A 64769-nucleotide genomic window follows, 5' to 3' on the forward strand; every position below is an offset into this window, starting at 1 on the left:
TGCAAATGTAGTGAATCCAAAGCCAAAACCTCCATAAGACCTAGAACTACAATTTTGGTGTTTGACCAAAACCCTAAACCTAATGGAACTTGGACAATTTGCTAGGATAAATTAGTATTCCAAATTTTGAAATTGAACTACATAGCCACTTAATCCCAAAATAGTATTTATATCATACCTCCCACTAGAAAACTCCAATTGGGATGAGCCAAACTGTTTTAGAAACTTAAAAAATAGGACTCCAACTTTGGTTTAGGAACTTTACTTAAATTTTGAGTGTAAGGACCCTAAAATGGGAATTGTAAACACTGACTTGAACTTAAAATCCTAAATGTACAGGGTTCATGAGTCCAGGTCAATTAATTGGCTATAACTCACCCTACACAACCTGAAACTTAATGATTCTTGAACCTGAGTGACCCTAAGACACAGGAGAACACCTCATATGAAGGACATTAGGACTAAATATGAGTGTAACATGTCCAAATGGGTGGATAAATTTGGGATTCCAGAACCTGCCTGGTTCTGGAACGGTAAATGGTTAATAGACCAGTCTTGGTAAATTAACCATAACTTGAGTTCTAAAACTGCAAATGACATGATTCAAAAATAAAAATAAAGATAAGACATAGAGGAACAACTTCCATGAAGGAAGTGTGGCTAAACAATGTCTACATCTTAACCAATTTACTAGGTGAAATTAAGACACCATTTCTGGACCTAAAGAAAGGTTCATGAAATCACTTGTTATATGGTATGGAAGTAACCTAAATGATTTGATTTGTTAAACATAAAAGTGATATGAATATATATGTGAGACCTATATTCCCATCACAAATGGAAAGAATGGTACCCATGAATAGTACCAATGATTAGTAACCTTGAATAGTGCATAAAATAACATAATGCTATTAAATTGCTCAATGTATGCCTAAACTTATGTGTATAGGTTGGATCAATTGGTATACCAATTAGGGACCACAGATTGCAGTATTACCCACATGAATGATCATTGATAGACAATATATGTCTGATATGGTTATTCCTCTGGCTTTATTCCTGACATGATATGACTACTGGCTTTTCAGCCTGATATGATTTCTAGCTTTATGCCTACCCGTTGGCCTTGTGCCTGACATGACATGATGTATACTTGGTAGGCACACAAGGTGTCTAACTAATGTACTCCCGTGTATCTAGTCTGAATAGTCTGTCAGAAGTTACTTGGGCACAAATATGAGTAATAAGCTTTAAAATTAAATAATTACATGAAAAGATCCCAATAAACTAATATGCTCCTATGGAGCAACCAAAATTATGAAATAACTCATAAATAATAGAAATACACATTGTAATGATTCTACACATTATAATATGCATTATTATTTATTTAGTATATTTCCATTTATTTTATGCACCACTAAGCAAATTGTTTTGCGTGTTGGTTTTCCAAGCATAGATACTGGAGACCACCAGCAGTAACAGTAGCGCTTTGACAGAGAGTTTGAGTAGATCTGTATTAGAGTTGGAGTCACCTCAGCTGTACACTTGGTAGGGTCCATGGTTACATGTTTTGTACTTTTTGTTCGTTGTACATAAGTAAAAAATGTAATTCATTTTGGGACCATAATATAAATTGTAAATTATTGTATATGAATTTTATAAATGAAATGAAATGTATTTTACATGAATGAATGGTATGACATATGATATTGTCGCAAGGTGTTTTGCGGTCGCTTGGACGAACACTCACCGAAATGGGAAAGAGTGAGGAGTCGCCACTTTAATTTTGAGGGAAATTAAAGAAAACCATTTGCAAAAGTAAATTAAAATGAAACTACTTCAAAAGCAGAGATTCTAGGTTCGGGGTCCGTGAACGGGTGGGGAAGGTGTTAGGCACCCCACCTCGTCCCTCAATGAGGGTAAGCAGATTTAACTTCAAGCTCTTTATAAACTAGAATTGATAGTTAGGAGGTTCGAACGGAGATGTTAATCCTCTTGGCAAAAGGGAATATTTGATTTTTCACCAATTCGGATTACCCAGATACATAACTAAATGAGTCGACCCTTAGTGAGCTACTGTTGTGTATTAGTTTTATTTAAGGGATTTTTTCGCATGTTTGTTAAAATTCGATTTGAGAATCGGATAAGAATTCTCCTCCGATCTCTTTTAGATTAAAATTTCGATTGGAGATCGGATAAGAACTCTCCTCCGATCTCTTTTAGGTTAAAATTAGAATTTTTGGATTGAGAACCGGATAAGAACTCTCCTCCGATCTCTTTTGAATATTTGTTAAAATTTAGGATTGAGAATCGGATAAGAACTCTCCTCCGATCTCTTTTAAATATTTGTTAAAATTTTGGATTGAGAATCGAATAAGAACTCTCCTCCGATCTCTTTTGAATATTTGTTAAAATTTTGGATTGAGAATCGGATAAGAACTCTCCTCCGATCTCTTTTGAATATTTGTTAAAATTTAGGATTGAGAATCGGATAAGAACTCTCCTCCGATCTCTCGAAATTTGGTTACAGCTACACATCACAAAAGCCTAGAACTAAGGGTTCTGGCATTCAAAGATGCCGGGGATCGGAATAAGGCTTCTTTTGATTCATGGGCACCTTGTGGCTAGACAGGGGATACCAAACCGAATTTTTCGACCTCCTATGTGGTCGCCTAGCCAGTAACTTTTGATACCCGATCTGTTCCATTTATTTATCTGAGATTTGGTTTTATTCCGCCTTATGGCGTCTTACCCAATCGTTTTCTGTGTTAGCCTAGTGATTCAACTTTACTATTTTCCTGACTTATTATTCAGACCTTCCATTTTTAAAGAAGCACTTAAGATACAGTTACCTACATTTTATCCAACCACTTATACGCTACTTCGGGACTAGTAGACTTATATTCAGAAATAACAAAGATTAACAAAAAGAACGAACTGATCAACAAGGAAGTAGACTTGAGAATAACTTTCTTCGTGTTCTTTAGTGCAATATAAACTTGGAGAAAATTACAAACATAAAAATAAAGGAAATACGTGAAATAAAGCGAACACTTGATAAAGCAGCGATATAAGCACTCACCTGTAGGGAGCCGAATCTACTAAACTAAGTACAGAATCACAAATCGTAATAGGACTGTGGGTTGATAACCGGAAGACTAAGGTTCGTCTTGAAATGAAGGATGCAGTCAAGTCAAAAGAATAACCAAGTTTGAATGAAGTTCAGCTTGAACAGAAAGTAAGAGTGTCACCGGATAATGAATCGCATTGAAAATGGAGAGTTTCAGTATTCAAAAATCCCTTTGCAAGAAAATACTTCAGAAAACTGGTTTCAAAAGTTTTTCTTATGAAAGCTCAAAAATAGCAGAGTAACGAACTGAATTAAGTTTCAAAGTCCTTCCGCTATATTCACTATTTTTTCGTCCCCTTGAACAGTTTTCATGTAGGTATTTATAGGAACCGAGTGCTCCTCATGAAGGGTCAGGATTTATTTTGAAGGAGATGGAGGGTTAAGATTTTAAAGGACATGATCTGAGGCTCGGGAATTAAAGAGAATCAGAACGGACGGCTGAGATCCCTTCCGAAATATTTGTCCTTTCTCTCTTCTAATCTGACGGCCCAAAATTTTCTTGTCAAGAGCGATCCGACGGCTAGGAGTGAAAGGCGCTGGTCTTGTCGTCTTCTTCTCTGATCTAAGGGCTCCGAGGTCGTCCTTACAAGTAAGATCAATAGTGGAGATTAGGATGTACAGCACTGTCATGACATACTCTGGCGCATGTCAGTAATGCGGGCGATTCTGGGGCGTGTGGTGGAGATTTCGTCTGCAACGCTTTAACTACCTCGGCTCTGACAGTTAGCGAAAGTTGTCTTATTCCCTTTGTTTTCCGACCTCCCCTCCTTTTCGGTCTTTCCAACATGATCCTTTTCCGATCTCTCATGCCGGGCTCCTCTCTTCCGATCTCTCCTGCTCCGGTCTTTTCCTCTTTCTGGTTCGGTTCAGTCAAAGCATTTATTCCTTCGATTTCCGAGGCATCCACTTCGTTTTCTGCTTGCAATAAATGCTTGGATTTTTCCTATATATATACCTTCAACCGGGAAGCCCCCCGCATTTGATTTTTCCTCTTCCTTTTCACAGTTCCTGTTCTAACTGCTCCGGCAGTAGTCCCGGCCATGATAGTGGCTTTTAATCTTTTTTTTATTGTTCTTTTTATTCCCCGACTGAAAATTTACGATCCCGGTGATCGAAGAATTATGATAACCTCATTTGATGATAGTGAGAGAACCGGACTAACTTTTCGCTCTGGATCGAGGACTTTGATCATGTCGATCTCGAATCGTTCGACCGATATAATCAGCGAACTGATTTCGGGCGAGAAGACTGCTAATATTCCCCTTAACATCGGTGATTGCCCCTTGAAGTTCATTTGGCTCCTCACCACATTGGGCGTCCCGATTACAGCTCGGTTCTGGTCGATGACAGTGGATATGACTCTCCATCCTCATGAGAGTCATAATCACCCCATCTAAGCTGTACATCTATCCGATGTCAATAGCCGGTCTCCCGATCAAACACATCTTTTGATTCAGCCATGAGACTAGGCTTTGACATAGGTCTTTATTAGAGATCCCCCCTACGATGTAATCAGTAATCTGATCTCCAGAGATCGGCCAAATGATGTAATTCAACTTTTATGTAATCCGATCTCTAGAGATCGCCCAAATGATGTAATCCAACTTTTATGTAATCCGATCTCTAGAGATCGCCCAAATGATGTAATCCGACCTTTTCGGAAATAAAATTTTATTTTGACCACTATCATTTTTATTATCGCATTGATTATTTTCCGATCTCTGATGTGTTTATCCGATCTGGTTCCTAACTGAACAACCCTTAACTGATCTGCCTTAATTTTTCGATCTGTAATTAGCTGATCCCTTTTATTATGGAATTTCTGGAATATTCGTGAGACGTGTCAGAAAAGCTGGCAAATCCCGCTAACCGATGCACCGCCTGAAACACTGTGAGCATTAAATGCTCAGACGGGTATAAATAGGGGATGGGTCAGCCAGTTGCTCTCTTATGTCATTTTCAGCATCCCGCGAGTGATTTCAAAATTCTCTCGATTTTTTCGAGTTCTTCCGACACCGATCAAGCTCTGGTAAGGGTTTTGATCCTCCTTTTAGTTTAAATTCTCTATTTCCTTTGAAAATGAGTGGCGCCGAGGGTCAGAGAGCGGGAAGCCCCCCTTCCGTTCAGATCTCGTGGTCGTCTGATGAAGTGGAGGTAGTCGGACCAAGCGTGCGACCTGAACCTCCTAGGGTCTCCGTTCCAGCTCGGGGGTAAGCAGCACCATCAAGGCATGTACCTTCTTCAGGGAGAGAAAATCTTCCCATGGACGAGCTGCCATCAATCCTGCAAGAAACCGACCTGCAGTCATTCAGCCAGGAGTACAACATCCGGCCTGATTCATACGAGCTGATTAAGTGTCACGGCGATCTTCGTGCCGATCATTTCTTCGAGGAGAACGATATGATCATGATATATGAAGAACAATTAAAGGCCAGGCTGCGGTTCCCCCTTGATGACTTTTTCAAGGAAGTTTTAAAATTTTATCAAGTGTGTATTGCCCAAGTTCACCCAAACTCGTGGCGGATCCTAGTAGCCTTCAGAGGCCTCTGCCGAGCTAAGGGACTCCGTCCTACAGCTAAGGTATTCGCCGAACTACATAGATTAACTCATCGAAAGGACGTTGAGTATTTGTTCTTTCAGGCGAAGCCACATTGCGGGCTTTTTACCGATCTGCCCTCTTCCCTGAAGAATTGGAAGAATCGCTTCTTCATTCTGAGGAGCAAAATTCCGAACGGCTTTGAGGGCTTCCCTCGCAGCTGGCTGCACCAGGGCCCCTTACTTCCGAAACGCCTCACCCTAAATAGGGAAGAAGGCCTGATGGTGATGGAGCTAAAAGATCAGGCGGCCAAAGAGAAGTTCTCTTGTTTGGATGCAGTGACTGCCGAACTGCATCACTGGACAATGGAGTTGATCACTGGCGAAGATCGCGGGCTTCAGCTCTCTGACCTCGGCATCGGTATTTTCTATATCTCAGATCTTTGGACCTTAGCGATCTCACTGACCTCTTCTTTGTGTAGGTATGGCAAGCGGCGAAGCGATCCGAGCTGCTCCAGACACCCAGGCATGAAGCTGAGGAAATGCAAGGGGGCTCCTCTCAACCTTCGAGGCAGCTGATCCCCGACGTAGAAGTGATCCGATCTCCTCCTCGCCAAGAAGAGCCGCCTCCACCTCCTCCAGTCGCTTCGAGTGCGGAAGGGGGTCCTTCCCAACCTACCTCAAGGACCCTCTCCCGCGGTGCTCAAGTGCTGATCCATTCCCTGGAGAAGAACCAAACTGTTCGGGAGAATCCGGGTTTGGCTAAAGTTCTGGGGGCTTCTATCTGCCTTCAGGAAGATCGGGACAGGCTATCTCCGGACAATCTTGATGACATCTTGACCCGATCTATGAGCCTGAATGTGGAGTGCTTGGTGAACCAGCATATTATCTGGGAGAAGGCTCACCGCTTGGGTAAAGAGGTCGAGAAGATGGGTCATGAAGTGGCTTCCCTCCAATCTCAACTCTCATCCGCTTAGAACTACATATCTGAAATTGAGGGACAGATGAAGTTCTACGAGGATAAGCTAGCCGAGCAAGATCATGTTCTTGAGGAAGTTCAAGCGCTCCGGGCCAGTGAAGTTGCTCACCTCACCGAGGAGCTCAAAGCGAAAGAGGAAGAGGCAGTGACAAGGGAGGCCGGCGCTTATGTAAATGCTCACAGGGATCTCTTGGCCGAGCTCAAGAAGCGTTACCCCAAGGAGGACTTTTCCTGGATGGTCGACTTGGCTCCCCAAGACGAAGAGGAAAGCGAGGAGGAGGCCGAAGGTGAGAGAGGGAGCGAACAAAATGTAGATCAGGCTGGGGGTGATCCTCCAGCCGAATGACTTGTACAAATTTAAATGAAATGAAAATCCCTTTTGTTTAATGAATGATTGTGATCGGAAAATCTCTAAATTGCATAAGCACTTGATTGTCTGAGTATATTAGAACAACATCTAAAAGTGATTATTAATCTAAGTGTAAGAGGTCGGAAAACACAATAAGCATGAGATCGGCAGGGAACCAACGCTAAACGGGACTTGATTAAAATTGAAAATTTGACTTGAACACTTAAGATCGGGATCATCATTAAACCGGATCGAAATCTTAACTTTATTATTCCCAAACTTTTAAATGAGAGATCGGCAATAAGACTGGTGACATAAAGATCTAGTATTGGTTCGATTTCGTTTGACAAGAGAGATTGGGAATGTAATTAACTGATCAGGGGACTTGACCATTGGTTTGAGAGATCGGTGAGGCTTTAAATGATACGGGGACTTAGTATTAATTAGATTCCTTTTGAGGAGAGATCGGAAATGTGGTTAGTTGGTAAAGGGAGACTATGTGTTGGGGATCGGCTTTAAAGTTTATTGATTTCAGGGATCGGCCAAAATATGGTGTCGACAGATATGAGCTGATGATGAAAAGACAAGATATGATGATTTAGATATGATATTGAAATTATAGTATGATATGAGATTTTAACGGTGATTAGTAAAACTCGTCAAATGTTAATAAAATAGGAGAAACTTTGTCTGTTTCCCCAAATTAAAAAAAAAAAAAATTAACACATGGGATAATATGAATAAATGGAATTTAAATTAATACGGTATAAGACAAGATAAAATAGGGTGCTTTGGCACTAAATGTGGCACGCCTTACTTAGCTACACTATAGACCGGATAAGGAATGTCACATCCCTACAGATAACAACCTATGCAACTTACAATTTGTTTAGATCCATCAGGTAAGAATTCATGCATTTGAGTGAGTGATTTGATTGAATGAAAAAATGTGTTATTATAGGTCGTGTGTGGAGGCACCTATATTTATAATCCAAGAGCCTTCCCAGTTATACTCAGTACTAAGGAGGGAATGACAAGAAACTATGCCTGCGTAACTAGAGAAATTAGGACCACTATTATCTTCCATGTGTGCCTTGCCTTTCATATACTTTGCAACTTCTTGTTGAACAGCCACAGAAAAATCTTTTCCCCAATCAGTCTTGAATAGCCACATGTGCCTGTACCTTGTTGAACTTCTTCTGTTTCAATTCTTGAAACCAATCTGGGTACTCATGTAATTTGAAACATGCATCCATCATGTGTCCACTCTTATTGCAATATGTGCAAAATCTATCATCCTTCTTCTCACCTTTCCTTAATTTGCTACTTCCTACATCTTTCTTATTGAAGCCACCTTTAACAGCCATGGCCACATTCTCACTTGTATCATTTTCCGAAACATGAATTTCCCTCTGCTTTTCCACATGTAAAGCCAAGGAATAAGCCTTGTTTGCTTCTGGTAATGGATCCATGAGCAGGATTTGATTTCTCACATGATTGTAATGATCTCCAAGCCCCATAAAGAATTGAATCAGCTTATCATCTTGATCAATTTCAGCTATAGCTTTAGCAGCACCACAAACACATCCTTCACAGGTGCACACAGGCATTGGCTTTAAACAACCCAATTCATCCCACAACTTTTTTAACTTTGTATAGTATGCCATCAAAGACATATTGCCTTGTGTGAGAGAACTAATCTCATGTTTAACATGGTAAAGCAAAGGCCTATTACTCACACCAAATTGTTGTTCAAGTTCATTCCATAAATCCTTTGCAGAAGATGCATATAAAAAAGAATCAACTAAATCTTTAGAAATAGCACCTAAGAACCAGAATATTACCATGCAATCAGCACGCTTCCACTTCTCAAACAGAGGTGAATCTTCTGATGGTTTCTTCACCTTCCCCGTTATGAAACCCATTTTGTCCTTTGCACACAGCGCAATAACCATGGAACGTCTCCAGGCAAGGTAATTCCTCCCATTCAGTGGTACACTGACCAACATCATCCCTAGGTTATTCAAATTCTGCAAATGGAACACATCATCTCTTGATGATTCCATCACATTTCTTACCTCACTAGAACTTCCGGTTGCCATTTAATTTGATATAAAATCAAAGCCTTATCAACAGATATGGAAGAAAACCTCTTCCTCTAATCTTCTTTGATCAGAATTAGCTCTCTCAAGTATGAAGGAGAATGGAAAATTTTATTTACACAGGAGAATTTGCTCTGATACCATGAAAGAATTATAACAAAAAGAAAATAAAGAGAGGCAAAAAAGATATTCTGCATTGAGCTATCATTGTCTTTATATACAGAGTGTACTAGCTTTCATCACCTAGCTGATCATTACATTTCAAAATCATAATTAATCCATCCTTACATCTATGGCACAATAACATTTTCTCCTCCAGCTTTTGCTAAATCGATCCTCCATTTTTTTTTTTCTTCTCTTCCATCATCTTGATTTCTGTGACTGGCACTCTCTAAACTTTTTCTTGATATTCAGATTGCCAATATAGCAATGGTCAGTTAGGGAATACACGAAGTTATGGGGACCCTGCCTGAAAGATCACTAAAGATCACTATATATATATATATATATAGGTCTAACTTGAGATTTTCATGAGATAGCTTCCTTGTTTGTTCATCATCCTAGAAGAATTAGGGTTGTTGACGGGCACTGTTATCTGTTTATGTTAATATTTTATAATCAATTCCCACCTTCTCTCATCTACCAGTCCACCATTCCTTATATTTTATAATCCTACTAAGTCAGATTAACGCTTTTAGTGATCAAGGTAGAAACCTAGAAGAATTTACTAACATGATATGAACTATTAAAGAATTAGATATGAGAAATAGGAAGCAATTTCATTATGATATTTTCAGAATAGACTTGCAATTCCATGCACATGATATTTGCAAAATTCCTTGTTATCTCTTAGTCAACTACAGAAAAGAAAATAGAAGTTAAAGCTAAAAATCAGGCTAAATTTTTCTGATGGGTGTGCAGATTTGCGCACGCGCACACACACATACTTATATTTTTTGTTGAGACGGAAGGAGGAAGAAGGGGGATGAGCAGCACATATTTACAATAACCATCCCTGTTCAAATTACATAACTTTATTGTAATAAGTACCAAGAGGAAAACAAGTGTCTTCGCCTCCTGTCCTGCAAAGGAAATAAGCATACTTTGAAGCATAATAATGGCTGTTGGGTGCAGCTTCCATTGCTTGCTGGTATACCTCTTCTGCATTCCACAAATCCTTCCTTACTAGCCACAAGAAATCTGCATAACAACTAAACGTCTCCGGGTCCGGTGGTCCTGACATTATCGCACGCTTGAAGCACTCCTCGGCCCTGTAAAGTTCATACAGAATTAAAACAAAGAAACAATAATCTTCAAATGGAAGATCATTGCCTAATAGGCTGATTACAGAAGTTCTAGTACTGACAGAAATTCAATGAGATAACATAAGTGGGAATGAAAAATAAGATTAAATCAATTGAATAGAGGATTCACCTGTCGTAGTCATGGCGAACTAGGTAGAGGAACTGAGCATAATTAGAGAGAAGAAGAGGGTTATTTGGATCCTCAGCAACACTCATCTGGTAAACAAGATCTGTTCTATGAAACTCCACATAATCGTCAGGTTCAATCTCTACAGAAATGGGTGACAAAAGGTGCTTCATTGTCTCTTGATCAAGAACTGGATATCTTGATTCTTCTTGCATTATTGCAGCTTCTTCCACCACTAAGTTCCACAACTCAATCTCTTCCTCCTCAATGATTTCTTCATATCCAGGAAATGAAATATCAGGCAATGAAGTCGATAATCTCTCACCACTAATTTGTTCTAGACTCGTTTCCTGTGTGGATATCAACTTGTGGTACAATCTTCTAGATGGGCTAGCTGCCATATTACCAGTCATTGAATGTACTGTGAAATTAGCTAAAAGAAGCATCACATAGACCATGAGATTGGGAGCTCGAGAAAAGACTTGTTGAAATATCCAAACAAAGGAAGCATTCATTTCCTTCTGAAACTTATTCACAACTGCCTGTAAATCTTCGCTGTAAAGCCTTTCCCTTATAGACAAAGCATAATTTTGAAGCTCTCGAATTATAAACACCATTGAAGAAAAAGCTTTCTTCACAGAACAGTATGCAAAATCCCCTGCATCAACAAAACCTTCTTGCCATTTTTGCTTTCTACCTATCATCCTCAGAGATAAAGGGATTTCAGCACTGTTTGCTTTGATAACAATGCTCATCTTTGCAATCTCATCTCTCTCTGGCCACTCTGGTGGCTCTGGTTGGATTCCAAGAAAATTAGGCTCTAGAAATGAAGGCAAAAACGAAATAGAAGGATCAGTTTTTTCTCTGCTCTTCGTGCCATCCTTACATGTTGAATGTTTAGAAATCTCTGAAACTGCAGAAGAAGCAGTATCATTATATTTGTTATCCTTGTCATCTGTAACACCCAACTTTCTTGCGAAATCTTGAACCTTATTGGCAAACTCTTCATTGAAAAACTCGTTAGATTGAGCACTGCAAGATCGTTTTAGACCAGAACTTCTGAGATTATCACAAGAGCCAAAAAGGGTAGAAGGACGACCTAATGAATAGGCGAAAGAGAGATTGCTTAGGTTTCGAAATGAGGATAAAGAGTATGATCTAGGACAGACGGGTTTCCCACAGGAAGATGATGAATGAGGAACTAAAAGATGAAAATTCCGCAGGCTTTGAAGGCCCTCTAATCCCATTTATTATAGAGGCCAATAATGTAGCAAAATAAACACAGTAATGAACAAAGATTGGTTCTCCTTTCAAAGCTACAACAACAACAACAACAACAACAACAACAACAACAGGATTGAGAAATGGAGGTTGAACAAGTCAAAAGTCTCAGGAAGCCTAAGAAAAATCTTGCCTTTTTTAATAAAATCAAAAGAATAGAAAAGAGAGAGAGTCTCTAGAAGTTGCTCTTGCTTTTTAATCCAATCCCACCTGAAATTTTGGATAAAAGCAACCCATTAGAGTCAAAAATCATAATCTCCTTCACATGAAATTTCTGTCAAATAAAGAATGCAATAACAATGATAAAACAAAAAATGAAAGAAAAAGTTTTCCGCTTTACATACCAAACTCTAAGACTTTAATATAATGCAGATTAACGTTTGAAACTCAAGATTAATTGCTCTATATGAAAGAAATTAAGAACTAAATATATTAAGAAAAAAAAAAGTTTATTACCGAAAAGTTCATGATTCTCATGTGAACAGCTGAATGGTTGTTTTTCAGTTCTTCCCTTTGAAGGAAAATGAAGAGAGAGAGAGAAGAGAACCCAATCGAATTTGTTTCATTAATTTTTGGAAAACAACCTTAAAAGAAAAAGTAAAATTTTTTTTATTAATGTCTATTTTTAAATATTTATATAGTAAAATTAATATATATTTAATTTTACTATAAGTGAATCCAAATTCACCGTTATCAACGGTGATTCATTGTTTATTGTGTAATTTTTCCTGGTTTTGACGGTTAAAGAAGGTGAAGATTTTTCGGGGTTTGTCTTTTTGGTTGAAATGAGGAATATGACACGTGGTTATTAAGAATTCTTTTATTTTTATATTTTGTTATATGTGAGGTGATGACGTGGATGCTGAAGAATAGTGAAAAAGACACGTGGAAGTTGTGTACCGAGTCATTTGCCGTTATGGTAACATCAAGAACTCCTTAGACGGTAAGCGCTAAAATGAGTCGTGGAAATTATTACTTTCAGCACTTTTATTTTCACATGAATTTTATAAAATATATAATTAATATAATTAAAATAATAAATTTTATTTAATGTTTTCTTATTAATACTCTGCCTATATTACTTAATTAAAAATTAAATAATTTATATTATTATTAAAACTAATGAATTTTATTTGTTGGATAAATTAAAAAACAATAAATAAAAAATTATTTTAAAGAAAAATGTAATTTATAATTTAAAATAGATGGAAAAAAAAATTATTTTTATATAAAAGAGAAAGTATTATTTTTTTTTAGCATAAATGAGTTAGGAAATTATTAAATGGGTTTGAGGTATTAAATTTTAGTGTATTTTTTTATTTATATAAATTATTTCACAGATTTTTTTTTCAATCTTGGAGTTAATTAAGTCAATTTTTGAAAAATTATTTTCGAGTTATTCAAATTGTTTAGGTAAATATTAATTAAAATAAATAAATATATTAGAAAAATTTTACAATATTCAATACTTTTGGTACAATTAATTAAAAAAATTGTAATTGTATTAGTCTATTTCAAACTAGAATTTCTAACAAGCAAAGGGCATTTTTTTTTTTTCAAAGAAGCAACAGCAACTGAGTCGGTCAAAACAACCGAGTCCACCTCATCCTCCACCTGTGCCCAGAGCTATTTTCTTGGATTCCGTTTCTCCAACCCACTCTGTTCATGACTCCAAAACTCGCCCAAAAACGTCTTGGCTGCATCCAAACTCGGGAAATAAGTCGGCTCCAGGAACAGCTGACTCAGTGAGTCGCAAGTTTCAGGACTCGCCAAAACCCGGTTCCCTTTAGCCTCCAAGCTGCCGATAACCACCACCAGCAGCTGCTTATATCCATAGTAAAACCTCTTCAACGCAGCCTCCGTCGCCTGCAACCCCTGAAGTAAACTGATCTGATCAAATTCCCTCTTCTCGCTGTACAATCTCATCGCCGCCTCCTGTATCCTGGGTCCACCCTTGGGGTCCACCTCTACGCCTAGAATCTCCGGAACCTTGTGCTTCAAGTCCCTGCATGCTTTCGTTATTTCCACCAGCGCTCTGGATCGGAAGCAGAACTCCTCTGTTTCATCCCGAGATCGCATGAGCAACTGGTTTTTGAGCCTTAAGAAATCGTCTGGATCCATTAACAGATGCAAATCTTCTATTTCGGATAGAAGCTTCCAAATTCTCTCGAGCAAATAGCAATCGCTTGATGCCTTGTCGAATTTCTGGCTTTCGATTCTTTCAATTACGCGTTTAATGAGCTCTTTAGCTACTTGAATCCATGACTCTAGAATCTGGTGTGTGGTGTACAGCGTTTGGTTCTCGTGGTTGTCTATATGATCGTATGGATTCTTTTTGAGACTATGAACGTCACTTGGCTTGCAAACGGCGTCGTAATCGAGGTTAGGTTTTCCGGCGAGGTTCGGCTCTCCGAGACCTAGAGTGTATGGACACTGCCTCATCTCGCATTCGATGGAGTAAAGGATTTTCTGTGCGATGTCCTCGGACTTCTGCCACGTGGCGAGTAGAGGGAGAAGGCTGGCCTCGCTGGTCCTGTTGACCACGGTGGTTTCAGATGAGACCTTCCATACCTCAGCGTAACTCCCATCCCGAGCCAAAATGCCGTTAGATGAGCGTAAATCAAGGATCGGTGCCGTCCCACGTGTGTCTCCATCTTCTTCCTCGTCTTCACAAAGGATAGCTATCAGCTCGATCTGAGAAGTAGCAAGTGACTCGAGCCTCCGTTTCCATTCTCTCCGGTTAGCGTAGGGTCTCGGGTCCGATAAAACGGTGGAAACGAGCCGAAACATGATCTCTAGAGCCTGCAAAGCCGGTTTCAAAATCGACTCGTTTTTCCAATCGGGAAACTTTTTAAAAGTCCACAACTTCCTCAACTCAGGTAGGCGAAGATAGTGCTCGTAAGCCGAACAAGAAGAGTCAGAAGCAGATACCGGCGAGACATTGGTGATCCCACGAAACGGCGTCGTGGAAGGGATCATGACATGAAGCTTGTTAGAGAGTTTAGGGGATTTGTTCGGGAGATCAGAGGACACCATCTTAGCTTTCCAATCTAAATCAACCATATTTTCATGAAAACAAAAAATGGATAAGATTGAACGTCGAGGACATAAAATCTCCGAATATTTGTTTGGGCACAGAGAGAAAGAAAGACAAGGAGGAGGTATATATAGGGGAAAGGGAAGTGGAAAGAAAAGAAAAGGCGTGTGGGAAGGAAGGAAAGAGAAATGGATAGGAAGGAAGGTGCATGAAGGCTGAGGGAATTTGAATTTTGAAATTAATTGAATTTTGTTTGGGAATAAAATAAATTAGGAAGTGGAAGGAAGGTAAGTGTAGAAAATGGAAATTTCGAAGGAGAGAGAGAGAGAGAGAGAGAGAGAGAGAGAGTGAAGCTTATGCTTATCCATATCACCTAACGTGGAAGGCGTATTCATTTGTTGGTATTTTAACAAAGGAAACTGCCCATGTCGGAATATGTTGAAAGTTGCGAGTGGAACAGTTCCAAATTGGACCTTGGTTTATCCCATCTATTATATTAATTTTATCAAATATATTAAATTTTATATTTTATTATTTATTATTCATAATTAAAATAAGATTTCAAAATATCAATTTATTCACTGTATTTGTTTGAATATAAGAAAAAGGAGAAAAAATAAATAAATAAATAAATTGATATTAATATTTTTTTATTTAAAAATAAAGGAGAAGTAAGGGGAAAAAGAAAAATATTTTTTATTTTTTTCTTATTATTTTCTCTTCAATTCGAAGAGAAAATTTGTGTGGAGATTATACATTAAATTTATAATATTATATTTTTTTAATTTTTTTTAAATATATAAAATAGAATTATAAATTTATTATATTTTTCTTTCCTCTTTTTATTTTTCTCTCTTTTTATTCAAATAAAAGAAAAAAAAATAATTAAAAAAATTATTCTTTATTTTTTACTCTTTATTTTCCTTTTCCCTTAAAAAATTTCCCAAACAGATGTAAAAATAATCATTTTCTTCTACTATTCTTAAAAAAATTAAATAATTTTTTTAATAATATTTCTTTTTTTTTTTCTAGAATATGTTATGATGCAAATTTCAAACGTGTTCATAAATGGTGATACAAACGTTCTTAATTAGACTTAGCCATTGAATCAAATTTAAAATTAATTGTTCCTATTCAATAATCAGAGAGATAAAAATCAAATTGCAGATTTTAGATTAAATTTAATTTTGATTTTAATTTCAATTCAATTTTAATTTTAATTAAATTCAATAATTAAAATTAAATTTAATCTAAAATTAAAACAATCCGTTTTAATTTAATTAATTAATATTAAATTAAATTAATTCAATTTTAATTTTAAACCGGCCCTCTAGTCTAAACTCGTCGAAAATTACAGCCGATTGTCGGTATTCTTGGATACTAAAATTGTCCGAGAAATTGACGGCAAAAGCCGACCCTTGAATTTGCCATTAATAATATTAGTCACATGGAAAATATATTTTAAAATTTGGTCTAAAAAGATGATACCAAACCCTTGAAATTTCAAAATCCTGAGCGCCTCCTCCGTCTAATTGAAGCCAATTCGTCTTCTGTTGTTTGCTACTTCTTTTGCGTGTTATATGGGGCAAATTAAAAAAATAGTCTATTTATCATTTATAAAAATTTAATTTTTCATTAAATTTAGTAACACGATACTTAATATTTTATTAATGAGAGTGCATATATATCGAAAATATTCAATAATTTACTATTATATGATCATATGAACACCTTTTCTTAAATTCTTATCTTCTTCTATATATATCTGTCAGCTGTCTCCATATATATCCGTCAACTGCCCTTCTATCATTAATTATCTTTTTGTTATTAAATTAAATATTTATATTAAAATATAAAAAATACATAAATATAAATATTTAATTTAATATTTATTATATTAATTCTCATATGAATTTAAATTTAATAATTATGTTTAAAAAGAAAAAGGGTAAATAAAGCTTTCTCTATAATATTTTATACACACAACAATAATTATCAATCCATTAGTCAATTAAAATCAAATTAACAAAGAATTTTGTCATCTACCCTACCAAAATTGTGAAGTAAAGAAGCAAGAGTTAGCTTATGAATTTGAAATTTAGGTATTAAGTAAAGATTATTATAATAAAGATTGTATTATAATAAATACATAGCCGACTGATTGAGAGGCCAATAAATGTATCCTCGCTAAGATGGCTATGGCTGGTACGTTCGTAAGTCCTTTCACCTAAATCGTGTAGCCAACTCTTTTGGCTTCATCTGCCCATTTTCATTTTGTTGATAAAATTAATGGATTACACATGGAATTCATGGATCTCACCCAACTAAACTATCATTCGCTGGCAATAGATGGTGGCCACGTGTCAGTTCTAGTCAAGTGTTTTAACACTCCCTCAACTACTATACCCAACAGCCATTTAATTAAAATTATTATTACTTTTTGTTAATTTGTTTTAAATTGAGATTTAAATTTTAAAATATTTTTAATAAAAAATTTATTATTATTGGCAGTCTCGTTTTGAAGTTTCATTTTTGAGACGTTGGCTACGTAAGACTACGTGGACTCATTCTCCGCGTTTACCGCTACCAATGGAAATACCAAAAGAAACTCCACCGCCTACGATTTGCACACGTGTCATTCAACTTTCCCACACATGTAAGACTAGGCCTGGTAGCTTCCAACTGGGCAGCACTTCTTCTCTTGCCAACCAATCACATGGCCAAGAGCGTGACGGTGACCCATAAGCCCAACACGTGCGTGCGAGTCACGTGAGCACCCACTTTTATCTACTCGCTACCTGTCGGATCTTAGGTGGAAACGGCAGGTCACATCGACGGTGCCAGGCAAGGCACTTTGATTGGCGCCACGTGGATCGCACAGTTGGATCGGTTAAAGATTTATTCGCTTACACGCCTAGCCATGGGTGAGCAGTGTGAAAACGATTATGGCCGTGGCCGCTGTTAGGTGCAAACCGGTTTCAGTGATTTTGGTTTATCGATTCAAGCAGATTTGGACTGAATAGTAAAGTCTTCCTTGTTGGAAGGGCCTGAATAGTAAAATTTTAATTTAATTTAATTTTAATCAAATTTAACAATTAAAATTTTTAGCTCAAAATTGGAGTAATCAAATTTTATTTAACTTTAATTGAATTTAAACTAAAATTTTAAATCGGTTCAAATTGATTTTAACGTGGATTAGACCGATTTGATTATGGGCTACAACTGCCGGGTATATGTTGAAAAAAGGGGCATTGTTGTATTATAATATATGGTACGCGGTGGAATAAAAATGGGTGTTTTTTTTTTACTTTGAAGGGAGTCAAATGTGAGCTTGCAGCGCAGGTTTCCTACCAAGGAAGCATGTTTTGTGGCTTATGATGGGGCATTATATATATATATATATAAGAAAAAAGAAAAAGGCAAGAGAATTGAAATTATGAAATAAAAATGTTATGGACAACAGTAGTTTCAGATGAGTTTGTGTGGATTATATATAATACTTAGGTTTAGGTTTCGTTGTTTCACAAAAAATATTTGATATTTGGAGTAATTAAACAAATTAATTAATAAAAAATATTTTCATAATCAAAAGAAAACCTAAGTCAGTTTTAAGAAAAATAATTTTTATTTTTTAAAAGAGAGAATTATTATTTTTTTTTAAATTTTAATAGTCTTATTAAAATATGAACACATTTATATATACATATGAAATAAGCATATATCATTAATTTAACATTATAATCAAATAACAAAAAATATTTTATGAAAAAATATTTTTCATAAAAAGTATTTACCACATACAAGTTATTTTTTTGTGTAACAAACGGAGTCTTGGATAATTTTTTTTTAAAATTAACTTTTAATATAAAATTAAATTTAATTTATTTTATATACATGATATCAGAGTCTACCCTATTTTAATAATGAGCCATTTAGAGATGTGTTTCTCCGTGATTTAATGTCTCACTTGTATTTGTGCTATATTTAATATTTGGACAAATTTGAGTTAACTTTTTAAACCCAATTGATTTTCTCTATGGTTACAATTAATTTAACAGAAAATTAAAGAAATTATCATATCCAAATGTAAGAAAATAATTAGAAAATTCCAACTTTAGGTTTGAATAAATTTGAGTGTTAGCATAATTACAGCAATTAGCATGATTATAGGAGATTTGTGTAGCATAATTATAGCAATTAGCATGATTATAGGAGATTTGAGTAGCATAATTATAGCAATTATTATTATTCTTGTCCAAATTAGTTCATATTTTCATTTATAAATAGATGTAATATCTCTGTAAATGTGACACAGACAAATACACAATCCTTTTCTTCATTACTTGTATTCTTTCTTCTAACATGGTATCAGAGCCATAAAGCTTTTATTTCTAGTTTTTGGGGTCTCTCTGCTCTCTCTACAACCTGTTCTGGTTCATTCTTTCATACCTATTATTATACCATTTTTTTTTTCTCCTCATCTTGTTATCAATGGAGAAATCTGATATTTCAAGACCTATTGCAACAGTTCTGACTGGTTCCAACTATAATCTTTGGGTTCAAGGAATGAAAAGTTTTTTGATAGGTCGTAAGCTTTGGCGTATTGTTACCGGAGATATCACTGAGCCGACAAGAGAGAACGATGAAACTGATGCAAAATTTGCTGACCGTCTTGAGGATTGGGATAGTAAAAATCATCAAATCATCACCTGGTTTCGCAATACCTCTGTCTCATCCATCCATATCCAGTTTGCTAATTATGACTCTGCAAAAGAAATCTGGGATTTTTTGGCTAATCGATATCAGACCACTGGACTTGCCCACTATTATCAGTTGTGGACTACTCTTCATAATCTGAAACAAGAAGCAGGTCAATCTGTGAATGATTTTCTTGCCTGTGTCCAACCTATTTGGAATCAAATATCTCGTGCCAAAATCGTGAAGATCATCTTCATCCCATTCAAGTTCTAATGGCTCTTCGATCGTAATATGAGGCCGCTCGAAAGGCCCCCGCTACATCGAAATCCACTCCCATCATTGGAAATCGCTATTCAAGAGATTATTTTTGAAGAGACTCGTCTCGCTTTGGATAAAACTCCTCAATTTGAAGTCGCTCTTGCAACTACTCGATCCTCACATCGTAATCGGCAATCAATCGTAAGAATTGTAATCAAATTGGTCATGCTTTTGCATATTGTCCTACTATAAAATGCAAATATTGTCATGGTTACGGTCATATTCTTGAACATTGTCCCACACGTCCTCCAAGACCAAAAGGAGGGCAGTCTAAATTCAAGAATGTCTCAAGGCCTGGATCTTCCTCTCACATCTTGTCTTGCTCATCGAGGGCTCTACTGCCATCACCATGAGTGATCTTGAAGCACTATTCAAACAGGTTATCTCTTCTAATTCTCCTGCTGCCATGTCTGCCACTCCGGTTAATTCTTATTGGCTTTTTGACTCTGCATGTTGTAATCATATGACCACTAATCTTAAATTCTTGTCTTATGCAAAACCTGTATCTTCCTTACCACCAATCCATACTGCAAATGGTACTAAAATGAACATCACACATACTGGTCATGTGTCTACCTTAAATCTTCATCTCCCTGACACCTATTATATCCCTAATTTGGCACTCAATCTTATTTCTGTTGGTCAGTTGTGTGAAAAAGGACTAAATGTTATTTTTTCTCACCATGGCGTCCAGGTACAGGATCCACAAATGGGATAGATTCTTGGGGAGGGTCGCAGAGTGGGTCGATTATTTGAGCTTCCATCTTTACATCTTCCTCAAAGATTTGTGTCTGCAGCTACAATCCCTAATTCCTCCATTCACCAATGGCATCTTCGTCTTGGTCATGCTTCTACCAGTAAAATTCAACCTTTAATTTCTCGTGGATTATTAGGATCTACTAAGTTTGAGTCATTTAATTGTTTAAATTGTCAACTTGCAAAACAACCTGCATTATCTTTTTCTCATAATAATACTACTTCAGACACTCCTTTTGGTTTAATTCATTCTGACATTTGGGGTCCTTCTTCTATTTCTTCAATAAATGGTTTTCGTTATTTTGTAATATTTATTGATGATTATTCTCGGTTTACTTGAATATATTTTTTGAAACATCGATCTGAGTTATCACAAATTTACATCACATTTGCAAAAATGATTAAAACTCAGTTCTCTTGTGATATTAAAATTCTCCGAACAGACAATGCCATGGAATATCGGAATTCTTCTTTACTTCAGTTTCTTAGTCAACAAGGCACCGTTGTTCAACGTTCTTGTCCTCACACCTCTCAACAGAATGGGCGAGCCGAACGCAAGCATCGCCATATTCTTGATTCTGTACGTACTCTTATTCTTTCTGCCTCATGTCCAGAAAAATTTTGGGGAGAAGCAGCTTTTCATGCTGTTTATATTATTAATCGTCTTCCTACCTTAGTTCTTCATAATTTATCTCCTTTTGAAAAGTTGTTTGGACAACCTCCTGACTATTCCATCCTTAAACCTTTTGGATGTGTTTCTTTTGTTCTTTTACAACCTCATGAACATACCAAATTAGAACCCCGTGCTTGTCTATGTTGTTTTCTTGGTTATGGCATTGAACACAAAGGGTATCGTTGTTGGGATCCTGTTTTCTAATAAGTTACGCATCTCTCGTCATGTTACCTTTTGGGAAAATACTATGTTCTCTTCTCTTTCCAAATTTCATCACTCTGTCAATACTGACTCTCTATTTTTCACTGACTCCTCCAAAGAGCTATTTCCAAGTCCTGATCCAGGTGATTGTGATGTGCTCAATATTAACCCAACTACACCTGCCCCTGTTGAATCGGCACCAGTTGTTGATCCAAGACTGCTACCGCATCTCCTCCTAGCACTACTCTTCGTCGTTCTACCCGTGTAAGAGAAACTCTTCATTATCTTTCTGATTTTCACTGTTACTCTACTATTGCAACCCTTCATGAGTCTCGTTCTCATCGTGAGGCAAGTACTGACCCTCTTTGGCAGCAAGCTATGACTGACGAACTTCAGGCTTTAGAGAAAACTCATACTTGGGATGTAGTTGATCTTCCACCAAACAAGACCCCTATTGGTTGCAAATGGATTTACAAAATCAAGACCCGTTCTGATGGAACTATTGAACGCTACAAAGCTCGCTTAGTAGCCAAAGGGTACACTCAAGAGTATGGTATCGACTATGAAGAAACTTTTGCTCCAGTGGCCCGATTAACATCTATTCGCAGTCTCTTAGCTCTTGCTGCAGTCAGAATCGAAACTTTTCCGGATGGATGTCAAAAATGCTTTTCTTCATGGTGATTTAATGTAAGAGGTTTATATGCATCCTCAACTGGTTATCATTCTCCTCATAAGGTTTGCAAACTTCGACGAGCCTTATATGGATTAAAACAAGCTCCCAGGGCCTGGTTTGCCAAATTTAGTTCCACTCTTGCTCAACTTGGTTTTCTCTCTAGTCCACATGATTCTGCATTATTCACTCGCCGAACTGACAGTGGTATTGTTCTTCTGTTGCTTTATGTTGATGATATGATAATAACAGGAGATGATTCATCTGGTATTCTAGAGTTACAACATTATCTCAATCAACATTTTGAAATGAAAGACCTGGGTTCTCTCAGCTATTTTTTGGGTCTTGAAGTTTCTCAAAATTCTGATGGCTATTATCTATCTCAAGCCAAGTATGCATCCGACTTACTTTCTCGAGCAGCATCATCGATAGCAAAACAAAGATCAACCCCATGGGAGCTCACGTGCAAACTTACCCCGCTTCATGGCACTCCGCTTGATGATCCTACTTTATATCGCCAGCTGGTCGGGAGTCTTGTTTATCTCACAGTTACTCGACCTGATATTTCATATCTCGTTCATCCGTCACCCGCTTTATGTCCGCTTCCGCTCAACTCATTTCTCTGCAGTACTTCGAATCCTTCGTTATATCAAAGGCACTCTTTTTCATGGTTTGCACTTTTCCGCTACCTCCTCCCTAGTATTATCCGCTACTCGATATCGATTGGTGGTGATCCGGCTGATCGCCGCTCTACAATCGTTATTGTTTCTTCTTGGATAATTCTCTTATCTCTTGGCGTAGCAAAAAGCAAACTGTTGTTGCACGTTCTAGCACAGAATTTGAATATCGTGCTCTTGCTGATGCTACATCTGAATTACTTTGGTTACGGTGGTTATTAACTGATTTGGGTGTCACTCATTCTTCTGCCACAATGCTTCATTGCGATAATAGAAGTGCCATACAGATTTCTCATAATGATGTATTTCATGAGCGTACCAAACACATCGAAATTGATTGTCATTTTGTACGTCATCATGTTGCTCATGGCACCATATGTTTGATTCTCGCTCTCCTCTCACACCAAACCGCTGATATATTCACCAAAACGCATCCTCCTGCTCGCTTTCAGGATCTCTTAAGCAAACTCAAGTTGGCACCTGTGCTACCACCTTGAGTTTGAGGGGAGGTGTTAGCATAATTACAGTAATTAGCATGATTATAGGAGATTTGTGTAGCATAATTATAGCAATTAGCATGATTATAGGAGATTTGTGTAGCATAATTATAGCAATTATTATTCTTGTCCAAATTAGTTCATATTTTCATGTATAAATAGATGTAATATCTCTGTAAATGTGATACAGACAAATACACAATCATTTTCTTCATTACTTGTATTCTTTCTTCTAATATTGAGTTTCATTTTTATTATAAGAATTTTCTAATAAAATTTTGTATTTTCTTATCCAGTGTCAGATTAGAAAGAATAAGAATATGAAAGATGCTTTGCATGTATAGACGTTGTATGAGTTAGTGGTCAATGTAGCGTAAAGAGAGAGAGTATGGGCATTTCGTGCTTCCAACTCCTCCAATAACTCCTCTTTTATCTCTTCGAAGTTCCAAGGAGCCTCACCTTCACATCAACTCTTTAATCATGCCACCTTTTTTATAAAAAAAAATTATATATTTTTTAAAATTCATAAATAAATTATTATTTTTTTTAAGTCAAGTTGAGAGTATTGCACTCCACTTAACCGGCTTTGAAAATAGATTTTAATTCTTTTTATATTTAAGGTTAGATAAAATTAAGATACACTCTTTCATATTAATTTAATATATTTAAAATAAATAATATATATTAAATATTTATCAATAAAATTAAACTATTATTAATAAGAAAATTGATTGAGAATAGTGTGAAAAATTTTCCAAGCACACAACAATTTTGGCTTGCGACGCAACTCTTATAAAAATGGAATAAAATATGTAGGGCTTACAATTTTTATAAATTAAATTTTAATTTTTAAATTTATTATTATTTTATGTTAAATTTAATTATTTAATAATATAAAATTTGACTAAGTTAATTGCCCAAACTTAATTATAAATAAGCACGCAAAGTAAGTTAAAATATTTACTACACAATTCAACTCTTTTATGTAGGGGAGTATTTGCCGCAATTTATAAAATTTTTATTCGGTACAATTGTTATACATAAAACCGTTTAATTATAATCATTGATTATAGTGGGACCACGTGTGACCTAGCACAATCAACGGTTATAATGAAATCATTGTGCATTCGATTTTATTATATAATTTGTTTAACTTATAAGTTGATGAAATTAAATTATAAGTTTTAAAAATAAGTTGATCTATTTATTTATAATAATTTTTAAGCTTATAAATTGAGTTTATAAGTTAAAAAAAAAATAAATTGAGAGACCTAACTTTTCATTTTAATACTTATAAATTCTCTATTTATAAGTTTATTTATAAAATTTCATTATAAATCTTAGTTAATATTTTTTATAATCATTTTAATAATAAATAAGTTTAGAAATTATTTTTTATTAAACACATTAATTACTTATCACTTATTTATAAACACTTTAACCAAACACGTACTATTTAAAATTTTAAATATTTATAAATTCAAATTAACTTATAAACTAAATACTTATATATTAAATTTTATAAGTTAAGCCAATCATCACCTTTATGAATTAGTTTCCACTAAAATTACCCACTCTTTCATAGTTTTGATTATTCACCTTAATTATTGACTGCCAAACATAGAACAAGAACTAATCAAGAACCACAATGCATGGTTTCCATTGCCCCACTCCATAGAGTTATTCTTGATTCTTCAATTACTCTTCTTGATTCCTTACTTGTTTGATCAAACCAAGGCAGACACATAGCAAAATAATAAATAAACATAGGTTTTCTTGGAGTAATTAAGAATAGCAATATTGCCTGACAACTCTTGCATCATTACTTTTAAACCTTTAATTATTGTTGATGTTGATCCCCAAGGATTCTTGCAATAGAAATTAAAAATATTTAAATAATAAAAAGTTATATATTATTCCATTGAGATGTGTCTCTATTTAAGTCAAAGAGCATATACAATAATAAAGAAAAAGAGGTAAAGGAATAATAAGATTAGTCTGCCTTATGTTGTCCTTACAATGGATAGACATTACATGAGAAAGATGAAACCATTTGCTTCCTTATTGCATGTCAATAAGTCATGAGTTGCTTATAAAATTATGGATAATTAATTAAAGAAGTGGGAAACCAGTTTTCAAACACAAGATTGGAGGCTGCATATATGCCTTGTTCTTGATGCTTATCATTATGTTTATACGATGTTTATCTTTAAGTTATTTTGAAAAGATCGCAACGAATAAAGTATTTATGAACATTATTTTTCTTAAATTTTAATTAAATTAATATTTTTAAAACTCAAATTTATTTTAAACTTGATTATTATTATTTGAAAAATACTTGAATCTGTTTAATTTTATATTTTTTAATTAATAATTTATATAAAAAATTATTTTTATTAATAATTTATAATTAAAAATTTTAATAATTTCATAAATATTTTAAATTTATTTTATATAAAATTAAATATATAAAAACTTATAAATATTATTGTAAAAACATACATTTTATATTTAATTAAATAATTAAATAAATGAGTTTGGGTAATGGATACTCAACATGTAAAATCCGAATCCGATTCAAATCATTCATAGGTATTAAATTTTAAATCTCAACCCGTCGATTATATTACTTAAACCCGTCCTATTAGGATTCGGTTGAATCAAGTACCGTCAAAATCTGACCCGTTACCATTCTTAGTTTTTAGTAGTAGTATAAAAAGGGTTTGAAAGTTTGAATTTATTTCATTTTATTGTTTTGATTTAATTTTAATTTTTTTTTAAGAATTGAACTAAAATTATATTGAATTCATCGAAATAAAAAAATAATTATATTTTTAAATAATATATATATATATATAACCTAATATTGCATTAAATCACTTTAAAATTTTAATTATAAATATATATAATATGCTTAATTTTTAATTATATATAACCTTATAATTAAAGATTATATAATTAAAAAAATAACTAGAAAGCATATTATATAAAATATTGTATATTAATAATTAACTTTAAATTTTAAATTGTAATTTAAGTATAAATTTTAATTAAAGCAATTACATAAAATTACTTTAGAAATCAAAACTAGATCTAATCGAATCAAAATAGTATTGAAAATTTTAATTTGATTTTAATTCTTTAGTAGGCTTCGAATCAAAATTGAAACCATGCATCCTACTTTCTGAGATGGGATTTTAGGTAATAATATATATATTTTTTATTTGGTTGGTACAAATAAGTGTGAATGAATTTTGAGCTCTATTGATTACATTTAGAATTTCTTTTGATTTTGTAAGTTTTAACATATAAAACTTGGACATTATGAAAAAGGGGCAGAATGGATAGAAATACAATGCATTATTAGCCCTTTCTTTTGACAATTACAGTACTAAAACAGATTAATAATTGATGGGTACAGCCATCTAGATCTTTAATGGTAGTGAGGCATCTTAATCTAGTGCAAAGATTGCAGCATTTGGCTTTTGGGTTAAATGGGATAACAACAGAAACAGTCTGCACCATTCAGCTACTTGCTATTTGGATAACACCAAACCCAAATTAGCTCTCATCCTCAATTAGGGATCAGTCCAAATCTACTTTTGCTGTTGAATCTGACATACAAAGAGTGTGGAGGAAATGTATCAGTTTAATTCTACTTTAAAAATTAATTCAAAAGAAAAAAATTTGATAAAATCTTATATTTAGTACAAAATTTTTATCCAAAATAAATGTGAGACAATAAAGAGAGTGAAAAAAATATATATATATCCATAAGCTCTTCTGGAAATGTGGGTGATTTCTTTGGTTGGATAGGTCCACTAATTGTATAAATTTCACATATTGTTAGTCAATATTAAGAAAAAATAGATAAAATTGTCCAATTTTAATATTACATAGGAAAAAAAACATGGGATTTCTTTTTTTTTTTTTGGGTCAGAATCAGTTTAGAGGATTTAGAATCAGATTGCAGGATCATCTAATTTTGATTTGATTTTAATTTTAATAAATTTAACGGTTAATTTTTTCAAAATAAAAAATAAAAAATTTAGTTTTGACCGAAACCAAATCAATAATTCCAATTTAAATCATTTTTAATCGATTAAATTTTAATTAATTTTGGTTCAATTTTAATTTAAATCGATTTAATTTCGATTCTGATTCTGAATTCGCGCTAGATTGGTCTACTTTTATGTGATAACTGAGCTTTTAGATAGAATGGTAACATGGCAACATGTGCATTCTGCATTATTAGCCTCTTATTTTGACAATCACAAAAGATTTACATATTCTTGGTGTCTAAATCAACATCAATCCCTTAAAAACTATAAATGGGAAGATTCAGAGATTCATATTTTATCACATTATTTTGCTATGAAATGGGATAAGACTCTTATCATAAGACCATTCAACTATTAGTTTAATGGATTCACCAACCTTTTACTCTTTCTGGGTAAGGAATGAGTCTAAAATCTTGTCCAACTCTTCAAAGTTTTGCATTCCATGTGAAGAAAAAAAATTCCACTGAGTGACCCTCCTTAAGTTATAATAAATAAATGAAATTATTTTATTTATGTGAAATTAAAGTTTATTTATCTTTTTAAGATTAAAGTGATATTTGATTTAGGGTTTTGGTGTAGCTAGTAGTTGTTTTGTACCTAATAGCTACCTTGTATGTGTTTGGTAAAATTTATAAATCAGGTGCTAATAATTGATTTTAACTCATTTTAATCTCAACCAGTTGCCGACTCTATTTTAGAGTTTTTTTTCTATCAATCGGTAGCTGCTCTAATTTTATTTTTTATTTTCACTATATTATTTTTTTAAATTTATTAATTATAAATTTTTTTGTTTTTAAATTAATTTTTTATATTAATAAATTATTTAAAATGATAAGAAATAGCAAATAAATATAAGAATATTTTAAATAATAATTAAACTAGCTACAATGTTGATTCTTATATGATAAAAAAATATATGTATATACATAATAATTATATTTTGAATTTGTATATGTTGTAAAATATATTAATAATTATATGTCTATTTTATTATTAAAATAAATAATATGACATATGTACACTTACTAATTATTTTACATATTAACATAACAATTAAATATAATTTTATCAAACGCTTAAAATAATCAGCTACTAATTATTATCAACAATTATCAGCTATTACCTAAAATTATATTCAAATGTTAAAACACAGAAGCTCCAATTCAATTGATTTCTTATTTATTAGAATTTTTTTTTATATACAATTGGCTTCGATTGGGATGTGAATTCAAAATCTCATAACTATAAAGACGACTTCAACATTATTGAATTAAGACTTATTGATCATTAAAATTTGATTTTTTCTAGATAACACTTTAAATATAATAGTCTTGAAAACATTAATTTGATAAGAAAGAGTATACTCTTAAAGTTATAATAAGAGTCTAGAATATTATTTTGAATGTATCTTAACAATAAGTATTAAAATAATAAGCAAATCAAATTTTGATTCTATCTAATAATTTATCTTGGTGGATACAAAGACCTAACTACATTGCAACCTTTATCAATTTCAATTCATAGAACCCTCAAGGCCTACCAATTTTGGTGGGAGTAACCCATCTTTTTCATTATCCCTTGGCTACTAGTCAATGGTCGCTTGATAGGAAAACTGCCACATGAATGGTAGACAAATGGGTTTTTGAGACAATCTCTTCTTCTCTTGTTTTATTTGACTTGTAAGGGAAAGACTTTGTTTAATTGAGAGTAAATTCACTTGAAAACTTTAACTTTTCAAGAAGTTGATAAATTCAAGTTGTTTAATTGCCATTTTAATTCTATTTTTATAAAAATAAAGTAAATATTTTTAATTTAAGGGAAATAACTTACTTACCCATGAGGATAATAGAAAGTTTTACCCAACAAGACCTATGCCATTTATGAGACTAATGTTCTTGAATGGGTCTATTAGTTATCCTATTTTATCCTAGTGGAATATATAGATGATCATCAAACCACCAAAAGAACAAAACATTATAGATAGTAGTAAAAGAAAAGAATGATTGATGAAAAGATGCTCTAGGATGATGTTAAGTTAACATATTAAATGTTCAATTTTATATATGTATTTTTTTTATGATGTTTATTTTAATTTATTATTTAAATTAATTTAAAATTTTAATTGAAGCTCAATTTTAATTAAAAGTTAAAATTTCTAAATTAAGTTATCAATTTTTTTTATTAGTTCAAACTCAATTTCTTAATTTTCTTAATTTTTTTGATTAAATTAAATTTAAATTGAAGTTTTTAGATTAATTTAAATAAAAAGTTAAAAATGCTTAGATTAAGCATTATTCGTTTATTTCTAATAAGTACAAGTGTGAAATTAAATATTAAATAAATTTATATAATATATTAAATTTAAACAAAATAAATAAAATAAATAAAATTCACTTATTTATATATTAAATTTATAATAGATAAAATTTAAATAATTTTTTTTATTGATGAATTAATCATTAAATTTACTATTATAATCATAGTATTTAATCTTCTAATTATGGCATTTTTTACAGAAAAGATATTATATTATTTTTTTTTTATTTATATGGCTTGTATTTTGTATACTTATTTTCAAAAATTAAATTATACAAAAAGACAACCATAGATTAAAAAAAAAAAAAAAAAAGAAAAGTTGTGTTTAATTTAAATATCAAATCAAATGTATAACATTATTAATATTTGAGATTTGAATTTCATTTATGGGTCAAGACAAGTGACCATGCATGAATGACTAAGAAGTGAAATTAAAGAATGGAATAATAAGGAACAAGAAAATTTAATCACTTGAAGTTCAATTCCAAGAATGAATGGATAAATAAACATTATTCAATAACTTGGCATTGCAAAGGATAACTAGAAAAATTAGAAACTTTCTATTGGTTCAATTCCAAATCAAACAAAGAACAAGAAATCTTATCTCTTTTTTCTACCAATTCAAAGTTTCAAATCTCTATTGATGGATTCCATACTTGTTTGATCATATTTCAACTTATTTATATTTGAAATTATAATTGAAAAGTCAAAAAATTAATTTGAATTATACTTTGAAGAAGAATTCTTTTAGATATTAAAAAATTATTTTATTATTTTAAAATTTTATAATTAAAATATGTTAAATTAAAATTAAAACTAGTCTTTAATAAATATTTTAAGATAATAATAATAATAATAATAATAATAATATTATTATTATTATTATTATTATTATTATTATTATTATTAACTACTCCCTTAACATTTACCTTAATTATGTTTTCCTGTTGATTTCAGGAGACCATTCTTTCGGATCTCATATTGGATGTGGGAGTGTGTATATATGAATTATATAAAAACAATAACTCTTTTAAAATTATCATAATTTCAAATTTTATATTAAATTTAATTTTCAGACTCACAATAAAATAAATCTTTTTACTTTAATTAAAAATTTAAGTGAGGAGAGACTTTTCGTTCTAAATTAGAGCAGACCTAATGAAAGAACTAGATAAATTTAAAATTTTTGATATTTCAAAATTATTAAAATTATAATAGAATTTTATAAGCCAACTATTCTATTATTAGAATACTAACTAAATAACATCCTAATCAATAAAATCTTATTGATAATGGTGATCTAAGCTAAGATTTTTAGTGGGAAAACTCCAAGATTGATATCTTTGTAAGATAAAGTTGAAGATGATTTGTTTTGTCCCACCACCAAATCAAAACAAGATTTAATGAAATGGATGGAGATTTGACCATTCGCCTCCACTAAACTCTTTAATTGCTTATTAGTAAAGCCTTGCAGGGCAAGTCAGGGCCGCCTCTGTAATGTGGATTATTCTGCACATCTCTCACATAATCTTTAATTAATCCATAATTAATTTTTGTTTGCTTAATTATCTCATCTTACCTGTGATTTTATATTAATTAATATTAAAATCTTCCATTACTATAAAATATCTGAAGTCGGTGATGAAGTCTTCGGTCTCCCGTAATGATTTTGAAAATTGATTTTGAAAAAAATAATTATTTGACTTTTTAAATTAAAAAAAAATGGTAAAAGTAGTTTATTAATCAATTTATTCTAAAATATAAATTGAATAAAATATATTTTTATATCTTTTATTAAATTTAAAATTATAGAATTATTATTAAAAATATAAAATATTATATTATTACATTTAAAAAAAAATAAAAATTTAATATGATTTTAACATAATAACTCGAAAACTTTAATACAAATTTAGATTACATTTAGCTTAATTAATTAAAAATTTTGTTATTATTAAAATTTTATAGTACATTTTCACAGTATTATTTTCAAAACATAAAATGTAGAAAAACAAATATTAAATTATGTTATTAAAATAAAATTACCAGTTAAACTCAGCACATTTGCACCGCCAAAATTTCCCCACTGTAGTCTGAAGCATTAGCCAAGGGCCATAGCAGAAATATTTTGCCATCAACAATTAGCAAGAAAGAGAAGGGTTCAAGAAAACCAGAACATAACATACTTGTTATATCCTATCAATGTATGGAAAACTTGCTAAATAACACATAAAAAATTCTCCAAAATAACATATAGTCCTATAGCAGCAACCTTCGTCAAACTTAATCAAACAGGCTGAAACCCATGTCCTCATCAGACTCCTCAGCTGGTTCTTCCTTCTTTTCCTCTTCCTTAGCAGCAGCTGGGGCAGCACCAGCATCAGCAGCTGCAACCGGAACAGCAGCAACAGCAAACTTGCTGGGATCCTGCAATCACACAAATACAAATGCCATTACCCAAAAACAGTAAAAAACAGTTTCACTCTTAAGACACTGGGTTTTTTACCAAAGGGGTGTAACAAAAACAAATATATAGCAAAAAAGTGTGGGATTTATTTTAATTACCAAAACAGGGTGAATAATGCTAAGGTGAAAGATGTAAAGGTGGAATGCTAATTATAATAGCGCTTTAAGATCCGGACGATATTATAAATAGCATAAAAGTTTTAAACAAAATAAGGAAAGCTGGACGCTAATTATAACAGCGTCCAGCTATTGTTTTGATTTTTTTAATATTTTATTTTATATTTTAAATAAAATATAAATATTATTTTAATAAATTACAATAATATTTATATTTTATTTAAAATATAAAATAAAATATTAAAAATTAAATAAAAAGCTAGACGCTACTACTTTTCATTTAATTTTTTAATTATTTTATTATAATAACATTTTATATTTAATTTTTTATTTAATTAAAATTTAATCTAAATTTAAATTAAAAAATAATTTTTTATAATAAAATTATTATAATATACAATATTAATTATTATGATATTATTTATTAAAATAATATTTATATTTTATTTAAAATATAAAATAAAATATTAAAAAAAATTAAAATAAAAGCTGAATGCTACCAAACGCAACGTTCAACTTTCCTTATTTTGTTTAAAACTGAACGCTTTCCTTATTTTGTTTAAAACTTATACGCTATTTATAATAGCGTCCATATCTCAAAACGCTATTGTAATTAGCATCTAGCTCTCATATCTTACACTTCAGTATAATTCACCCCGTTTTGGTAATGAAAATAAAACCCACCCTTTTCTGCTATATATTTTGTTTTTATTACACCCTTTGGTAAAAAACCCTAAGACACTGCTAATTTATGTGTGCACCTACCTTCAGGTACTCTCTAACTGTCTCTGCCCGTGGGAAGGAATATTCAGTTGCAACTGCAATTGCGAGGACATTCTTGTAGGCATTAACGAACATGTGTGGTGCAGCTGCCAGTGTTGGGTATGATATGGCCAATGCTAATGAAGTGACCATGGAGACACCAGTTGCAAACTTCTCAACAAGATCATCTTCAGTCAGATCAAGCACCTCTGGGCTGAATACAGAGCCATTGTCATAAGCAGACAGGACAACAAGACCATAAGAGAATGGCCTTATGCCAAGCTTTGCCAGCAAAGCAGCCTCAGAAGAGCCAACCTTGTCACCCTTCTTGATAAGCTCCACAGGGGTGATAATTTCAACAGTACCCTTGTTAATCTTGGTAGGAATATTGAGCACCTAAATTTGACAAAATAAAATAAACTGTTAGACTTTACTAGAGAAGTAAACAACAAATAGCCTGCAAAGACATCATCATCATTCCAGATGTCAGACCTGGAAGAAAGAGGTCTGAGATGGGTCGAGCCCTGTATTGCCAGGAGGGACAACAACATCAATTGGGGCAACCAAGCCAACTCTAGCAGGAGCTCCAACCTGTTCACTCATAATGGAAAATATACTGGAAATGTAAGTTGGATACAAAGAATATTATATAGCACACAACAAGCATAAAGCAATATAACCATCATAACAGAACCTGGCATGTATGTCAACCTAATGTAAACCTTCTGCAAATGTAATAACTTAATCGTTACTCCACAGTAAATAAAAGGTGGAAAGTTGCCATTGGCAACATCTAAAATAAACAAATAGCCACCCAAAGTCGGTGAAACTATGCACATTTTCACTTCCTCTTCACCAGAGGATCAAAAGAAAGAATAAAGGATGCATTTGGCCACTAATGTAGTGGTGCACTTCAACAGAAGTGTATCATAAAAATAATAAAAAAAAAGACCTAGACAAACTTAGCAATGCAATTTAAATTTAATGTAGTGTTGCACAAACAACTTATTTCAGTAGGTTGACATTGCAATTGAGATAATCCACCCGCAATCCAACCTATAAAAGCCCATGAAACCTTCCATTAACGTGAGCTAAAATTTAATTGGATAGTCCTCGACTTTGATTTGATAAAAAGATTCTACCAGCATTATTTTGGTCAGACAAAATGTATTAACTCTCCAATAAATGATCCTTTGAACATACAGAAACAGCTTCAAACAAAATATGCTTTCCTCATTGTTTCAACAATCCCAAACTACAATTGCTCCATTAATACCACGAAACAGCAAGAATGCATATCAAAATGTTCTGATTTACGGCCTACCATTAAATTTAAGAGAGATTCTAAGTTTATAATTATCTATGATTCCCAAAATCAATTTATACGATTACATTGACTAAACTATAGAGATTTACAATATCATCAGAATTCTTAATGAAGCCAACCAGGAGAAATCATAGTTCCAACAGCAATAACTAGAACACATAGAAGCAATAAAAAAGAAATCAGTTACTGCACCTTGTACTTGGCAACTTCTTCGCTCACTTCCTTGAGATCACCCTTTGTGAAAATCAGTCCCACATTGCCCTGATTAAGAAAAAAAAAAGGAAATTTATAAACCAAGCAATAGCAAAAATTTATCACATTTCCTTTCTCTTTGGTGACAACATCCAAATTACACTCTCTGCAACTTCATATTAATCTAAAAATCCAATCTTTATACAGTAAAGTTTGATTACAACATAAAGAGACAGCCATGTTATCTTAGAAGATCAAATAAAACAACCCAAAAAGCTCAAAACCAAAATGAACAAAATCTTGAGCAGATATACCTGAAGGAGGGGGATGAGATTAAGGAAGGCGGTGTTCCCAGTTTTCTCAGAATGAACTCTAATGGTCCTCTTCATCATGGTATTCTTTCCCATGAGAACCACAGAGTCACCTCTAAGACCCCTCCTGATGTTCTGGAGCTGGTTCGACCCAACATTATCTGCCGCCACGATTAAGATCTGGCTGTATTCGTCCAGCAACTGGCAGAGCTTAGCATCGTAAGCAATCTTCTTATCAGCCTTGGATGGTTTTCCGGCCATTTGATCAAGAACTAAAACACACAAGAGAATCTAACTAGGAACAGAGTATGATACAACAAAATTAGAGGGCCAAGACGAAGCTACGGCTTGGTCAAGGCGGACAGCAACGCCGTCTCTTTAACCTCCTTGCGCTATGCTATGGAGAGTGTGAAAGAAAACGTAGAGTGAAAAGCTTTGGTGGAGATGAAATTAGGGTTTCGGTTGGATTATATAGTAGGAAGATAAAGTTGGGTTTTGTGGAGACCTGGATCGGAGGGCTGGCGTTTGATAGTTAGATGATGATCTGATCTGATGGCTGTGAGGTTCCTGGGAGTTGTTGGGCTGGGCCTTCTGGGTTTGGTTAGTTCTAATGGCCTTTTAAAAGTTACAAAATAATTCATTTGCTTTATATAATTAATAGTCATTCTTATATTTTTGAACTGCAATAATTTAATCATTATATTTTATTTTAATTAATTAATTAATTATTATATTCAAATTAATCTTTAGAGACACTTAAAAAAAAATTTTATTTTTATAATTGTATTAAATATATAATTTAAAATTTTTTTTTTTAATTATTTAAAATATAAGAATAATATTTGTAATTCACTTATTTATTTATTTTTTAACTCGATTAATTTTAAATTTATTTAACCGAAAATTGAGACCTGAAGAGTTTATTTAATCATCAATTAAGTTTTAGGGTTTATTTGACTATTTGATGTTAGTTTAAAAGTCAAAATAGACCTTTTATTTAAATTATTAAATTATTAATAAAAAATAATTTTATATAAATTATTAATTAAAATATATAAAGCTAAATGATAAGAGTAATAATATTAATGCTTAGGTACCCTTAATTTTATGTGTATTTAATTAATAAATTATCTAATAGCTGTGGCTTCCAGGTTCATATATCTGTAATCTATGAGCATTTCTCAAGTATTTTATTACCCTGCTATTGTTGCTTCTTGTTTTGTCAGGAGAAGTCTGCATTTTCAAAAACCAACAAAATCATTACAAATGAAGTACTTCTTCAACACAATTTGTGAGATTTATTGATTTACACATTCTGGATTTGGATTTAGCTAAAAGAAAAGTAGAGAAAAGGCCTTGTAGACAGCTCAAGGGGGAGAACTTGAGGTTTATTTGCTGAATGGTGATCATGTTCATACAGGGGAAAATGCCAAGAGAACACTTGTTCCTGAAATTCTGTGAGATGCTAAGCTCAGGTTAATGAGGCCTAGATACTTGAATGCCACAGCTGCAATTCAATCCCAATCAATGTAGTTTTTTGAATTATAATCAAATATTGAGGTAATGATTAATGTCAATCAAAATGTGTGTTAAAAAAATTGAAATCATACCTGTTAGTGGATTATAATTCATCAGTCTTAACAAGTCCTTGCATGAAGGAAAGCCTCAGTGATGATGTTCAATTTTCTTGTGACATCGCCCATATTCATTCGATCTCCTGGTAATTCTGCAGAGCATGCAAGACCAATTTCCAGAACTGACACAATACATTTTTGCACACTGCCTCCTTCTAGTCTCAAATTTTCAAGATCGATATTAGTTTCTTGGATCTCTGTTTGACCTTCATCACTCTCATTGTCCCCCATAATTTCTGCTGCTCCCACTTCTCCTGTTGCTATAAGCATGGGATCCAGAATCTGCATGACTTGTCCTGGTAGCTTAGACCTAACAAAGTTGTGGAGATTCAAACCATCTGTGAACAATTTATCAGTTGGTCCGCGTCCTGTGAAAATCTGCAACAAAATTATTCCAAAGCTGTATACATCTCCAGATGTTGTTGCCTTGCTACCAATTCCATATTCTGCAATTTGCATACATATCCAATTCTATTACTGTGGTCAACTTGACCTCTTTTTTCTTATATATATGACCAGTTAGTTGTGGTCATTTTATAAGTAAGTAGAAGATTTTACCTGGAGGCATATAGCCTACTGTTCCCTTTATCCCAATGGAGCTTGTTTGGCCTTGAGAAGAATTACTAGTGGTACTGGAAAGGAGCCTTGATAATCCAAAATCACCAACATGAGCAGTCAATTCATTGTCAAGTAAAATATTACTTGGCTTCAAGTCGCAATGAATGATTCGTGTTTCACAAAGATCATGAAGATAATGTAATGCAGATGACACATCAATCATGATACGAAGTCTTTGAGGAAGGTTTAATTTTCTTGACTGACTATCGCTATCTTCTTTTGGATGCAACCACATTTCCAGACTTCCATTCACCATAAAATCAAGCACAAGAGCTCTGAAGTCGTTGCCTTTAAAATCGATGCTGGAGCAGTATGTCAATATCTTCACAATATTCCGGTGCCTGATGTTATGCAATGCTTTGCACTCAGCAATGAAGCTCTTGGAAGCTCCATGTTGTTGAAGGTTGAGTACCTTCACAGCAACTATCCTTTCTCCTTGTAGATCAATTCTTCCTCTGTATACAGAACCAAAACTACCTTGCCCAATTAAGTTGTCTGAAGAGAATCCCTGAGTTGCTTGGAGAAGCTCCTTGTAGGAAATTCGAAGGAGCTTACCCACAATAGAAGGACTAGATGATACATGCTTTCTTGATTTTCGCCAATAGAAAATCCATATGAATGCTATTGTCATGAAAAGCACAAGTGAACTGATGATTGTTGCAAGCATAATGGCAGTAGGAGACTTTTTGTGTTTCTTTCGTTCAATGCGGCATGCTGGCAGCTGCAGTTCTGGGATACCCCCACAAAGATTGTTGTTTTCGATAAGTGAAAATGCACTTATATTGCTAAACACTCCCTTGGTTGGTACCTCACCCTCAAAATTATTGAATGAGAGATTCAAATATTGCAAGAAAGGAAGCTTCTCTAGCACTTCTGGAATGTTACCTGATAAATTGTTTCTTGATAGGTCTAAATGGAGGAGACCTCTCAAGGAAGCAAAGGTTGAGGGGATGGCTCCTTGGAAGAAGTTGCCCTGCATGTTAAGAAGTGCTAGCTTCAAGCAATCACCTAATGTCTCAGGAATTTCCCCAGACAATTTGTTATGCGATACATCCAGTGCATTAATATTTCTAAGTTTGTGAACTTCCAGGGGTAGAGGACCCGTCAATGTGTTGTGTGATAAGTTAAGAAATAATGATAGAGAGGAGAGACCGAGGATCTCCTGCGGTATGAAGCCAGTAAGGAGATTTTCTGCAATATCCAGGGCTTGCAGTTTTTGGCAGTTTGCAAGACTACTTGTAATGTTTCCTTCTAATCTGTTTTGATACAAATAGAGTTCAAATAGCTGACTGATGTTGCCTAAGGATGGTGGGATTTGTCCAGATAATAGGTTTCTATCCAAATGCAATATTTGCAACTCTCTGAGCTTCCCAAAAGAAGAAGGGATGGAACCAGATAAAAGGTTTTCCTCCATGCCTAGTGCATACAAATTGACAAGATTCCCAACCTCTAATGGAAGTCTCCCAGATATTTGATTGTATCCCATGCCTAAAAAGCCAAGTTTGGTTGACAAATTGGCTATGGAGGCCGGTAATACCCCGCCAAAATTATTTCTAGCAAAAGATAGAATTTCTAGATTGCTGCAGTTCGACAAAGAAGTTATAAAACTTAAGTCTTGACTTGTGTTACTGCCCAGAAAATTAATCTCTAAAGTTAACTCTTGAAGATCCTTTAGACGTCCTAAATTATTTGGAACTTGTCCCGTGAACATGTTGGTAGAGAAGTCAATCGTTTCAAGCTGAGAAGCATTGTGTAATGAAACTGGAATAGTTCCATGGAACTGGTTACTACCAAATGTGAAATACTGGAGATTTGGAAGAGTGAGGCCAATGTTCCATGGAAGACTCCCGTTCAATTGATTAGCCGACACCGAAAAGGTAATGATGGATGAGATGTTGTATAGGGTAGTAGGAATTGTACCTGTCAAATTATTTACTTCAACCGAGAAGAAATTCAAGCTTATCAATTGCCCCAATTTGTCAGGAATATTTCCTGCCAAATTATTTTCTCCTATAGATAAATGCTTCAAGTAGGAAAAGTTTCCAAAGGAATGTGGTATCTGTCCTGTAAAATTATTTCTATAAAGACGAAGCATCACAAGCTTCTTTAAAGAGCTTAGTTCATCAAGAATTTTACCCATAAAGCTATTTCTAGCCAATATCAAGATTCGGAGCTCTGAGCAGTAGGTGATGTTGAGTGGAATTTCACCTTCCAATCTGTTATCCATCAGGTTAAGATGTCTCAATCGGGACAAGCGGCCAACTTCCTGCGGAATTTCACCGAGGAATCTGTTTTTGCGAAGATTTAAGAACCTTAAGAAGGTGAGGTTCCCAATAGACGGAGAAATGGTTCCTGACAAGCTCAGCCTGTACAGGTCTAGAGACGTAGCTCTGTGGTGTTTGCGGCCACAAGAAATCCCTCGCCATTGGCAGAAGTTGACAGAATCATTCCAGGAGCTAAAGACGTCATGTGGATCACTGCCTATCTTGGATTTGAATTCCAGGAGTGCAAGTCGATCTGTCTCATTTCCCAAATTCCTGAGACAATTGGCAGGAGCTTGCAAGCATAGTAAACTTGTGCAGAATAACAAAATGACATGAACTTGATGGATTGAAGGCCAAAGGGTTGTTAAGTGATGTGGCCCAACCGCAAGTGCACGGGTCGTTCAAGTAGTATAGAAAAAGATATCGTTCCCACGAGGAGTTGTGTTAATGATTGAATTTTTGACGTAAAATAAAATATGTTAAAATTGTATTTTAATCAAATTAATGAAAGAAATTTAGGAATTTGAAGCATAATGTATGAAAATACAAAACTAAATTCAAACAATGATTAATTTAATAATTCGCAAAATAAAGAAATTAATAATAATGAAAATTAATAAAATGAGATTAAAATAAACACTCAAAAGTAAAATTCCAAGCAATAATTGATGAAAGACGATTCTGGAGTTAAGGGTTCATATTTAAGTCATTTTGGGATTTTCCCTAGCTAGCCCAATCCATGAAATTTATGGGTTTAAAGGATATTAATTCTAAAATCCTTTGAAAACTCTTTCGAGTGAGACACAAAGAGTGTCTTAATTAACTTAATCCTAATTTCGTGGAGTTAAAATTAACCAAGACCCATTAGGTTCTTTAATCAATCTATTAAAACCCTCTTAACCCTTAGTCTATTTCTAGATCTAAGTTAATTAAGTCCAATTTCTTGATTAACTATCACTTGGTTTTCTCCTTTCGGTGCTTCAACCAAGGATTAAGAACATAATTTAATGGGGCCCTTCATTAAGCATGTGAATAAGCACACAAGAAATTGATTAAACCTCATAAGTTCATTAAATTGGGACTAACCCAGTTCAAATCCACAAAAATAACTAAAATATTACATCCCTTACTCCAGAATCAAAGTAAAACTACTCACTACCCATAATATTTACAAGATATTATGAGTGTAAATGGAAATAAAGCTTTAATCTAAGCTAAGAAACAAGAAACTAAACACTAAAAATGTAGGAAAAATGTAAGAAAAGAAAGAAATCTCCAAATCTGATTGGAAATGGTGTGGAAGGTGAATGTGACTCTTCAGCTGCTGCCTTTTCTCTTCTTCCTTTCCTTTTCTGCTCCTTCCTCCTTTTTAAAATGGGAAATGGGACTATTTATAGCATTTTTCTGACATGGAGCCCTAAAATGGTATGTTTTAGGAGAAATTTTCTGAGGGAATCTTCTGCCAGCTCATTAATGAAACCTTTGTGGATCAGAGTGGATCGCATAAGTTATGCGATCCCTTATGCGATTTCAGCTGTTCACTTATGCAAAACTGCATGACTTGGCGCATAGGTTATGCACATTTCCATGAGATTGCATAAGGGAGGCGTGAATCTGCATAAGCTATGCACTCTCCTTATGCACAATTCGGCAAGTGTTGGAACAGTGTTTCTTCTCCTCATGCGGATCTGCATAGCTTATGCGGCAAGTTATGCGTAATTTTGTCAATGCATATTTCCACTTGAAAACTTGTTTTTGACATCTTTGGCTGTAGAAGTCACTCCTCAATGGCACAATTTCTTTTCAGTCCTTCAAAAACACCATTTTTCCTACAAAACAAAGTAAAAATTACAAATTAATCCAAAATTGATAATTATGAAAAACTAACTAAAAAACTAATGAAATTAGCTAAAAGTAACTAATAATCAAATAAAATGGTTATGAAATTAAACCTAAATGATTATGCAAAATGTATGCATCATTAAGTGTATGATTGGAAGTTCCATTTCCGTTGGATTGATTAATTGTGCTACAGATCCAAAGTCATGAATTGCTTGGTGAGCCAATAGAAGTATTTATGTGGAACTAATGGTACAAATTTTTCTAGTAGTGGCATGGACTTAGACTTTGTGGCTCGTGCTGGTCTACGATGACTAAACGCCAATGGCTACAGTAACCTGGTTGGTTGTTAGTAGTGTGGTCCTTACGTTTATTGACCAGGTTTTAAGATGGTGTACTAAAATTACCATAAACCATCAGAGTTATTAATTTTCTTGTAAACTTCAGAGTCTTAGAAATGATCAAATTCCAGATTTCATAACTTTAGAAATGATTCCAGTGCCATGTAAGTTAAAGCTCATTGGTAGCAATGATCTGTATCAGTAAAGTCTAGTTCTTGATTGCAGCTCGTAAATTGGGGAGTGCCAGTGACGTATAAAGTCTTCCATTCATATTTCATAGTGTTGAGCTTGTGTTTAATTGGAAAGGAATCGGGGAGATAATGAGAAGTCACCCTTGACTAATAACAGTTTACGCGTAGCGGAGGGGAAAAGAAAAGTAAACATTGGAATTAGAATGTGAAATCAGAATTGAAATTGTAGCACAAAATCATAATACCATTTCTGTGGAAAGCCAAATAGCAGAATTAGAATTGACGATTCAAATTCCATTTCCAACACTTTCGATTCCATTTCCTTTGTGCCAAACGGGTTAGAGATCTAAGAAGATGGATATTTTGTTTCATTGAAAGATTTTGCTACACTGGAAAAGAAACTACCAAAAATAGACTGTAGGGAATTATATTATAACCAATAAGATTAATCTAGTTGGCAAGGATGACAGTTTCTCCAGTCCCTTTCTTATCAGCTAGAGTTCCATTCTACTGAGAGCATTACAAGAGCAATTGTCTTGAATGTAGCAGATGATGTGGGGGAATGTATATAGTGTGCATTATTTAGTTATAGCTAAATAATCAAACCAAATCAATGAAATTCGGTAAGAATAAATTCAGTTCGGTTCGATTTTCGATTAATAATAATAAAAAATTTTTATTTTCTGTTATCAGTTTGGTTAAATAACTGAATTTCTATTACTTAATATATTAATTATAATTTTATTAATATTATATTATTTATAGTTATTATTTATAAGATTTTATAATAATATTTAACTTATAATTATTATTTTATTAATATTAAATCATATTTATTATCTTTAATAAATAAGAAAGGATTATAAATGTTTTTATTAATATTTTATTAAACAATTAGTAATATAAAATATATATATATATATATATATTATTTTTTTAATTAATTTGATTATAATCGATAACCAATGAAATATTTTTTGTTGGTTAATTTCGATTTTCTCTTAATTTTGATTTACTTTGATTAATATTTTTAGAATCGGTTAACAATTCATTAATTAAAAATTTAATTTAGTTCAATTCCGTTAATCGAATGCTTACGCCTACTTAAGATTGTCTGAATAGAGAACTTTATTTCAGGCATAAGGATATAATGAATTTTAAAATGAAAATACAATTTAAGAAATTTTATGTGAATTAATTTTAAGTTTAGGGAAATTGAGTTAAATTAACCCTAGACAAATATTATTGTAGATGGAGCCATATAGTTTTTCTTTTTAATTTAAATTCAAAATTATATAATTTATGAATTTTTCTTACTTAAATCTCATTTGCTCTATCATCTTCCTTTATGTTTTCTGCTACCTGTAATGAAAAGTATCTGATTCAGTCCACAACTTCCATGACTCTTCTTGGGAGTTTACTCTTGACGAAGTTGTAGAGATTTGAGCCATCTGTAAAAACTTCATCTCATCTCCAACAAAATTATTCCTAAGCTGTGCACATCTCCTCTTCTTGTGCTTCACTGTCAACTCCATACTCTGCTACATAATTTAGTAACAGTTCTTTCATTTAGTAACCCTAGGCGAGCCATGCACCTGAAATTTATATATTATTATTTTTATAAATGTATATATTGTAAATGATTTTTCATATTTATAAAAATTAAATAAATAGTTTGTATGCTCAAAATTAAATTACCAATATAGAATTAATTAAAAGTTTTAATTAAAATCAAATATTAATTTAAATGAGAAATTTCAATATATTGACAATCAAATACAATTCATATAAATACACCACCACCCAAATCTATTTAGAGGCTAAAGCTACTAACCAAACTTGTTAGAATTAACATGAAATTATCAAAAACAATTTATTGAATTTATTAAAAACAAATTGATTTATGGATAAAAAAAAATTAGAATTATTAACAAATTAAAAATAGCTCTTCTCTTCTACTATTAAAAATAAATTCAAAATGCAAATTTAATCATACAAAAAAAGAAATTGAGAAATCAATTTTTTAAAATTATCAAGAAATATTGAATTAAAATGCAATACTAACAAAAAAATTATTGAATATAGCCTCATATATTAAGGATTCAAAGCTAGTTTTACAGTAAAGAATTTAGAGATACTAGTAATATAATGATTTTGGTTGTAATTAAATGGAAAGTTTAAATTCATATAAGAATAAACTTAAGATTCAAACATTCATTATGTATACTTTAATTAATTTTATATAAATCTCAAAATTAATATTTGATATATTAGTTATTAAACTTGTTCTTATATGAGGGTAAACTTATATTAGATGCACCTAATTATTTTTATCCTCATTTCCTTTGAAAGTAGAAAAGCAAGACGAGAAGCATTCAAGAATGTGGTGGATGATGTGTAAATTAAGTCTTGCTTTTGCTTTGATGTTAGAACTTACTTTTTCGTTAGTGGGTTAAATAGCATCAAGCACCAACTCAAATCCACAAATTAACTCATGCTCAATGTAGCTGCTGATGATTGATAAGATTGAGAAAAGAGTAGATAAGCACAAGCACTGCCAATAGACATGTTAATCATAGTTCTCTATGATGAATTTTGTTAGTTGTCATGCTTATGATTATCACTATATTAATTCATAGTCTTCTATCACTGCCATTTTATCATTCATGATATTCATGGAAGACTAACTCAACTTCTTCTATACATATATGTATAGTGAAGATGCATTTGCCCCGGAAGCACTCAATATATAAAACATTTCCGAGTCTATTAATCATGACAATAAGTGGACTTTGTATGATGCCACTTGACTTGAATACCAACATATATTCTGCTGTCCATAGACAAGAACCACTGCTGCCAATTTACTGGAAAGCTAATAGAAAAATTGCAAAGCCTATGCCTCATGGGCTCAAGAGAAGCTTGCTCATTTATCTCCATCCATGCGGCCATTTTTCTGCTCTCTATCTTTGCTTTAAAAGTCCCTGATGACTTCCTTTGTTCAGCAACCTTTGTAGCTGGTGGAAATGAGACTGATCAACTGGCTTTGCTCAATTTTAAAGCCAAAATAACTAGTGATCCTTTACGTGTTTTGCAGTTGTGGGATTCCAGCACTCACTTCTGCCAATGGTATGGTGTCACATGTGGTCGCCGGCACCAGCGAGTCATCTCGTTAGACTTAAGTTCCTTGAAACTGGCAGGTCCCATATCACCTCACGTTGGAAATTTGAGCTTTTTAAGGCGATTATATCTCCAAAATAACAGCTTCAGTCAAGAAATTCCCTCGGAAATTGGTCGCTTGGCAAGATTAGAAGACTTAAGGCTATCAAGAAACTTGATTGGTGGGGAAATACCCTCCAACATATCCTTCTGTCGGAACCTCAATAACATCGAGATTGGCTGGAATCAGCTGGTAGGAGAAATCCCTGGAGCACTAGGCTCTTTGTTGAAGCTGACTTTCATTGCTGCAAATCACAACAATCTGACAGGGAGAATGCCTGCTTCTTTGGGAAACTTGTCATCTCTTGTGACAATTTATCTTGGTGATAATTATTTGGATGGAAGCATTCCTGAAGCTCTAGGCAGATTGACAAATCTGACAGAGTTCATTGTGAGTACTAATAGGTTGTCTGGATCCATCCCTCCCTCTCTTCTTAATATCTCTTTGATCACAAAATTTGATGTGGGAGATAACCAAATTCAAGGGAGCCTTCCATCCAACCTGGGCAACACTCTTCCTAACATTCGAGAATTTGGAATTGGATTTAACCAATTTACTGGGCTTATTCCAATTTCGATATCCAATGCCTCTAACCTGGAACGGCTTCAATTTCCGAAAAACAAACTCAGGGGAGAAGTTCCTTTTTTGGAAGAACTTCAGAGGCTGCAAGTTCTAAGCATCTCAGCCAATCAACTTGGACATGACTTGAGCTTCCTATGCTCGTTAACCAATGCCACCAAATTATGGCTATTGGATATAAATATCAACAACTTCCAAGGGGCTCTACCTGAATGCATCTGCAATTTATCGACTGCTCTTGAAATATTGGCAGTAGATAACAATAAGATATTTGGAAGTGTACCAGCTGGGATAGGCAATCTCGTAAACCTGGAATATCTTGAAGTGTGGAACAACCATTTTTCAGGTAACGTTCCTCTTGATATTGGAAAGCTCCAAAAGCTTGGGTTACTCTATTTATTGAGTAACAATTTCTCGGGAAAAATCCCCTATTTTTTAGGTAATTTAACGCTATTAACTGATCTGCGGTTAAATAACAACAATTTCCATGGCAGAATCCCTTTAAGTTTGAGTAGATGCCAGAATTTGGCGGTACTCGATCTTTCTAATAACTATCTTAGTGGTTCCATTCCCCCACAAGTAGTTGGCATCTCTTCCTTATCAATATATCTTGATTTGTCTGGGAATAAACTAATCGGTCCTCTTCCCATTGATGTTGGGAATTTGAAAAACCTTGGTCAGCTTATTGTTCACGACAATATGTTATCTGGGGAAATTCCGAGCAGCCTTGGAAGCTGTACAAGCTTGGAAATTTGATCTTTCTCACAATAATTTGTCAGGCCAAATTCCAGAATTTTTAACTAGTTTCGCTTTGTTGCACAAATTGAACTTATCTTTCAATGAATTTGAAGGCCTAGTGCCAATGAAAGGAGTGTTCAGAAATGCAAGTGCTACTTCAGTTATGGGAAATGATAAACTCTGTGGAGGAATTCCTGAGTTCCAGCTGCCTAAGTGTAACTTCGAGGTGCCAAAGAGCCAAAGATTGACCACTAAACTAAAGGCCATTATCGCTACTGTAGCGGGGCTTTCAGGAGCGGCTTTGATGTTGTCTTTCATGTTTTTTTTAAGGCTGAGAAAGAAAAGTATGTCACCTACTTCTTCCCCTACCAGTAATTCACTTTTGAGAGTGTCTTATCAAAATCTCCATGATGCTACAAATGGCTTCTCGCTGGAAAATATAATTGGCACCGGCAACTTTGGCACTGTGTATAAAGGAGTTCTTCAAGAAGGTGGGCCGCTTATTGCAGTTAAGGTGCTTAACCTGCAACATCATGGAGCAGCTAATAGCTTCATGGCTGAATGTGAAGCCTTGAAAAATATCAGACATAGAAATCTTGTGAAGGTTCTAACTGCATGTTCAAGTATTGATAATCAAGGCAATGATTTCAAGGCTCTAGTCTACGAGTTCATGGTTAATGGAAGTTTGGAGGAGTGGTTGCATCCACCTGCACCTGCTCTAATGGATGAGACACCAAAGAGTTTAAATCTTCTTCAAAGACTAAATATTGCCATTGATGTTGCTTCAGCAATTGAGTATCTCCATCATCATTGTGAAACTCCAATAGTTCATTGTGATCTCAAGCCAAGCAATGTTCTTCTTGATGATGAACTAACGGGTCACATTTCTGATTTTGGGCTTGCAAAATTTCTTTTGCAAAGCATCCATGATCATTTTAGCAATCAATCCAGTTCAATTGGATTAAGAGGAACTATCGGTTATGCTCCTCCAGGCAAGTATATTGTTTTACATTATGTTATTCTTTATATTTTCTTTTTCACTTTAATTGTCAAATTATAGATTTCCAACTATAGTGATCCAATTCTCTATATGAAAATGACTTTCTAAATGTCTAATGTGCAAGGTGCAGAGTATGGGCTAGGAAGTGAGGTGTCAACATTTGGTGATGTGTACAGCTTTGGCATTCTCTTGTTGGAGATGTTTACAGGGAAGAGGCCCACCAATGAGATGTTCAAAGAAGGTTGGAATCTTCATAAGTTTGCAAAGTTAACATTACCAGATAAAGTGGCTGAGATTATAGATCCAATTTTCCTTCAAGAAAGAGAAGTAGGGACAAGCAGATATTATCCTAGAAATCCAAAGAGTGCAAGGGCAAACAACATTATGGAATGTTTAATTTCCATTGTTGGAATTGGAGTTGCTTGTTCTGCAGAATTGCCAAGGGAGCGTATGAACATGACTGATGCTGCTGCAAACCTTTGTTCTATCAGAGATAAGCTTCTTGTCATTTGAACTACAACATAAACTTAACATGTTTCTCTTCACACACACACACACACACACACATATATATATAGTGGAGGATATATCTGTGAACAGAACATCAACCCTTGTTCTCTTTATTCATATGCATTTATTTTTCACTGCTTGAACATAAATTTCTTGACTCAGTCTGTCAACTCTTCCTGAGTAGATAGAACAAGAAAAAACTTTGATCGTACATGAATTGAGAGGGGGTATTTTTAAGCAGTTCCATCAATGCAGAGCCATTGACCAACGAAAATATCATCACAATTGAGATTTGGATTGATTGAAGTAAAGAATTCAAGAGTCAGCTTGAATTTCTGAGCAACACTTTCACAAGTATCACCATCCTCTGCCCCATATACTGAATCACATTCTGCTGTTGATTTCCCATCTCTGAATCCAACTGTATCAATCATCAAGAATATAAAAAGTAAGCTAAAAGAACACAAACAAATGATTCAGAAACTTATCATAGTAATTAACTTACTGCCAATCTGTCTGCATTCAGCTGCAGATATCATGAAAAGAAGAGAGACCAATACAATCAACTTCACAAACATGGCTGCTTGGGTACTGAACCTAGCCATTCTTTGATGCAGCTAGCTGTTATCACCACAAAATGAAAAGCTATCTTGTTCTTTTTCTTGTGATGTAGCTTCTTCAAGTAAAATCCTATATATATACAAGAGTAGTGCATTGAGGAGACCAACATTTCTTGGCTTTACATTTCCTTGTAAGAAAAGCCGGCTTCTCCACAAACTTTAACCGGACAACCTTTAGAATGTCTGTCTAGGTAGAGGCGGTCAAGGTTCGGTTCAGAACCAAATTGATTTAATTCATATTTGAACTCGGTTGAAATTGATGATTGAAACTGTAGTTAAATCTGCCGATCCCATGCTAAAATTGAACTTTTTGTTTGTTAAATTTAATTAAAATTAGATTAAATCAGATCGAACTGTAATCAAGAGCCCTTAAATTTGATCTTAAATCCCTTTATCTTGAAATTAAATCGTCCATCCAATTTTAACCCATAACGAGATCCAAAAATATTTAAATCCTTTTGTGTTTTTATAGCTATATTTAATTCTTTTAATTTTAATAATTTTATCTAAATGTTAAAAATTAAATGTAAATTTATTTAATAATTAATATTGAATTTAGAAATATTTATGTGAAAGTTAATTAAGATTTTTTTTTAAATTATGGATCCACCGTTGTTTTTTAGAATGGAAAAATTAAAATATACAAAAACTGCAATAAGTTCAAGTCGAAAGTGGTATTCAGGAAAAATCATGTCAATAATGAGAACTTCATAATTTGAATCCTGTCCTTGTAAGGTAAAATTCGCTTGAAAATTAATTTTACATTATTGATTCAATTACTTATTGGTTAATATTTTTAATTTTTAATGTAGTAAAAAAACAATATAGAATATTTGTGAAAATTATATTTTTAAGTAACGATTAAAAAATGTAAAATTATATTATGGGTATGGCATTTTCATATTTCATCGGTACTGAGAAATGTATATGAAAATTAATTTAAATTGTTTTATTTGATTATATTTTTAGTTTTTATGATCAGAGGTATTTTTATCAGTTTTCACACATTAAAATAAAAAGGATGATTGGCTTAACTTATTAAAATCAGCTTATAAGTAAGCTTTGAACTTATAAATATTTTAAAATTTAAATAGTTACGTTTTTTTGTTAAAGTACTTAAGTGATTTATAAGTAATTAATATGTTCGATAAAAAATAATTTATAAACACATTCATTATTAAAATGACTAAAAAAGATGTTAAATGAGATGTATAATGAAATTTTAAAAATTAAATGAGAATAATATAGTAAAATACTTAGTTAAATTAATTTATAAGTATCACTACAAGAAAATATCGAAACAGAAACCGAATTTAGAAACGGATTTATGTTGGTTGGTAATTTGAAACGGCTTTTGAAACGAAAATTGAGTAGAATGTGCTAAATATATCAAAAATCGATTAGCAACGGTTTTGAAACCGAAATTTGAAACAGAAAACTATTGGTTTCTAAATTAAGTGACACATTTTGGTGGCAAATTTAGGATCAGTTTAGAAACCGATTACAAACCGACTTCTGAAACTGAATTATTTTCTGTTTCTAATTTAAAAGCTCAAAACTAGTTCCATAATATTTAAGTCATATTAGAAATCGAATATTATCAATTTCCAATTTCTTTGAGTTTAATTTAAAAACTAATTACTTTCGGTTTTTTTAAAAAATGTATTATCTAGTTATATTTAGAAAACGATTTCTATCGATTTCAAAATTAATATAATTTCTATTTTATTTACTAAATATTAAAGTTAAAATAGAAACCGAATTTTATCGGTTTTTAATTTATTCATTTACATTTAGAAATCGATAGCTTTCAGTTTCTAAATTTATCTATTGTATATTTTATTTAATAAATTTTAAAGCAATGTTAGAAATCGATTTCTGTCGATTTTTATTTTCCTTAGTTATATTTAGAAATTGATTTATATCGGTTTCAAAATAAATCTATTATCAATTTTATTGATTAAATTTTAAAGTCAAATTTGAAACTGATTTATTTCGATTTCTAATTCCTCAATTTATTTAGAAACCGAACACCCTCTAAATCCTCTCTTCGAGCAATCTTAATGACTCATTCTCTCACGTCGTCTTGGTACATCTAGGATATTTCTTGGGTCAGTTTTAAAGAATCGAGATTTATTTTATTTTTAAAGAGATTTTAAAAACGTACTCTCTCACATTAATTTGATATATTTAAAATTATTAATTTTAAATTATTCTTGATTCTATTGGATTACTATTTGATTATGTGAAAATCATTTGATTTTATGTGAAAAAAATTGATTTCAACAAAACCTTTCTTATTAAAAAGTAAAAAGACTTTACTTTGTGTAAAATCCTTTCAATATCATAAAGAAGAACTTGTTATTGTGGTATATTAACTAAGCCCATTTCAAGGCCCAAGTTGCCGTCCAAGCCCATTTATAGGCCCAGGTTCAAGTGCTCACCAAATCAACCGAAACCGGCAAAACGTAAAACCACCCTGCAACTCATTTCCACTGGTGGTCGCCATCGCAACGTCTCACCTGATGGCCTCCACGTACAGAGATCGGACGGCGGAGTTCCGATCACTAACCCAAACGCTGAAGAAGATCGGAGGAGTCACATCCATTAACCATGAACATGATCCTTCTCCTTTGAAACCACACGCGTCATCACTCTCTTCAAGATCCGAGTTCAACAAAAAGGCTTCGATTATCGGTTTGGGCATCCATGAAGCCTCACAGAAGATCTCTAGGCTTACCAAGCGTAAGCTCCCCATTTATATATCTCTGAATTGTTTTCATCTCATAAGATTTTAGAAACTTTCATTTTTAAGATTGAACTGAAAAGAGTTTGGAGCTATTTTTAGAGAGCAAGTTAAAGAGAATTAGTATACTTATTTGGAGCTGATTGAAGATTTATGATTGGAAACATAGCCATTTTCAAGTGTAAGAAATATTAAATTAAGATGTTAATTACAGAAAGTTAATTAATTTGGTGGATTCAAGATTTAGGATTACTAGTTTGTAATTAGGAGGTTTTTGGATGGCTAAGGCAATGAAAATGTTGTTAATTTTGATATGAGGCTATTGGGTTTTGACTTGTTTCGTTTCATTGCCTGTTATTTACCATAAAACACTTGATGCATTAGCGATGCTCTTTTAGATACCATCTTTTGAATGCCCATTATATTGTTTGGAAAGCCTGAACAATAAGGCATTGTTAAAATGTCTATTGATCTTCCATTGCATTTGAAAACAGGATTTTGGCTATCCTTTTTAGCTCAATTAAGGGAAGAGAAACTGTTCTGTTTATGTGAAAGAAAACTGAGTTCAAGTACTTGGTGTCATTCTTGCTTTTGAGTCTAAGTTCAATTTAGATTTTACTGGTAGGATGATGTTATGCCGACGACCGGCCATATTATATGGTAGTGAGTGTTGGGCACTGAAGGAGTCATATGTGTCTAAGATAAGAGTTGCGGAGATGAGAATGTTAAGGTAGATGAGTGGCCATACTAGACTAGATAAAATCCATAACGAGTGTATTAGAGAAAAGGTAGGAGTGGTGTCAATTGAGGATAAGTTGAGAGAAGGGAGATTGATGTGGTTTGGACATGTGAAGCGTAGACATACGGAGTCTCCAGTTAGACAAGTAGAGCACATTAGGTTAGAGGATAGAAAGAAAAGAAGGGGTAGACCTAAACTGACTTGGAGGAGAGTAGTACAACATGACCTAGAAGCATTACACATTTCCGAGGATTTAACCCAAAATTGTTTAGAGTGGAGAGAGAGAATCCATATAGCCGACCCCAAATTTTTTGGATAAAGGCTTAGTTGAGTCGAGTTGAGTTGATGATGTTATGCTGACCCTGGCTTTTATTTCAATGTGCAGTTGCGAAAAGGTCATCAATGTTTGATGATCCAACAATTGAAATACAGGAACTAACTGCCCTGATAAAGAATGACATTACAACATTGAATACAGCTCTCACAGATCTGCAAACACTTCAAAACATGGAGATAACTGATGGGAACTATTCGCAGGATAGAGTTTTTCATTCCACTGCTGTCTGCGATGACTTGAAAAGCAAACTTATGGGGGCGACTAAAGAGCTCCAAGATGTGTTAACTACTAGAACAGAGGTCAGTGCTAACAACAGTTATTATTGCTGTGTGTACTCAGCAACTGCTGAGTGTTGTTACACTCTCTCTCATTTTTTTTTTCATCACAGAATATCAAGGCTCATGAGAACAGGAAACAGATATTTTCCTCAAATGCTTCAAGAGAGAATCCTTTTGTGCATCAAGCAAAACCCGCGACTGAGCCACCACCTTGGTCAAGTTTAGCAAATTCATTTGGGACTTCACAGCCATCTGCGTAAGTCAAGTCTTTCAAAATAAGTATGCCGGTTCCTTTTACCTTATGCTGTCAATGAGATGCACAAACTTGCCATGAAAAATTCAGCCACTATGATACCTCCTAGTCTATTTTTTCTTTATACACTGTGAAACTGGACTGAGTGTTATTCAGGTATTTTATATTTTATTGCACAGAATTAATTGCTATTTTAGCTAATAATTAGGTAAAAAATTTTTCCCCCGCTTAAATTGTGTTCCTGTCCACACCTCTACTTTGTGTGGTAACCTAGCTATGAAATAATTTAATTGCATAGGTAAATTGAACTTTTTCTTCAGTGGTTTTTCAGGCCAAGATACTTTCTTAATTCTGTACATCTACATTTGTGTTGTTAGATTAAAGTTAAGAGTTTACTAGGTCATCATGATAGAAACAATTTTAAAGTAATTACCCATGTTTTAACCAAAAAAAGCATACTTTCCCATATTGAAGATTTAATATGATTTGCTTTAAGAATTTCAGTTGATTGATATCTCCACATTGGTAAAAGTATTACGAACTACTGCTTTTTTTTTCCCTGTTCTTACCCTTAACCTTTGGTTCTAATGCTTGTTGATGCTAATTTTTTGCAAGCTCCTATTTATTCTTTCTAGAATGATGAACATTTCCTAAATTTCTGACATGTGGATCTTTCTTTCCTTTCTAACCAGAATGCCACCAACTGGTGTTCAAGTTGGCAGTCAGTTGAGGTACATTTTATGCAACTCTACATGCTATGATTAAGCATTGTTGTTCCTGAAGGTCATTTTACTGTTATTTGACTAGACTTTTTGATTTTGATGTGATTGCTGAGAACTTCATGGCTTTTACAAATTTCAGTTGATAAACTTTGTGCGTGTACATATATATGCATGTATATAAGTATGTATTTCCCAATAAAAAAAAAGGGTAAGCACTTGTATTGTTATTAGCAATGCCAATGGTTCTCTTAATTTGTTGAATATGTCAACACTTTTTGGAGCCACACAAGATCTCCTGAAGAGACATGTTTCTGTTTTTCTATTTATACTTTTTATAATGAAAATTTTTAGTTCTTTTCTTTCATCCTTCATTGGAATTTTTCTTCTTTTTTTTTAAAAAAAAAAACAATAAATGACATTAGAAATTTAGAATTATAATGTAAACCCAAAATGCTGAACGTAGAAAGAGCATGGAGCCATCTCCTTCACACTCTTAATAGAGTACATACAGTCATAATTTATGACCTTTAGCAACAGTAATGACTACCTTAAGCAGCCTGCATAATCTATTTTATCACAATATTATTTTAAAGAGTAATGCTTAACATTTCATTCTGTTGATAATTGTGTGGTTGTCCTTCCTTGCAGTGCCACTTTATCCAGCTTATTAAAGACTTCATATGATGTTCATGATTTTGGATGGAAAATATTAGTCTTAGAACTTCAGAAATAAAATGTTTCTGTTAATGCTTTTTATGTAGAAGTCCTTTTTCTTTTGATTCAAATGCTTTGTGGGCTACAAAAAAGGGTTTGCCCTCCCCTATTCCAGAATCCTACCATCTGATTTTTAAAACCTTATAGAAAGGGGGTAGAAGTATTGCTTGGTTATAGCGGCCCATTGACGTATTATGCATATATTTTGGTCTTATAAAGTCTGAGACAAGTGGATTGGCTTTGTCATTTATCACATATTAGTAGAATATGTTTGATTTTTGCATCCTTGCCTTAGTAGTCTATAGACTAGTGTTATGCAATGTCAATGGAAGCAAGAGAGAGTGTTGTGTACGAGAAATGCTCTAGGAAAAAGATGAGTTGAATAGAGACTTGGGAGGAAGTGCAGGTAGACCTAATGGGCTCATCTGCATATGGTTGGTGACTAAGAGAGGAGAGCATATGATATGAACCTGCCTAACTCCATCTTAAACGTTAGCTCACAAAAGAAGGTTTGCAAACCCATAAATATAACACCCAAGACCTCCCTGCAGAATCGATGTGGGACGCATCATTCCCGACCCTTTTAGACTGAACGTCCTTGTGAAGCAATTGAGGTCATAACTCGTTCACTCTGACCTCTCCCGAAGAACATCAGGGAACCTTTGTACATAGCTCACCGATCCACACAGAATGAGGCTCTGATACTAAATAATATGAACCTACCTAACTCCACCTCAAAAGTTAGCTCATAAGGAAAGGTTTGCAAACCCATATATATAACACCCAAGACCTCCCTACAGAACCGATGTGGGACGTATCAGCATATGTATAAATTTGTAATGATAAATGTAAGGGAGGTAAGTGGAGTCTCCTGGTGTCAGAGAATAAACAGACTCATGCAATGGACATTAAAGAAGGAAGTTTCCTTCTGATGTCAAGTGATGAATAGGTAGAAGATATATAATGAGAGTATAAGATTAGTGATAGATGATGTCAAGGGAATGCTAATCGGTAACTTGTATGTAGTGTGAAAGTTTATGGAAAGTTCTAAGAGGAGGAAATGTGATTAGAGAGAGATATGCTTGAAATATGAACACTCTCATAGCGAAAGGAATGAGAGGTATTTATGTGAGTGATGGTTGAGAAACTGTTGTTCTGATGTCATGTGGCTAAAGTTTGAATGGGCATTTGTAAGCATTAAAAATGTAAGGTCAAGGCACAATATGTTTCCAAATATGCATGGGTTGCATTCAAGCCCATTGGATAAGGTCTAAAGATTTGAGTTCTCCATTGACAAGCACGCTTTGAGGCAACCTAGCCAATTCTCCCTAAACATCCCTTAATTTAAGTATCACTTTTTTAGAACTCTGCCACTATCTTTTTACGTAATCCTTCTCTTTTTGTTAGTGATGTCTATTTCCTTAATTTTAAGAATCTGAATTTAATGCTAGATTTCAGATGTATCTACACAATCAAACTTCAAATTCCCTAGTTAAATTTGTATTGATGAAAGATTTAATTGGAAAATAGTTTGGTTTTCACAACTTCAAGTTAGAAATTCTTCCTATGCTCATCAGCAATTGGTTTTAAACCATATCAATGCAGGCGGAGGCCAGCTGTGGACAACACTCCTTCCTCCCATATGGAAATGTCCATGTTACAGCAGGTTGTTCCAAGACAGGAGAACTATACTCAAAGTCGGGCAGTTGCTCTTCATAATGTGGAATCTACAATTTCAGAACTTAGTGGAATCTTCACACATTTGGCTACAATGGTTGCACAGCAAGGGGAGCTTGCTATTAGGTCTGCATGTTTTGCTTGGATATATGATGTTTATGTTCTATTTATTTAGCTGTGAAAAGTTCTTAATTCTTATAGCTTTTGATTTCTAATAAAAGAAATGGTTAATGATAAAAAACCAGAAATTTGATTGGATTTCCAGTTTTAGCCACTTCTTAATTATATCATCAACATTTAATAGTTACTGCCATTGTTTATTTTAATTTTGGCCAGCTTCGGATCTCTAGGTCTAGGGTGTGCCATACCAACATCAGCCAACCAGGCAGCTATTGGCACACATCCAAGGATCTTAATACTGGCCATAGTAGAAACAATAATGAAAGTGTGATGATATCATTTGAAAAATAAAAAGGAGGTGGCCGCAATTGAAAATCTGACCCAAGGCTTGGACCTTTTGGTCATTAACACAAAAACTTGGAGAATAAGATTTCTTCTGTTCTTTTTGTAGCATTCAGTGTTCATCTATTAATAAGAATTTTTCATGTTTAATTCAATCTACCTGATTGATGCAACAGGATTGATGATAATATGGATGAGTCATTGGCAAACGTTGAAAGTGCTCGCAGTGCTTTATTGAGGCATCTCAACCAAATATCATCAAATAGGTGGCTTTTAATCAAGTTATTTGCTGTTATAGTATTTTTCCTGATGGTGTTCATCATCTTCGTGGCTTGAACGTGATTACAGATTGATTTCTTGCTGCATAGGATATTCTTCTACTGTCCATCTTGCTTATTATATATAGGAATTAGTTCCATATTTTGTAAATTTAATTGGCATTTCCATTTATATTCTGGCTGTAGCTGGTAAAAGGGAAAGGCCTATATTCACAAGAAAGCATAGATATAGATATAGATAGATATATTGTCAAATTTTGTGTGTAAATTGTTTTTTACCCTGATTGTAGTAGGGGGCTAGGGGATGCATTACAAACCCCCCCACCAAATTCCGTAATTTTTGTTGTTAAATGAGTGATGATTTTTGTCATCTTCTTTGCTTTCCTGAGATAGAAATGACACTGCTTGTATGCAAGGCTATCTAATTGAACCCATAGTCTTTTTAGTTTTCTTACCCATTAAAATTGTTTGATTGCACTTGAAAACCACTCTTCTTTGAAATTAATTATAATTTAGTTGCTCGTTTCCAGAATATAATAGTAACTTCCAATCCAAATTCTGTCATCAACTTTCTTTCTCCCTATTTCCAATCCCTTCTTTTGTTGCCAAACACAGCCTAAACATGTCTCATGGATGTAAGATCTTAAACCTACCGCACACAGTTTCTTAACGACATGAACACGTCTGTGGTAGTGCATGACATGAAAGTGTGATTAAGATTGTCTTCTTAGACCTGAAGCGATCTCCACCTCTATAACTCGTAGCTAGGTTTAATTTTCCTTAAATTTTGATGGAAATTTTAGGGCGGTTTGTCCTTAGGTATATTTTCTTGCCATTATTTTCATACTGACTCAGATACTACAACTTCTTTTAGGTGACGAACTGCTTTCAGAAAGAAAATTTTTCCCCCTTTTGAGAGGACCCTTCTAAGAATTCTTCCAAAAGCTGAATTACTAGTGAAAATTCAATAAAAAATAATTAAAAAAAAAGGAGTGCTAGAATTATATGTTTTCCATAAGAAGAGAAGCTATTACGTAGTAGTGAAGTGTGCAGTGCAGTATGCTCCATCCATAAAAATAAAATGATGGATTCTATGTAGAACTACAAAGCTAATAACGAAAATTCCCATAACATGCGTAAGAAGCTGCATATTCTTACGTATTAGTGTTTATGCTTTTGCACTTGTGCATTCCTTTTAAAGCTCTATATAACAGTACAAACACAGTAAGTGGAGTTACCATATATAGCTTTGTATTGATGAAGAAGCAGCCAAACGAAACTTGGAATAATTGTATATGTATTTGATTGATGAGTTGATCATATAATAAAGATCGATGGTACGTGGGAGAATCCACTAAGTTTACTAGCTGGAGAATCTCCCTTTATTTTTTTTTTTTCTCACCTGAAATTCCCAGTGGATGACTCACTCAGTATCTGTTGTTTGCCACAATCTTGAGTGCTAGCAAAGAATACAAGTGGTGGAAAACAGGAAAACAAGAAGCTTGACAAGCCAATTTAGAGACTGATCAGATTTAGCTTTGAATGTAGTAGAGGAAGCCTCTGGACATACTTGCAAACTTTAATTTGTTTTCCATGACTGTTTAGTTCAAAAAAGCGGGGAGGATTATAAGATAAACGCTTGATTATTAGACCACTAACCAAGCGTACATGGCGATAGCAAAGATAAGGACTTGAAATAGCAATATTATCAATGAATTAATCATCCATGTCTTGTTTAATTTTTTTACTCAATATTTTGCTTGTGGAGAGGAAAAGATAAGTCTTGATTGGGGGCTACAAGATAGGAAAGAAACTATAGCTTGATATAAAATGTTATGGGTGATTTCACATGTCAAGAAAGGAAAGAAGAAAGAGCCAACTTTTTCTTCTTTGCAATCTGAGATTGCATTATTACTCTAGCAAGATAAGGCTTCCCACCCATTTTGCCTAAGAATCTTCATTCTCATTACGTAATTTCTGAATTGGTTACTAGTGGTTTTCAGGCTCTCTTGTCTCATAAAGCATTTCTTCTGCCTAACCAAAAAGTCTCTATACACTCATTTAATTGGCTTCTTTTTTATTTTTTTATATTTAAGTTGTCACATATCTCTCTTGTTCACTTTATTTTAAGGCTATCTTGAGCACTGGCAATTGAAGTTTGAGTTTAAAAAAAAAAAAAGTGATGAATGAAGTAGGAAATGGCCTAATTTTTTAAGGGGGATGGCCTAATATTTTAAGGGGGAATTTACTATTTTTGGATTTTGATCAATATTATAATTTAGTTCTTATATTTTGAAAATTATATAATTTAATTCCTCACTCATACTTCTGTTAAAATCAGATGTTATTTTATTCAATATTACTGTTAGTTTAAGCGAAAAAATAAATACACCCTTTATTGAATTAAGGAGAATTTACTATTTGACCATTGAAGTTTAATTGATACTACAATTTGTTCCCTATATTTTGAAAATTGAATGATTTAGTTGCTCACTTATATTTCCTTTCAATTAAAATTAATTGTTATCAAATAAATTAATTCTTTATGTTTTATAAAAAGAATTCAAGAAAAAATTTTAATAAAAACAAAGTTAATACAAAAAAAAAATTAATAGTTTCAGCAATGATCAAATATAGGGATTAAATCGTTCAATTTTCAAAATACAAAGGCTAAATTGTAATATTTGTCAAAACTCAAGAACCAAATAGTAAATTTTTTTTAATTGAATAAAGTCAAATAATAAAATTTTCTTAATTAAATAAAGAGTATATTTATCTTTTTCACTTAAACTAATAATAATATTAAATAAAATAACCTCTAATTTTATTTAAATCATTTTATTTTTAAAATATAAAAACTAAATCATAATATCAATCAAAATTTAGAAATCAAATGAAAAATTACCCATTTTGAAGGGTACTTCTCACTACTGCATTACTTCTAGTACAATAGGCGTTTTTCCTTGCCATTTTTGTTCTTAACTTCATAGAATAAGCACAGCTAGCTAGCCTACAATATGGGTGATGTGTCCTCTGCAACTTAATTAGTGGGGACTTTGATGTGGGAGGCAAGAATGTTCATAACCATCCCTTAAATGGTATTAGAAAAATGCTTGCCTGCCCAAAACAATTGAGAGGTGGTTGATGTGTACATATATAATTCATTGCCAAAGACATGTTTTTTGCAAGTTGAAAGCTAGTAATGGCAGACAGAGCAGTCTAATAATATTTTCCAAGTCTTCATTTTCCATGATAGAATTTGCAGATTAAAGTGCTTGAAAAGACTATAATGGGTATTGATTTATACTTTGGAAATCGGGAATTTCCCACTAGCCCTAGAGAATCATAGAGCTAGTCTCTCTATCATGCAATGGTTAATTATGATCAATTAGATCCCTTTCCTCCTACAACAAGACATATATGAAAGAAACTTATATGCTTGTAGATATTGCATAGACAAATATATATTTTAAATAATAATTAATAGAAAAAAAAATGTAAAATAAATCAAGGGGACAAGTAGCTGATTTTGATGAAAGCAGGCGTTTGTGGAAGACATGTGAGCATGTTGAAAGGGTGAGATAGTGGCTTTGTTATGTATTTCTGTCATTTGATGGTGTTTGCCTACTTTGTTTTGTTCAGGCAAATATAAAATTTTGATGTAACCTTTCCTTCAAAGTGCATATATAAGGCCACAATTGAATTCCTTGAACTGCGAACGTGCACACAATAGCCTCCTCTTTGTCTTGAGATATCCCATATTGCAAAACATCAAGAAGTGACTGAAATTCCAAGGCATTTTCTTCACCAACAATGACAGACCTAAAGGGGCTCCTAGATACTATAAGCTCCTTTAAAATTTTAATTTTTAATTATAAATAAATTAAATATGACCATTTCTTAATAAATTTTCATATTTATTCCCTTAAAATTTTTTAACAAAAGTTTAAAATATTATTTTTTTTATTAATTTAATTAAACAAAAAATTTAATGAATTTATATTCTAAAAATTTTAAAAGTTATTTTGAAGTCTAATTAAGTTAAAAAATTAATATTTTTATTTTTTAAATTTCATTTTAAATAATAAAATTAAAATTTAAAAAGAATCAAATTGTAAATAAAACACATAAATTTATATATTATATTTATCGCTGGCTCTGTATTTAAATGTAAGACGTCTTATATGAATTACTAGTTGCCTAAATTTAAATATTGCATTCGTCAGTGATCACCAATTGTGATGATAAAAAAGTCCCTAAGAAATATCATATCAAAACTCAAAGATTTGTGATTGAATCCTAATTTCACTGTACAGGTACAGAGAGGATATATGTTTACATCATGGTTGTATTGCTGAATAAAATAATTATTAAACATTTTCTTCCATCATTGAGAAAGATTTGAAATCAAATTTAGCCTATTAAATGAAATAGTTAATTCTATTAGGTAGACTAGCTAATGATATAGATTGTTACATAGAAAATGATTGTAATAGTTTAAAGGGAAATTATTGTGTAAAGTAATTCTTTTTTCTTGAAAATCACCCCAAAGTATATAATCATTCCTTTATACCTACAATTATAAATGAGTTCATGAACTATCAATTGCATGAAAGATGCCTAATCAAGTAATCAAAGCAAGCACAAAATATAGAAAGTTAGCACTTAATAAAGCCTATAAAATAAAATAAAATGGCCATACAAAGCAATATGATGGCAATATAGGTAAGGGTAGCTTAGTACAACAGAAATTAATAAACACAAAAATATTTAAACTTTTGTGTAAAGTTAATGTAATTTTTTTAAGAATATAAATATATTCATGTTTTACGTAAACCAATTTCGATCATTAGATTTTTTATACCGGTGCTCACAAGAGTATGATGAATCCAGTAATTCTACCTAATACATGTAATTGGTTTGCGAAAAGGGTTAAATCTATTAATCTCACATGAATTTTCCTATTCATGTTCATTTCAGAAACTCCATTTCTCATGTGTTTCACCTTAAATCTTCATACAAATTTGATCATGAAGAAATTTTATTTTTATAGTACATGACATATTTATCAGAAAATAAATTATACATTTAAATTTAAAAATGTGTTAAATTGCAAAGCATTTTTTATAGTTTATATCTTTTTATAATAATAATAAATAGAAGTTAGCTATGCTAGGTTCATTTACTCTTTTAATGTATTGGTTTTGTGATTACTTGACTAGACAGGCTAGATGATGTAAGAGTGCATTGCACACTTTAGGGGAAGCAAGTAATTTGGACTTCATCTTCTAACTTATGAAAAATCTGCCTTGCACATTATATTTTTTTCTTTTTGGGGCAAACCCAATGTTGACACATCCTCAAACTACTTGACCTTAGGACCCACTAACTACTAATTAAGCATCTTATTTATAGAACTTGGCTCCACTAATTAATTAAACCTTCAATAATAATGAAGAGATACAGTTTGTCAAACATAGTTATTTTTTATAAGTAAATTAATTTTATTAATAAATACTCAACTTAATTCAACTCAACTAAGTCTTTATTTTAAAAATTTGAAGTCGACTATATAGATTCGTTTTCTCTACTCTAAACGATTTTGGGTTAAATCCTCAGAAATTTGTAATGCTTCAAGTAGTACTCAATTTGTATACCCATCTTACGATAGCATATGTTAAGTGAACATGGTACAAAAAGGATACTCAATAGGTTGAATGTAATGAGATGACTTATCAATATGTTTTAGTCGACAACACTCATATTAAGTTTTTCTTGATCTTATAATTAATAAAATTTTTACTTATACAAAAAATATATACTCAAATAGATTTAGACAATTATAAATTGAATTGCACTTGATATTAGCTAAATGATTATACCAAATTAACAAATAAAACAATTGTAGTTGGATCCATAACCTAAACTTAACATAAGCCAAATCCTAGGACCCATAAAAATCATGTATTTGTAGGGGAGTGATTACTACATAGTCATGCTAACAGGAACTAATGATGGTCATGAAGGTGAACAAAACAAACCTTCTCAAACAACTAATGCAATAAAGTTGTTCATTTCTTTTCTATTGCTTTATTTTTTTTTTTTTTCAAAAAAAAGGGTTTTCTTAATTTTGTTGATATGATTAAGGATACTTATTAAAATTTAATTATATTGGGGACACTTGAAATTTTTTATATTTGGTGAGGAGACTTAAATTAGGGAAAGGACATATAATCAATTGACATAATGGTGAGGGATTATGGATTTGGGAAGGAGATAATCAAGGTTCCTTGTCCTATCTTTAAACGCAAATTAAAATTGATCAGAATAAAGTTTAGGGAATTTCTAATGGGTGTATAATTTAGGGAATTTCTAATGGTGTGAATACCATTGATATGTCAAATAATGATTTCTACCCCACTAAATATTGAAAACCTAATTCAAAGCAATTTGTAGAGTCTTAATTGGATGCCAAAAAGCATCTCCTAGGATGCTTGTTCAAACCCTAAATAATACAGATGCTGAAGAGTAGATAGTGACAGAAAATACCAAGGATAAGCCATGTAAAGCAAAAGCTTGCAGCTCATTATTAATACTTATTCTGATATATCCAAGGAGAAGCTTTTGAAGATTAGGAAAAGCCAATAAAAATTAGTCATTTTTTGTCACAACCCATTGGTATTTCAATCAAAATTCTTCAACTTTGTGGGTTCTCAGCTCCTTCTATCATGCATGGTACATACATTTTAGTTAATTGAATATGAAAAAACAGAAACTATATACCCACTACATGTATATCTATTATACAAATTTAAAATACACATATAATTATATAATATAAAAGAGAGAAGAAAAAAGATTTATGTGGTTCAATTAAAAAGTTTACATCCATAGATGAAATGAAAGAAAAAGTTTCATTATAATAAAAAAGAGCAAAAATATAATAAATTAAAATTTTAAAATACTAATCACAATGTATTTTTCAAATATTTCATAAATCTACTATAAAAGGTAAAAAATATAATAACTCAAATCTTATCAGACTGTACTCTCCATTCTCATTACAGTATCATTATAGATCTTGTTTTTTACTCCAATCAGATCACAACATGAAATTTTTAGATCAAATCACTATCAAAATATATCTAAAATTTAAGTCACACAAAAATAATAATATCATCATTCTTGTAAAAATTTAATATTTATTTCTTTTAATTAGTAGGCCTAAATTTAAAAATTTGAAATTACCTTCAAAGTTGATGCACAAACTAATAAATTAGAGTGAAGATTTTTTTTTTTTCTGAACTGCAAATTAGAATGAAGATGTTACTAACAATATATATATATATATATATATATATATATATATATATATATATATGATACAGGCAGCTTGAGGACATGCAACCAAAATCATAATTATAATTAACAAACATTTGCATGTATATACTCTCATCACCATTGTTCACAACTTTTTTTTTTAAATTATATATAGTGTAGGGTCCCAGATAACTCATTGACTCATATCTTTAATCATGAGCTCTCCCACCATTTCAAAGTTTAATTAAAAGCTTAATTAATCTATTAGTATAAGAACACTACTTAGCTTTACGGAATGGAAGGTGAGGTTTAAACTTTAAATTAATAACACATTACATGCATATGCCTGCATGCTTTAAATTACTTTAAGATATGTTTACAGAATGGAGGTTGAGGTTTCAACTATTCAATCCATCCGACTTGGTTTAATACCTTAATAAATTCATATTCAAATTTTCATTTCTTCAATTTCTCCATTAAAAAATAAAAATTCAATTATTTAACTATTAACATCTATAAAATAAATATTTATATAGATAGTTATGTGTTTTAATAACTTAAAAGTTAAAAAAAAAAAATTGAGTTGGATGAAATCACAAAGAGGGTAGGATTTCTTTTTTTTTTTTTTTGTCTGAAGATAGAACACGCGCATGTAGTATTTAGGAACAAGACTTGACATCTTGATAATTTTATCAAGACACTTCATCCTATATAAACACTACGCATACATACTCCACATCCGATGTGAGATTCTGAAGGACCAGCCTCTGAACACGCCCATGTGAACACGGACCTCAACC

General features: G+C 32.8%; 6 protein-coding genes and 2 pseudogenes across 6 annotated transcripts; 2 read left to right on the forward strand and 6 right to left on the reverse strand.

Moving 5' to 3' along the window:
- Positions 1 to 8150: 8150 nt before the first annotated feature.
- Positions 8151 to 9098, reverse strand: LOC110653516 (uncharacterized). Its single transcript, XM_021809192.2, has one exon. It carries the CDS (start codon positions 9096 to 9098, stop codon positions 8151 to 8153), a length of 948 nt encoding a protein of 315 aa, XP_021664884.2.
- A 760-nt stretch (positions 9099 to 9858) lies between these two features.
- Positions 9859 to 12826, reverse strand: LOC110653573 (uncharacterized). The gene is made up of 3 exons (XM_058151807.1): positions 12267 to 12826; positions 10533 to 12020; positions 9859 to 10369 (listed from the first exon to the last, which is right to left on the reverse strand). The coding sequence occupies exons 2-3, from the start codon at positions 11774 to 11776 to the stop codon at positions 10123 to 10125; spliced, it is 1491 nt and encodes a 496-aa protein (XP_058007790.1). The 5' UTR covers positions 11777 to 12020; positions 12267 to 12826; the 3' UTR covers positions 9859 to 10122.
- Positions 12827 to 13230: 404 nt separating this feature from the next.
- LOC110653574 (nematode resistance protein-like HSPRO2) lies at positions 13231 to 14967 on the reverse strand. Its single transcript, XM_021809278.2, has one exon. The coding sequence runs from the start codon at positions 14871 to 14873 to the stop codon at positions 13437 to 13439; it is 1437 nt and encodes a 478-aa protein (XP_021664970.2). The 5' UTR covers positions 14874 to 14967; the 3' UTR covers positions 13231 to 13436.
- Positions 14968 to 31829: 16862 nt separating this feature from the next.
- On the reverse strand, positions 31830 to 35344 carry LOC110653575 (60S acidic ribosomal protein P0). The gene is made up of 5 exons (XM_021809279.2): positions 34893 to 35344; positions 34579 to 34647; positions 33552 to 33650; positions 33063 to 33455; positions 31830 to 32141 (listed from the first exon to the last, which is right to left on the reverse strand). Exons 1-5 carry the CDS (start codon positions 35148 to 35150, stop codon positions 31998 to 32000), a joined length of 963 nt encoding a protein of 320 aa, XP_021664971.2. The 5' UTR covers positions 35151 to 35344; the 3' UTR covers positions 31830 to 31997.
- Positions 35345 to 36528: 1184 nt separating this feature from the next.
- Positions 36529 to 38555, reverse strand: LOC110653517 (probable LRR receptor-like serine/threonine-protein kinase At3g47570; annotated as a pseudogene).
- Positions 38556 to 38713: 158 nt separating this feature from the next.
- Positions 38714 to 43311, reverse strand: LOC131182174 (LRR receptor-like serine/threonine-protein kinase EFR). The gene is made up of 3 exons (XM_058150843.1): positions 43139 to 43311; positions 38771 to 39678; positions 38714 to 38721 (listed from the first exon to the last, which is right to left on the reverse strand). Exons 1-3 carry the CDS (start codon positions 43309 to 43311, stop codon positions 38714 to 38716), a joined length of 1089 nt encoding a protein of 362 aa, XP_058006826.1.
- Positions 43312 to 44513: 1202 nt separating this feature from the next.
- Positions 44514 to 48825, forward strand: LOC110653576 (probable LRR receptor-like serine/threonine-protein kinase At3g47570; annotated as a pseudogene).
- Positions 48826 to 50931: 2106 nt separating this feature from the next.
- On the forward strand, positions 50932 to 57019 carry LOC110653577 (syntaxin-31). Its single transcript, XM_021809281.2, has 6 exons — positions 50932 to 51188; positions 52314 to 52564; positions 52654 to 52799; positions 53489 to 53527; positions 55838 to 56035; positions 56548 to 57019. Exons 1-6 carry the CDS (start codon positions 50969 to 50971, stop codon positions 56705 to 56707), a joined length of 1014 nt encoding a protein of 337 aa, XP_021664973.2. The 5' UTR covers positions 50932 to 50968; the 3' UTR covers positions 56708 to 57019.
- Positions 57020 to 64769: the final 7750 nt, after the last annotated feature.

Source organism: Hevea brasiliensis, chromosome 8, assembly GCF_030052815.1.
Source record: "Hevea brasiliensis isolate MT/VB/25A 57/8 chromosome 8, ASM3005281v1, whole genome shotgun sequence".
NCBI lineage: Eukaryota > Viridiplantae > Streptophyta > Magnoliopsida > Malpighiales > Euphorbiaceae > Hevea > Hevea brasiliensis.

Excerpts from the sequence above, each read along its gene's own strand:
- LOC110653573 (XM_058151807.1), bottom strand. The coding sequence starts at position 11,776 with ATGGGATTAGAGGGCCTTCAAAGCCTGCGGAATTTTCATCTTTTAGTT. Across the intron at positions 10,370-10,532 it reads GTTCGCCATGACTACGACAG|GGCCGAGGAGTGCTTCAAGC; the intron begins GTGAATCCTCTA and ends TGAACTTTACAG.
- LOC110653577 (XM_021809281.2), top strand. The coding sequence starts at position 50,969 with ATGGCCTCCACGTACAGAGATCGGACGGCGGAGTTCCGATCACTAACC. Across the intron at positions 51,189-52,313 it reads GATCTCTAGGCTTACCAAGC|TTGCGAAAAGGTCATCAATG; the intron begins GTAAGCTCCCCA and ends TTCAATGTGCAG. Across the intron at positions 52,800-53,488 it reads GGGACTTCACAGCCATCTGC|AATGCCACCAACTGGTGTTC; the intron begins GTAAGTCAAGTC and ends CTTTCTAACCAG.
- LOC110653516 (XM_021809192.2), bottom strand. The coding sequence starts at position 9,098 with ATGGCAACCGGAAGTTCTAGTGAGGTAAGAAATGTGATGGAATCATCA.
- LOC131182174 (XM_058150843.1), bottom strand. The coding sequence starts at position 43,311 with ATGGAGTTGACAGTGAAGCACAAGAAGAGGAGATGTGCACAGCTTAGG. Across the intron at positions 39,679-43,138 it reads TCAGATACTTTTCATTACAG|GAATTTGGGAAATGAGACAG; the intron begins GTAGCAGAAAAC and ends CAATTGTCTCAG.
- LOC110653575 (XM_021809279.2), bottom strand. The coding sequence starts at position 35,150 with ATGGCCGGAAAACCATCCAAGGCTGATAAGAAGATTGCTTACGATGCT. Across the intron at positions 33,651-34,578 it reads AAGAAGTTGCCAAGTACAAG|GTTGGAGCTCCTGCTAGAGT; the intron begins GTGCAGTAACTG and ends ATGAGTGAACAG. Across the intron at positions 32,142-33,062 it reads CAGTTAGAGAGTACCTGAAG|GATCCCAGCAAGTTTGCTGT; the intron begins GTAGGTGCACAC and ends GTGTGATTGCAG.
- LOC110653574 (XM_021809278.2), bottom strand. The coding sequence starts at position 14,873 with ATGGTTGATTTAGATTGGAAAGCTAAGATGGTGTCCTCTGATCTCCCG.